This window comes from Rutidosis leptorrhynchoides, chromosome 6 (genome assembly GCF_046630445.1).
Source record: "Rutidosis leptorrhynchoides isolate AG116_Rl617_1_P2 chromosome 6, CSIRO_AGI_Rlap_v1, whole genome shotgun sequence".
NCBI lineage: Eukaryota > Viridiplantae > Streptophyta > Magnoliopsida > Asterales > Asteraceae > Rutidosis > Rutidosis leptorrhynchoides.
In genome coordinates, this window is record NC_092338.1 from 410,482,334 (window position 1) to 410,554,422 (window position 72,089).

The 72,089-nt window shown below is 32.7% G+C and overlaps 3 protein-coding genes across 3 annotated transcripts; 2 read left to right on the plus strand and 1 right to left on the minus strand.

Annotated features, from left to right (window-relative positions):
* Positions 1-8,006: 8,006 nt before the first annotated feature.
* On the plus strand, positions 8,007-15,481 carry LOC139853147 (sucrose synthase-like). The gene is made up of 13 exons (XM_071842523.1): positions 8,007-8,055; positions 8,453-8,596; positions 8,702-8,828; positions 9,684-9,835; positions 9,927-10,119; positions 11,880-12,311; positions 12,995-13,168; positions 13,251-13,367; positions 13,528-13,694; positions 13,794-14,018; positions 14,107-14,670; positions 14,945-15,083; positions 15,199-15,481. Exons 2-13 carry the CDS (start codon positions 8,499-8,501, stop codon positions 15,229-15,231), a joined length of 2,421 nt encoding a protein of 806 aa, XP_071698624.1. The 5' UTR covers positions 8,007-8,055; positions 8,453-8,498; the 3' UTR covers positions 15,232-15,481.
* A 17,743-nt stretch (positions 15,482-33,224) lies between these two features.
* On the plus strand, positions 33,225-34,941 carry LOC139854646 (protein WHAT'S THIS FACTOR 9, mitochondrial-like). The gene has a single exon (XM_071843939.1). It carries the CDS (start codon positions 33,324-33,326, stop codon positions 34,599-34,601), a length of 1,278 nt encoding a protein of 425 aa, XP_071700040.1. The 5' UTR covers positions 33,225-33,323; the 3' UTR covers positions 34,602-34,941.
* Positions 34,942-35,896: 955 nt separating this feature from the next.
* Positions 35,897-45,826, minus strand: LOC139851306 (DDT domain-containing protein PTM-like). The gene is made up of 9 exons (XM_071840325.1): positions 44,440-45,826; positions 43,442-44,020; positions 42,126-43,005; positions 40,208-40,493; positions 39,987-40,111; positions 38,954-39,411; positions 37,891-37,919; positions 37,053-37,646; positions 35,897-36,801 (listed from the first exon to the last, which is right to left on the minus strand). Exons 1-9 carry the CDS (start codon positions 45,690-45,692, stop codon positions 36,227-36,229), a joined length of 4,779 nt encoding a protein of 1,592 aa, XP_071696426.1. The 5' UTR covers positions 45,693-45,826; the 3' UTR covers positions 35,897-36,226.
* Positions 45,827-72,089: the final 26,263 nt, after the last annotated feature.

Sequence of the window (72,089 nt, forward strand, 5' to 3'; positions counted from 1 at the left end):
GACAAAGGTAACAATAACAGATACGCTAAGATATAAATTTATCTATACACTGTCTATGCAATAGAGGCAGTAAGACGTGTCTAGACTTTAAGGATGATAAGTAAATAATTTTCGACACTAAATGATAAGCAAAACTTTTGACATGCATACACAGTCGAAGTCCAGACCCACTAATGCATCTAAACAACTATCAGTTAGACACACTAATGCAAGACTTGGTTCGCTAAGACCACCGCTCTGATACCAACTAAAATGCCCCGTTCATATAGATTATAAATGATTCACAATAGTTGATTACATCGTGAGGTACTTGACCTCTATATGCTACAATTTACAAACATTGCATTCGTTTTTAAAAGACAAACTTTCATCACATCGAAAGTTGACGGTATGCACACCATTTCATAATATATCCAACTATAAATGACTTAATAATATTCTTGATGAACTCGACGACTCGAATGCAGCGTCTTTTTGAAATATGCCATGAATGACTCCAAGTAATATCTTTAAAATGAGCAAATGTACAGCGGAAGATTTCTTTCATACCTGAGAATAAACATGCTTTCAAGTGTCAACCAAAAGGTTGGTGAGTTTATTAGTTTATCGTAATCAATCATTTCCATAATTTTAATAGACCACAAGATTTCCTTTATTCAATAATCATACACTCGCAAGTGTTTAAAAATCATTCATATGGATTGAACACCTGGTAACCGACATTAACATCATGCATATAGAATATCCCCAAAACAGAAATCCATCTGTATAATATAAACTCGAAGTACTAAAGCATACCATTTTCCAGTATGGGGGGAGTTAGTGCCCGTAGATCTACCTTTAGGATTCGCGTCAATTAGGGTGTCTGTTCCCTAATTCTTAGGCTACCAAGCTAAAAGGGTGATATTCGATTCGATAATCCAACCATAGAATGTAATTTTCGAGTACTTGTGTCTATTTCGTAAAGCATTTATAAAAACAGCACATGTATTCTCAGACCCAAAAATATATACTGCAAAAGCATTTAAAAAGGGAGCAAATGAAACTCACCATACTGTATTTTGTAGTAAAAATACATATGATGATATTGAACAACTAAACAATGCAGGGTTGGCCTCGAATTCACGAACCTATATCAAGTATATATATTAACACATATAATAGAAATCTCATAATCTCATTTATTAATTATATAAATTTTTATATATTTGTAGTTATATAGAATTTATTCTAAATTCCATTTAAAAATATATACTTTATTTATATACATTATATCTTATGTTTTGTCTGTTCATTTTGTAAAAATAATTAGTATATTTATATTTAGTTATATTACTATATATATATATATATATATATATATATATATATATATATATATATATATATATATATATATATATATATATATATATATATATGTATGTGTGTGTGTGTATATATATATATATATATATATACATACATACATACATACATACATATTTATTTACAAACAATTATTCGTGAATCGTCGGGAACGGTCGAAAGTCAAATGCATATATGAAACAGTTCAAAATTTTGAGATTCAGTTTAACAGACTTTGCTTATTGTGTCGAAACCATATAAAGATTAAGTTTAAATTTGATCGAAAATTTCTGGGTCGTCACATCCCTTACCGGCGGCAGACCTGGTAACTCATCTGGGAACACTTCAGGAAATTCTGATACTATCAGAATATCAGCCATTGTTTTCTTTTCTTTGTTCACATCAATCACATATGCAAGAAATGATTCACAACCCTTTGCCATCGAATTTTTCGCTTTCATCATGGTTATCAACAGAAAATTATACCCGCCCCGCTCTCCTCGGGCCACAACACGGGTTCCATCGGTTGAACGAAAGGTAATCATCTTCCTATCACACTTAATATTGGCCCTAAGCGAGCTCAACCAATCCATTCCTAATACTACATCAAAGATAGGAATAGGTAACACTAAACAAGTCACCGGAAAAGACTTCCCTTCGATCTCTATACAAACCCCAGACACATATGTTGTGATGGGTGTGGTCTTACCATCGGCTACTTCTACACTAACCGGCTTGGGTAATACAGTAGCTGGTAAATTCAACTTAGCACAGAAATCTAGGGACATAAAACACCTACTGGCACCACAATCAAACAATACGCGAGCAGGTATTGAGTTGATTAGAAACATACCGGTGATCACTTCATCAGTTGCAGTAGCTGTCTTAACTGACATCTGAAAAGCCCTGGACTCTGCTGATGGAGGGTTCTTCCTCTTCTGCCCACTCGAGGCAGTAGACCCTCCGGCTGATGCCGAACGCACACCTGACCCCGCCCCGGAACTAACACTCTTGGATGGAAAACTTGCTGCAAGATGCCTAGATTGATGACAATTCCAGCACACACTACTTGGGAATGAGCAAGCTTGTGAATCGTGCCCTATTACACCACATCTTATACACCACCTAGTCACATCTGAACACTGACCATTATGTGAAGATTTACAATTGCGGCACCAATCCCCTCTACCAGATCCAGACCCAGAACTACTCTGACCACTTTTACCCTTTGATCTAAACCCGCCTGACTTTTTGGACTTAGATCCTGATTGACTAGATGCTTATCCACCCTGATTTACCACATTGCCAAACATCCTATATCTAGCTGCCTTAACATCACTTTCCACCATCTTGGCTAGCACAACAGCTTGAGACAACGATGTAGCTATTCTAACAAAAGTTCGGTACTCTGGCAGAATGATATTTACAAAATGTTGGATACGATACGCTTCGTCTGGCACCCACTGTTGTACAAACCTCAGTTTATCCATTTACTTCTCTACTACCTCATCGATCATCATTTGAGGTGTCATCTTCATTTCAAGAAACTCGGTCTTGATTCGGTTCATATCAAACGGATTACAATACTGTTCACACACCTTCCCATGAAACTGCTCCCACGTGATCATACTCACTTGCTCCTTCGGTATACTGGAAATCAAAAATTCCACCAAATCATAGCCCTACCTTTCAAAAGTCGACTGGCATATGTTACTTTCAGCTCAGGTTCACACTGACACGCTTCAAATACCCTTTCAATTTCTCGCAACCAATTGAGAGTTACAGTCGGATCAGTACTTCCAGAAAAATCGGAGGGTTTGCAATCACGGAAGTTCTTATAAGTACACCTTTTAGGTGATTGCATGTAATGTTGTTGGAACATTTGCATTTGGTATGGGTTCATCATCATGGGATTTTGGTAAGTAAAAATGTTTTGCGGTGGCATATAGTATTGGTTAGGTATTTGGTTCTGAAACTGGTTCTGGTGCACATTAGGTATCGTTTGGGATTGCGCGGTTGGGAATCCAGGTGGTGTATCATCATTTCCAGAATGCCTCGACAGTTCAAGCTCATTAATTTTGTCTTCGGCCTCTTTTAGCTTGCTTTCTAACTGAAGGATGTAACTATTCTGATCATCATCTGACTCAACACCCTCTTCTGGTGCTCTAAATGTTCCGGAGTTGGATGGGCCAGTTGCGTTTCTATCAGTCATACCTGTGCTACAAAACAGCTCACACAAAAGCTTAGTGGATATCAGTTAGTTCAATCACAACTAACACGCACACAAATCCTACATTCACTTAACCCCCATCCCATTGACATGTTTGACTAGTCACAAGGTTTGGGAACAATATACACGCATGTACTTGCTGCCAAACCTATACTCTGATACCAACTTGTAACACCGGCCATTTTTTTTTTAAAACACAGCGGAAGACTTTTATATTAAAATCGCAACATTACATACATCACAGCATAAATCCACATAATTAAGTTTAAGTTTACACGACGGTGTTACTTATTACAAAATACAAGTTGCAAAAGTTCACATCAGAGTTCACACGTCAAACATGTCTTCAACACTAGCACCCATCCAAACTAGCAGAACTTAAACCTGCAAGGGTGGAAATGTGGGGGATTAGCATAATGCTAAGTGAATGAAATCTATCTAACAGATATCGTATAAGCACCACACATGCGAACAATATCACTAACATGATAACAACCAACTAACATACAACATAAAGACAATATGAGGATCGGCAGCTTGTATGAGCACACGACTCCTAGTTGATCGAGCTAGAGTCTACCGATAGTCCTTACTACACGATTCACAGCATAGTTATCCGGACGCAGGGGATGCGTCATTCAATACTATACTCCACAATCGGTAGTCCTTGGACCCAACCTCCTCAGGCCCGGTTGACCTCACATGAACTCTAACCTCCTCAGGCCCGGTTACGAGTCCCCAGCCTCCTCAGGCCCGACTGTTGTCAAACACAGTGCGCACATAATATCACATAATCACAATAAACATGTAATAAACTCACTATCATGGTAACCAATATCTAAACATGGCAATAACATTATATCAAAGCATGGTAATAGAATAAATCACAGTAGCATGACATGCTACTTAAACTCTATCCGGAGATAGACCCACTCACCGATTACCAGCTACAGCTCAATTATATTAATTCTGAGCTTCTTCCTTGTTCTTATCACCTGAGAACAACACAAACGAAGTCAATATACATATCTCAATCAATATTATAACCAAATCATACTATAAACTAGGTCATAACATCATTTCACAAGTCCACAACGTAACTCCATTCACTATTGTCAAACAAGTACGTGGAAAACGGGACACACACGCCAAAACCTATTTTTTCACCCCAAAAACAGTTTGATTCAGCTTCTTAAAAGTTAATCATTGAAAAGTACTCTTCAATACGATTCCAACGATATTTGATTCATCAAAAAGGAGTTACGGTTTGAAAGTTATGACCAAAACAAATTTCTCAAAATGCTGAAAAGACACACTACCCAACTCGGTAGTGTGTGTCTATGACACTCGACCGAGTGTGTAGACACACGGCCGAATGAGTAGAGACACTCGACCGACTGTCTTTTCAAAAGACACACTACCGAGTGTGTAGACACACGGCCCACTTCAAAAGACACTCGACCGAGTGTGTACACACTCGGCCCACTTCCAAAAGACACTCGACCGAGTGTGTTCTTGAGCTGCTGAAAATTGGAAAAGTGACGGGTTTGAGCCAAAAATCACCAAATCTCGACCATATACTCGTTTTAAACCTCAAAACTCATCACATCTTGTTTATAAAACCTTTTGGGACATAAACCCACAAACATTTTATCAAAACAACAACAAATTAAGCAATTTTGACCCAAAATCACACTTTTGTAAAACCTAGCACAAAAACTCTATTTTTACACAAATTCAAACATGAAAACACATGATTCTTACCTTGTTTGAATTAGTAAAACACAAAGAATCGATTTCTAACACAAATTAGACTTCAAATCGAGATTTGGAGAATTAGGGTTCAAGAGGTGAAGAAATTAGGTACGGGAGTGATTTTGGGAATTTTCTAGAGAGAGAGAGAAGAACATGGGAGAAATAAAGCAGCCTATACACTTATTTGGGGTTAAAACCCCATACCCCACAACACACGGTATTTATCAGTTATCTAAAATCTTTCGTACCTCGTTAGGCGGCCCTAACGGAGTCCAAATTAAATAAACAAACCTGTTCTGTGACCTTTGTCACAAACTGGTCCTAACTAAATAATAAAATAATACTATTCACATAAATAATAAAATCCTAAGGGCAAAATAGTCCACTTACAAATAACTCAGGTTTCAGTCTGTTATACACAAGTTCGGTGATAATTAATTATTCGAGAAATCTGAAAGATAAGCTCAACTTCCTGGTCTAAATATAAGTTCCAGCTAGGTTCACGCCAAACACACCCTAAGTCTATATTAATTTTCTTTGTATATAATAATCAAGATGCTAGAGAACTTAGAGAGAGAGAGAGATGGTGAGGATCATGTGAGAACTCAAGATGCTAGAGAAGAACTTAGAGATCTAAGGTTGAACATTCTTTGGTTCAAAATCAACTATTTTTTCGAACTCGAGATGTAGCATTAAAAGCCAAGTTCAAACAAAATGTGTTCGAACACAACAATAGAGCATGTTCGAACTTAAGTTCGAACACCGTTTTGTTCGAACTCGACCTATTTGGGCGATCTTAATGCAAAATCAATTTGTATAATCGCAAGTTGAGTTCGAACAAAAACGTATTCGAACACAACATCAGAACATGCTCGAATTTAGGTTCGAATTTAATGCAAAATGTTCGAACTTAATGCAGAATGTTCGAACGAACGTGATTTGATGTTGCATCATTCTACATCTCATTCTACAGATGTTCGAACTTAAATTCAAGTTTACAACGATACGTAAGGATCATTTACTTGTTTAAAGTGGCAAAATAAAAACAACTAATAAATTAACGTGGTCAATCGCTCAATCAGTAAATTGAATTTAAAAAATTTGACGCGTTTACATTAAAGAACATGATTTTGATGAATCGAATAGAATGAACGCATCTGGAAATTGATTGTAAAAATTTATTCATATGCAGCCTGATGCATGTGTAGTTGATTTGATAATTGGCGTTTGCATAGCATGTGTTCTTCGCGTTTTTTTAATCAGTTCTCAGAGTTTTCGTCAATTCTTAATTTTTATTTGATCTTTTCACTATATATACATATAATATTTTATAATATAATACTCATGACATTAGATAGCATAAAAAATTCAATATGATTTGATATCTGGTATAAAAAAAAAAAAAAAACTTATTAAATGAAATGTGTAACTAATAGAAAAAAATTTACTAAATATTTTCTTGAAATATATTTGAGTAGAGAACAAGTTATCTTTTGTTCGCTGTTGTGGATCGTTATGCAATCTCAATATGAAATAAAATTAAGGTATTGCGTTAATATTTTTTTATGGGATGACTCGGAGGAAGACTTAACCACTCATATGTATATCTTCCAAAATTCCATAACCCGCCACCAAATCCAGCTCAAACTGAGGGTGTGGGCGGTAAAATCCCCACTCCCCCACTGTCCCGCAACGCGATGTGTGAAAAACACTATTGGGTGAAATTTAAGAGTAAATGGGCAACCTTGTGTGCAATGTTGCACCTCACGGCAGTGGAACTCCTAACCTCCGCTAAGAGAAGCAGACCATTACCACATTAGCTACAACACAAAGTTAGATATTACATTAAAGGGTTAAGGCTACTCAAGGTCCATATACTTTTCATTTTGTCCCGATGTAGTCCATATACCCAAAAAAATACTATTATAGTCCATAAACTTTTAAAAAGTGTATCGATGTAATCCATAGGTAACCTGTTACCGGTTAAACAGGTAAAATTTGGACTACATCGATACACTTTTGAAAGTTTATGGCTTACATCGATACACTTTTTGAAAGTATGTGGACTACATCGATACACTTTTTGAAAGTATATGGACTACATCGGGACAAAAAAATGTATACTTTTTTGAAGATCAATGGTTTAAAATCGATCAACCTATTTATCAGGTCAATGGACTACATCGATACACTTTTTAAAAGTTTATGGACTATAATAGTATTTTTTTGGGTATATGGACTACATCGGGACAAAATGAAAAGTATATGGACTTTGAGTAGCCTTAACCCTACATTAAACTATTTTCCTTGATGAGAATCTAGAAGTTTAGAGATGTATGAATACCCCTGTTAAGAAAAGTTGCACTGGTTTTAGAAAGAGTTTTGTGTGTTAACCAAATTTGTACGTGCCTCTAAAGTTCTAATTACCCTCATACTCATACTTTATTTTAGTTAATTATTTGCAACTTGCTTTTCAAGAAAAAAAATGTAATTTTTTTTATTTTATTTTATTTTATTTTAGTTTTAGTAAAAGTAAAAGTAGAATGTAGAAGAAAAGATTAAGTACATAATAAATAAATCAAATAAAGGTGGTTGTGTGTTTTCTCCACTTTCTAGTTTGCCTATATAATCTCACTCTTCTTCACATCTATTCTCATTCATTTCAATTCAATTCTATCATCTCTCATTATTTCATTTTCTTGAAATCTATTTGGAAAAAAGAGGTATCATACATTTCATATATGTTGATAACTTTTCTACCTTCTATAACATTCTATTTTACTTGCATCATGTCACATTTTATGTCAATTATACTTTTTTCTTGTGTTTTACTTTAATGATCATCAATCCATAATTTCTGCTCCTACTTTTACCCTTTTCAACAAATTTCTCACATTTTTTTCATATTTTTAGACTTTTGTTTACGAGAGTTACAAAAAAAGTAGTTGATATTTCATATTCACACCTTTGACTTTATTGTATGTGCCTAGAAACAACATAATAATGTCGGGTGTAGCCTTGTACTAATGAATAAACAAAACGTACACTACAAGAAGTTTATAAAAAAATGGATCTAGTTAAACTTGTAATTACAAACTCTGTTATTTTTGTGTGTGGCAGTTTGATATTATAAGCTAAGTGTTTTGTGACGATCGATTAATCAATCATGGCGGAACGTGTTTTTACTCGAGTTCATAGTCTTCGTGAACGTCTTGATTCAACGCTTGTTACTCATCGTAATGAAATCCTCATGGTTCTTTCAAGGTATTTAATGTTTAAAAAAAAATGTTAGTTTGTTAATAATAATTAGTTAATTGGTTTGATTAATTTATAAATTTGTGATGTGAATTTGAAATAAATAAATTATAGGATTGAGAGCCATGGAAAAGGAATATTGAAGCCTCATCAACTGATGGCAGAGTTTGAAGCCATATGCCAAGAGGATCAAACCAAACTTCATGATGGACCCTTTTATGAAGTTCTCAAATCCACTCAGGTTTAACCCAGTTTTTTATTTTATTTTTAAGATTTAATTTTAATTAAAATATAAAATAAAATATAAATTATAAAAATGTGTCCCGTGATATACTTTAATCAGTACTTCATAAAGTTGATTTTTTTTTTTTTTTAAATATAGGAGTATATAGTTTTCATTTGTATTAAAATAATCATAAATTAAATTAATGTTTATCCATTTTATGCATGCATCAATTAGAAAATATGATATTTAAAAGATTACAAATTTATTAAATGCATTTTAATGTATGTCATGAGAGCATGAGATTGCAAAATATAAATATAAAATGTGAATTTTATTTGTTTATTTTTAAGGTTATAACGTGTAAATAAAAATATGGTATGATGTCTACACATGAGAGAGAAATTTTAAGAGCTAAAGAAATTTGGTGCATGCTTACTGTGGTCAAGTCAAAATATTGGCAGGTTTAGTAGGTAGTAATTTATTTTTCATCAAAATGGGTGAAAATAACAAGTAAATGTTAAGTGAAAGTTTCAATCCTAAATAATAAATATATTAATTGAAAGTTTCATTATCATTATTTTTTTCAAAAGAGAACCATATTTGGTTCTAGCATTTACCAAAAAGTTCTACATTTACTGCTTTTGATACAGAAGATAAGGACACTTTACATTCAAAGTTTATATGTCATCTTTCTTGACAATTTTTCTAAAAGTGTTTTCACTTTTATGTATATGGATGGGATAGGATATATATTAAAATGTCTAATTTAATTTAACTGTACAACAAGATGCATGTGAATTTACTAATTTGTTGTAGCAACAAGACCTACAATTTAGACCCATTTATTGATTGTTCTTTTTGGGTCAACAGGAAGCAATTGTGCAGCCACCATGGGTTGCACTCGCGATTCGACTCAGACCCGGTGTCTGGGAATATGTCCGAGTCAATGTGAATCAGCTGGTTGTTGAGGAACTAAGTGTCCCTGAGTATCTTCATTTCAAAGAAGAACTTGTTAATGGAACGTAAGTAAACATTTATAGTTTCTTAGAAACAGAACCTCTGTTTTTTCTTTTTTAATGATGAAACTTATTGTTTTGATTAATGTGGTTGCAGATCCAATGGAAACTTTGTACTGGAACTGGATTTTGAGCCTTTTACGGCTTCTTTTCCCCGGCCAACGCTTACTAAGTCGATTGGTAACGGGGTCGAGTTTCTTAATCGACATCTCTCTGCGAAAATGTTTCATGATAAGGATAGCATGCACCCTCTTCTCGATTTTCTTCGTACCCATAACTACAAGGGCAAGGTATGGTTTGATGATATTCAAAATCACACCTAGTATATACACATTGTCTCCGGTGAGACTTGATTCAGATTAGGGATGGCAATGGCCACCCGATCCAATGGATATCTATTCGATCCACCCGCTTCATGATGGATATGGATGAACCTAAATGGATATGGATACGGATATGGATGAACTTAAATGGATATGGATATAGATATGTTCATCCATGGATATATCCATTAAAACCGGAAATACATATACAAATGCATAAATATATATTTATGCTTACATATTTACTATTAAAAACGCATTTAGCGTTAGATTTACATTTTGCATTCAACTTTATAATGAAATAAATATGATATATTACAATAAAACATGTATATTTAATAAAATAAACATAGAAATTACATGTTTAATTTTTCATAATCTACTTTTAATAGTAAATTTAACAAATTGTGTTATATTTTCGACAAATATTATACATTCATGTATATAAATATTCATTATATCATGTTATATTTATTTTCACTATACTACGTATTTTTTTCATCGCATATTAGGAAATATTATAACTTCTTTTTAACATCCAACGGATATCCATTAACCCGCATAATCCAGTGGATATGGATATGGATGGATGAGCTGAAATTAAACGGATATGGATATGGATATGGATGAACATGAACTAAATGGATATGAATATGGATACGGCATCAGCCGATCCATATCCGATCCATTGCCATCCCTAATTCAGATCTATTAGTTGATTGACATAGGCCATCGAACAGGGCCCGAAATTTTGAAAGACCCAATTTTTAAAAAAGTATTATATATGCTTGTTTTGCTATCGGTCCAAGTAGGGTAGAAAGAACGTACAGCCGAAAAAAGTTTTTTTCTTCCTTCGACACAAATTACCCCGGGTTCGAAGTCAATTTGATTCAATGATCTCGAAAAAAATGATAACTTGTTTTTTCTATTCTATTTATACTGATAACATTTTAGTAATATTGTCTTTTAATTGGGCATAAGATAATTTCACGAAGGGTCGATATTTATTTCTCGAACATGGACTTACAAATTTTTGAGAGTCATGTTGGTTGATGGGCTACTTAGTACTTATGTAACGCTACTTAGTACTTATGTAATGCTGGCTAAAGGCTCAATGGTCAATTAGGCCCAGTTTGATTTCGACATAATGACAAAATATTATAAGGAGACCTCACCACACTTTTAGGCGAGTGGTATCCCCATTCCTTGTGTTTGGGGCTAGGGTTGAGGTCATGGGTTTGAGCCTCGCTCAACTCACCCTCTTAATTAATCTGCCTGAAATATGGAGATCCAGGTTGAGCCTGAGGGGTTTTTTTTCCCGGATCCATTCAGGATTCAAACCTGGTCCACCTGCCCCTCAGGATGGTTTAAGAATCGGGTTCGGGTTCATGCAATGCGATTCGGATTTCCTCTCGAAAGTGTGCGTGCGTGGTGCGTGGCAAATGATCGCGAAGGCGGTTAAGTTCCCCGGTTGATGCCGACAACTTGCTCTTAAAAAAATGAAATGTGATTGTTTGTTTGTTTTTATTTTGATGTTCAACACATACAACAACAAACAGAAACTTATTACGGAGTATATAACTGGACATAATCATGTAATTAGAGAGACGGTATATATATATATATATATATATATATATATATATATATATATATATATTCAGACTTAATAAGAAAAACTGTAGAAGTTATGTACTAATATGATTGAGTTGTATGATAATGTGCAGACAATGATGCTGAATGACAGAATCCAAAACCTGAATTCTCTCCAATCCGTACTACGAAAAGCATCCGAGTACCTCTCGACACTTGATGCATCAACTCCATACTCTGTATTCGAACATAAATTTCAAGAAATCGGATTGGAGAGAGGTTGGGGTGATAAGGCAGAAGGTGTGATGGAAATGATTCATATGCTTTTAGACCTTCTAGAAGCTCCTGATGCTTGTACTTTAGAGAAGTTTCTTGGACGAATCCCTATGGTTTTCAACGTCGTGATTCTTTCACCGCACGGTTATTTCGCTCAAGAAAACGTTTTGGGGTATCCCGATACCGGTGGTCAAGTTGTTTACATTCTTGATCAAGTTCCTGCGTTGGAACGTGAGATGATTAAGAGGATTAAGCAACAAGGACTTGATATTACTCCTCGTATTCTCATTGTAAGCCGCTTTTCAAAACATTAATATTTATATGACTGTTCAAACATTAACGTGCTTAAATGTATTGTAAATATCAATAACTGTCACTTCAAAAGTCAAACTTAACCACCATGTACAACACATTTAAGCACACTAATGACCAGTGTTGTAAAAGTCGGCCGACTTGGCCGACGCGTCGACCGATGCGTCGTTTTTTTGGGTTCTCCGTCCCCTTTTTTGAAAACGACTCAAAAGACGGTCAAGGCTAAAAGTTCGGTCAAAGTTGGTCAAAAACGGTCAAAATCAGTCAAATTTTCTTTAAGATGTGATATGTTTCTAAAATTAGGGTTTGTTTTCATTTTTTGAGCCGCCCTTTTCTCTGTGTCCTAACTGATTATGTACTCAGTAACATTAATTGAGTTTGAAGTTTGATTGTATTTAAATTCAAGTTCTTACTTAAGAAATTTATGGTACAGAATCAACTATTTTATACATATATAAATATATATTCAAGAAATTATTAATAAAGCCAACGTTGGTCAACGACCGATGCGTCACCGATGCGTCCCCGACTTGGCCGACACGTCCTTTTTATGTCTCGACCGATGCGTCTCCGACTCGCGACTTTTACAACCTTGCTAATGACATCCTAAGTTGTTTTATTTAATTTTTAGCTTATAATGTTGGTTATGACTTATGAGCAGGTGACTAGGCTTCTTCCTGATGCGGTAGGGACCACGTGTGGGCAGCGTCTTGAAAAAGTGTTTGGAGCAGAACACTCTCATATTCTTAGAGTTCCGTTTAGGACAGAAAAGGGAATTCTTCGTAAGTGGATCTCTCGTTTTGATGTGTGGCCCTACATCGAGACATTCACCGAGGTAGTATTACGTCTTTACCCTTTTATCGACAGTTTCGTTGTTACATATAGACGTTAATTAATAGTTTATCGTATTTCGTTAGGATGTTGCGAAAGAAGTTACAGCAGAGCTTACGGCAAAACCCGATTTGATCATTGGAAATTACAGTGAGGGAAACCTTGTTGCATCTTTGCTAGCTCACAAGTTGGGTGTCACTCAGGTTTGTGCTAGACATAATTACTGAGATAGTCCTTGTGGTTTGCATAAAATTGTTGGTTTAGTCCCTAAGCTTTTTTTTATATGGATAGTCCTTGTGGTATTCAAATTTTACTGAGATAGTCCCTTGCACTAACGGTCGTTAAAAATTTTGATACTTGCAGTGCACCATTGCTCATGCCTTGGAAAAAACTAAGTACCCTGATTCTGATATCTACTGGAAGAACTTTGAGGAGAAGTATCATTTCTCGAGTCAGTTTACTGCTGATCTTATCGCCATGAATCATACCGACTTTATCATCACTAGTACTTTTCAAGAAATTGCTGGAAGGTATACAGAGTTTCAAGTTTCATCATATTTGATTGAAATTTTTACCAATTTCCTTTTTTTAAAATAAAATTAATTGAGAGTTTATGTTTGTGATATCAGCAAGGACACTGTTGGACAGTATGAGAGTCATACAGCCTTCACAATGCCTGGATTGTACAGGGTGGTTCATGGAATTGATGTTTTTGACCCGAAGTTTAATATCGTTTCACCAGGTGCCGATATGGGTATCTACTTTTCGTACACCGAGAAAGAACGACGGCTCACCGCACTCCACCCAGAAATCGACGAACTTCTCTTTAGCTCTGTTGAGAATGAAGAACACTTGTATGGATTAATAAGTCTTGATCTTTATAAATTTTTATTAGGTTGTATTTTATAAGGTCTAACTATCACATTTGAATGGATGTTACAGGTGTGTGTTGAAAGACAAAAATAAGCCGATTTTATTCACAATGGCGAGATTGGATAATGTGAAGAATTTAACGGGGTTAGTTGAATGGTATGCGAAGTGTGACAAGCTTCGTGAACTGGTCAACCTTGTTGTAGTAGGTGGTGACCGAAGGAAGGAATCGAAAGATCTTGAAGAACAAGCACAAATGAAGAAGATGTACGATTTGATCGAAACTTATAAGCTCAACGGTCAATTTAGATGGATTTCGTCGCAGATGAACCGAGTGAGGAACGGTGAGTTGTACCGTGTGATTGCTGACACACGGGGAGCGTTTATTCAGCCTGCGTTTTACGAAGCGTTCGGGTTGACGGTTGTGGAAGCCATGACTTGCGGTTTGCCCACTTTTGCAACGCTTCATGGTGGCCCGGCTGAAATCATTGTTCATGGTAAATCGGGTTTCCATATTGACCCGTATCATGGTGACCAGATCACCGAGCTGCTTATCAACTTCTTTGAGAAAAGTACGAAAGACCCGTCTCATTGGGAGGCCATTTCCAAAGGCGGCCTGCAACGTATCCAAGAGAAGTAAGAAAAACATAATCTTTTTTTTTTTTTTTTTTTTTTCACAAGGCAAAACCATTATCCTTTTAAGGGGTACTTTAGTACATAAACGGGGTAGGAAGCCCAAGTGTTGCCGGTGGGGAGAATATTTTATTTATAAAAGGCTAAAAACGAGAAAAAATGTAGTGGATGATGATGCCAGCATGATGTCATCTCCGGGTTACTGTTGAGTTGACTATGTGTTTTAGTGTGTGTTACAATACAATACAATATGTATTTGTTTTGTCGAATATGATAGGTACACATGGCAGATCTACTCGGATCGGTTGTTGACTCTTGCTGGAGTTTACGGATTTTGGAAGCATGTTTCGAAGCTTGACAGGCTTGAGATCCGTCGTTATCTTGAAATGTTCTATGCTCTTAAGTACCGCAAATTGGTAAGTTTGTTTGTTAGACTAATATCATTTGGATTCATACTTAATCAACTCTTTATTAATTAGTAACCAAGTTGATTCATACTTAACTATTTAACATTATCTTTTTTTTTTATAGGCTGAATCTGTTCCATTGGCTGTTGATGAGTAAGATAGGAAGAATGGATGGGAAAGCAAAGGATATCAGGAGTTGTGCTTCACATTTATGAAAATATTTCTATCAAGTACAATAAAGTGAAGAGAGCACTTTGAAAGGCTTCTCCTTTTGTGTGTGTTTTTCTTTTTTTCCTATTTCATTGTCACAACCATTTTTGTAATTAACTCCTGCTTTGCATTGGTCCCCCAAATTGAAATTTGTAATGGAACCTTTTTCTATTAGTAACATCTTTTGAATTGTCATATTATGATGATTGTTGATGTTGATTGTTGATGGTTGAAGTTTGAATATTGCACGACTGTTATGTTTATAAAGTGTAGGTATATATAAGGTTAATTGTCACAGATGATGATATTGATGTTTTGGATCATTGGATGTCCTCATGTGACAAATTAGGTAGCACATGCAAAACAGGTTAATTTGATGATTCTTGTAAGAATTGATTTTGGACATCGGTTGAACCCAATGTTTATCAACTAGTTCAACCGGGCGGAACAATCAAGGTTACTGATTCTTTGTAAATTGGTTTTTGTCATTTATCGAATTGGGTCGAACCACCTGGTTCACTGGAGTCGAAATTGAACCCGTTTTCATTTTTTCTATTTTATTTTTTTATTTTTTTATTTTTTTTTGCAAAAATAACGAAAACTGTATAAAATGGGGACCTTCATCGAAAAATATATAAAACGGGACCTTCATCGAAAAATGAAGATTCAAACCGGTACAAACAAAGAAAGAAACTGGACTGGCTCGAAGTTAGTAAACGTCACAAGTCGACTCTAACTCCAACCGAGCCACATTATTAACACCAACCAAATACACTCATAACAAAATAAGACAACCGAAAACGTACATGAACTAAAGAACCTAAGAAAAACATAGAAATAAACAAATTTAAGAAGGTTTTTTACCACTCCTCTCATCCGACTGAATTGTGAACCCGTCAATTGTGTTGAGTGTATTTATGTATGTATATATGGAAGAACAGAAAATCAATAGATCATTTGCATTTACCATCATAGTCCTAGTGTATGTATATGTACAGATTAGTTTATTTGGAAAAAACACGTGCATACACTTGGTGTTTATGTCTATTCTTTTCACAAATTGACTTGACTTGTAAATTTTCATTTTCTTTTTCCTTTTTTTTAGTACTTTTCATCCATTTATTACTTATAAATTACTTTGGTATACCTCTTCATCCATTTTTTACTAACCTTTTTTATTTATTTTTCTAATGGAGGAAGTCATGCATAAAATATCGAGTATAATTCTTTAGCTGTCACTTAAATTAAATAACATGACTTTTACGTTAATACTTTTAAAAGCACCTTAACAACAACCTTTATAATTATCGTTAATTTTATATGTATTACCGTGAGTCATTTTAATGTTGGGATTAATTAATTATTAGATATACATGATATTTATTTGTGTAATTTATCCCTTAATAATCGAAAATCAGTTTAAGAGTGTTACAAGGTTTGCATCGTACTTTATTTTGGGAAATGACATGGGTAAAATAGGACACGGTTTTATTACCTTATGAATTGGGTGGCCTTAATATTGGGTCACTCAAAAATAAAAAGCTAGCCTTGATTGGTAAATGTTGGTGGCGGTTTTATAATGAACAAATCGCTTTATGGGTTCGGGTTATCAAAAGTTTATACGGCTTGGATGGGGGTTTGGGTCATCTAAATAACCGATCCTCTAAAAACTTGTTGGCCGTGTTTGGTTTGACATTATAAATGTTGCACACCCCCTAAATAATTTAGGGTGTGAATTCTCAACTCTTTTGTCAAGGCTATAAGTAAAGTAAGAGATACACTTTTCTGGCACGACCCATGACTTGGAAATGGCATTCTTATGGATAGATACTTCAGATTATATTGTCTAGAGTCACAAACAAGGGACGGTTTCGAAAGAGTAAATTGGTTGGATCATGACATAGTTATAAATTGGAATTGGAGCAAGCCAATTCTGGCAAAGAAACTAATTCATGTATATGAAAACTCGACTTAAGTGGCATCTTCAAAACAAAACTTCTCAGATCAATTACAGATGATATAACAAGCTCGGTTCCTCATCATACAATCCAAACTTAAATAAATAACGTACTCCCACAAAAAAATTGGTATCTTCATTTGGCAATCATGATTGAATAGACTCCCAGTTAGAATCAAGTTTGATAAACGAGGCATTAATCTTCATTTGCTTTGTTGCCCCCAGATGACCTTGAATCATTGAATCATGTCTTATTTTCATGTAAAATCGCAGCTGGCGTTTGGTTAAAAATTCACAAATGGTGAGAGACATAAATGGCTTGAATGACACTAATGTGAATGACTCTTTTAAAGGCAGTGATCCGAGTTTGAAGACTAATCATGATAGACTATTATGGCGAGCCACGGAATGGATACCGTTATTCGATATGGAAGAATAGGAACGCGGTCACATTAGGTAAAGAGGAATCAAATTGTGCCTCAATTGTAAATGAAATTCAAATTAAAAGTTTTGTGTGAATATCAAATCGTTGGATAAAAGGGGGACTCGAATAGCTTACATGGATCTCAAACCCAGAGGCTTATGATGTTTATCATGTCAACATAATATGGAAAAAAGGAATTGGTTAAGTTCTGCAACTAAACATACATCCAGCTCTATACCAAACATTGTTTTCGTTGTACTGTTATACTCTTTCTCACAGTTTGTATCTAGATAGTCGGATTGAATTTCGGACTTGGAACTGTAATACTCTCACATTGTACAACTCTGTATTATTGATTGAATAAATTATTTGCTTTTAAAAAAGTAATTTAAAAATACTAGTTTTTTAGTTTTTGTATAGAATTCATAGAATCCTTATAATTATTATTGTCATCATAATAATATTACTAACGAATAAGAAGTGTCCGTGCATTACCGCGAGAATTGATTTAACTCTATACTTTAAATAAAATTTTAATAATGTCTAACTACGATACGCAAATTAGCGATAAATATATATAGTTATAATTGTTATAAAAAAGTTATATAGTGTTGTAAATAAATTTATGTTAGAAGATGTACTCATATTGTAAATCTTAATAAAACTAATGTGAGTTGAAGGAAAATAAAAAAAATTATGACATCATGATAATATCCTCATGAATCATAAAAATAACTATTCATCTAATCGCTAATAGAAATATATACTTTTTTTTTTAAAGGCAAATTATATTAACTAGGAAAAAATGTACAATAGGGTGTAAGGTAGCCGAAATAGCTACCATTACTCACGAGAATTACAAGTATAATACACGAGGAGCTAAGTTTGACACGATAAGATGAATACTACAATTACATGATTCAACCCGGGTCAAAATTCACGCCTACTATGTTTGATGATGTCGGAGACACGAGCCATTGGTGTCAAGGAACGAAAGATTTTCTTGAACGGTTTTTAACCCACTCGAAGGACTTCACTTGGATTTCACTAACTATCTTTGGTGAGGATCCCGCGTCATATTGTAAAATTTTATTGTAAATACTAATACTAATAATATTGTAAATCTTAATAAAACTAATGTGAGTTGAAGGAAAAAAAAAAAAAAAAAAAATAACATCATGATGATATACTCAGGAGATCACCAAAGTAGTTATTCATCTAATTACGAATAGAAATGTATACTAATAATACTAATACTAATAATAACTTAGTAATTGTAGCATTTCAAAATAATAAATTTAAACTTTCATTATTTTATTTACCTTTTTCTAATTGTTGTAAGTCAACGATTTATGATTGGCTAACTAATTTAATATTTTTAATTCCTATAAATTATTAAATATTATTATTATTATTATTATTATTATTATTATTATTATTATTATTATTATTATTATTATTATCATTATCATTTTCATTAATATATTGTAATTATAATTTACTGAAATTACCTATACTCTAATTGGTGTAAGTCGACGCCACTTATGCCATTTATGATTGGCTAACTAATTTAATAATTTTTAATTACTATAAATTATTAAATATCAATTATTATTGTTATTATTATTATTATTATTATTATTATTATTATTATTATTATTATTATTATTATCATCTATAGTTTCTATTAAAATGCTAAAATAATGATGCCATTATTAAGCTAATTCTTTTGTTAAGAAAAATCAAAAATAAAAAGAAAAAAATCTAGGTCACTTAGATGATGTCATTAATCCTAAATATTTTATAATTAAAAAAATATTTATTTATAGTAACTAACTTGATGATGTCATTAAAATAATTAATTATTTTAAATAAAATTATTAACATGTTAATTGTATAATATATAAAGCATTATGTACAATTTTATGATAAAATACCCTCATTACCATATGTACAATATTTGAAGCAATATGTACAACCTTATGGTAAAACACTACCATGACCATATGTACAATATTTGAAACATATATATATAACTTTATGATAAAACATCTCATTAACACATGTACAAACTTTGAAGCATATTGTACAACCTTCATATAATAATTGTATTTTAGTTTTTTTAAAAATAAAATTAAAGCGACATTTGTTATTATTAATAATTATTATTATAAATATAAATACTCAATTTTAGAGCAAACTTTATTATTATTATATTATTATTATTATTCAAAACTGGATCATCTTTACGGAATTAATTACGTTACATATGTATGCGAAATACATGTCTAAATAAAATGTTATAATGTAGCTTTTATGACAAAAAAATAATAATTGTGATGAAAATTGGAACAAGGTGGTGGGAGAATAAATGTAGTTCATTTATACTGACCAAGTTTCTTAGTCGGAATCTATAGTTTCACGGGTTATCAAACTAAATGACTTTAGCATTTACATTCACTTAATACCTAAAACATATCATTAAACTGTTTCGTTTAAACAAACTCGTGATTTCACGGGTCATTTCAATAGTTATTATTATATTACCAATATAACGATTTTTTATTTTTTACAAACTAACCCCCTAACTTTCATTAAAATACAAATCGAACCCCCTACTTTATACATATATTATAAATTATTATTTATCCCATCACTAACACCAAAAACATCCACCACGCTTTACCGGCTTCTACACTGCGCTCAAACAGTAGGACCCACATAGGCCACTAGTGTGCTACTTTTTTTTTTTTTGTCTCCAACGATAAAAGAAGCAACTTTCTTAAAAGGAACAATCCTTCAATGCTACCAAAAGACGTCGAAAAATATTTTTTTTTACAAAATATATCAACTAACTTTAACGCTAAAAGAAGCAACTTTCACAAAAGGAACAACCCTTCAATGTTAGATGTCGAAAAAAATTCTTTTTTACAAAATAGATCCACAAAAGGAAAGACTTTTTTTTAACTCGCATTCAAAACGGAGCCCCCGGCGCGAAGCGAGGGCTCCACAACTAGTTGTAGTTATAAATTACTGAAATAATATTTAAGACATAACAAATCAGATCTGCAATCACTCGCGAGCCATCGTAATCATTTCTCGCAACAACGTGTAAACCTTTTTGCTCGTCAGGATCATATCACGAGAACTTTAGAACAATCATTGTTATATAGTTTAATAACTGTTAGTTTAAATTAATATGTGAAACATGTACAAAGATTGTAAGAGCACTCGGAGTCGCAAAATTTTTTGGGTGTTAAATCAATCCGACGTCGGAGAGTTCGACGTCGGAGAGTTCGACGTCGGAGAGTTCGGCGTTGTCGACTCCGTGTCAGCGCTAAATCGGCGTCGACTCTCACCGTTGCCCTACACAGTCGGCTATGTGACGTTGAATTACGGTGGGTTTTTTTCTTTATTTCCCTTTCTTCTTCTTTTTATTCTTTTTCTTTATTCTTCTTCCTCTTTTATTCCTACTCTTTTTTACTTCCTTTAAATTGTAGCAGAAGACTATTGCAGGTTTATAAAATGAAGAAGGAGAAACGAAGGAGAGGAAAACGAGAAGAAAGAAGGGAGAGAGATGATACGATTGATATGTTTTACGAAGTATTAATTTTATTAAATCATTATAAATTTAATCCAATTTAACTAGGCCAAAATGGGCCGAATTTTTTAGAAACTTTGGGCCAATTTTTTTTAGTAAATCATGATAATTATCATTTCATATATTTTATATATATTTTTGTTATTTGAATAAAGTAAATAATAAATAAAATAATTTTAAATTAATTAGATAATATTAAATATTTAAATTAGATACCGAACAATTTTCTCACTGTTAACTTCAGTATTCAATTTGACATAATTGCAAAAATTGTCACTGTGGTTTGTCAAAAATTACATTTTAGTCACTATGGTTTTTTTTTTGCACTTTTAGTCACTGTAGTTTTTAAAAATTACAATTTAGTCACTGAAAGTCACGGACGTGAATTAGGGCCGTTAAGACACATCATGTGCTTGTTACGTGAGGGGTATTTTCGTCCAATCAACTATTCCCTTTTCTTATACGTGCTAGTCACGTGCTTCTTTCTCTCTTTCCCTCTATATAACATGTTGGTCTTCTCCCTTTTACAATTGAAACCCTAATTTCATACAGGTCTACAAATCGTAACGATGGTTCAATGCAATTGTGGTCTTCAAGCCGTACTTCTATATTCAACTACATGGCGTAATCCAGGTCGACGTTTCTTGAGATGTGGAAACCAGGTAAAGTGAAATTCCAATCTAATTTCTTTTGTTCGTCAATTTGCGTTTTAAATTGAATATATTTTTTTTTGGTTTTTCTCAGAATTACGACTGTAGATTTTTTTTATGGGTTGATCAACCAATTCTGAGAGTTCCTATTGAACAACAATTGATAAATGTTGAATATAGAGAATGGAGAAACAAGATGATGTTGATTTTAAGTTGGTTGCTGTTTGTAATCTATGAAGTTGTAAAATCGTAGTGTTTTAGAATGTAATAATAACAATGTACTGATGACTTTGTGTTCTGATTGTAATGTATGAAGTTAAATCAGGTTTAATGAAAAATGCAGTTCCGTTCTAGTGTTTGAAACACATGATGTTTTGTTTTGTATTGTTTGACAAATGTTCAATATGCAGTTCAAGAGTTCACTTATCATAATTTCAAAAGACACATAACATTACATTAGTTTAAAACACAAATAACAATACAATTACATGCTAATAAGTTCAAAAGACAATAACATAATACACTTGGATCAAAAGACCATAACAAGTACCAAATAGAGTTACCAATCACACATGTTCAAAAGACAGATACCATAACAGATTACATGTTAACTAACAAACTAATTTCCACCTTTTTTTGACTTCTTCTTGCTTGCAGCCACACCATCATCTTTCTTTCTTTTGGTTTGCTTGCTTGTACTTGCACCATCATTAGCTGGAGTAACTGTACATGTTCTACGATTATGCCCATAACCCTTACATTTGCCACAACTCAAACTCTTTCCCTTTCTTGTTAGCTTCCCACCTTCACTCAAATTGTCTTTCTCATCCATCTCTTTTCTCCTGTTCTTCTTAGGTCTACCAGTTGTTGCCCTTCTAATTGGTGCAGTTAGAGTAGCTTCTTGTCCATTTGATTTCTCCCACTTGGATCTCCCATTTACTGGAGTGATTGTATAATTATATGTAGCAATCCAAGTATCCAACAAATACACTTGATCCATCCAAACCTCATGTGATGACCCAGAAATTTCGACTAAATTTAAACTTAATCTTTGTATGATTAACATTTCCGACACGATAAGCAAAGTCTGTAAAACTGAATCTCAAAATTTTTGAATTACTTTTATATATTTAAATACCCTTCGGTTGTTTTCGACGATTCGCGAACAATTATATGTAAATAGATACATATATACTATAACATGAAAAGGTAACAATGTATTAATTGTTTGATACCGTACATTAAACTTATTGGTTTAAATATCTATTTGAATGTATATGATAAGTTGAAATATTTATTATTAAAATTTATTTATAAATAACTTCCAATGTGTATTTAAAAACTGATTTATGTATATTAAAAAGATATATACATATATATAATAAACGATAGTAACATTCGTTTATTGATTCAATTGATATTTAGATAAGTTAACTAAAGCGTTTAAGATGAACCAGTTAAACACTAATTTGTTACAGTGTTTTCAAATTGCCACATTACTCAAAATGCTACAGTGTTTTCGGAAATCACTATTTGCTACAGTGAAATTGACTTTGCTACAGTGAATTGCTACAGTAAAATTTGACTTTGCTACAGTAACTTTGCTACAGTAAAACACTATTATAAAAATGTATTTTAACAAATAGCGAGACGATGATTTATAGAAGTAAATGACCAAAACACTCGAAAGTTTAAGATACACTTTGAGTGATATAATTAAGGGATAATTTAAGGCTATTGATAAGGCTAAAAAGGAACATATATTTCATAGCATTATCCCCCAAGAAAGACAGGATTTTAGTTGTAATTGTTCCATATTCAAGTAATATTCGTTTATATTTAATAAGTGCGAAGACAAAAGGCGAAAACGAAGAATTGAAGACGGAAAGGTCCAAAATGCTCAAATGTACAAGATACAATTAAAAAGGTTCAAATTATTGATGAAGAACGTCTAAAAATGACAAGAGTACAAGTTGCGGAACGCAAAGTACACGATATAAAATAGTACGCAAGGACGTCTGAAAATCCGGAACCGGAACCCGAGTCAAGAAGAAACGCCCGACGCAGCGGACCAAAAATATCTAGTCTACTATGCACAAGAATAAAATATAATATATAAATAATTATATTAATTATTTATATATTTATATTTATTTTATATTATGTCGACAAGCTAGGAGCCAAAACAATGTGAGCTGTCCCTGGTCCTCATGCGAGTCGCATGGCCAGAAGGCCATTTCCATGCGAGTCGCATGACTCCAGATTTCAGGCCACATCTATAAATTTCAGTGTTTTCGCTCGATTTAAATCACACACATACACAAATATATATATACTCCGTAATATTATTTATTATTATTTTTATTATTATTATTATTATTATTATTATTATTATTATTATTATTAATAAGATTATTATTAATCTTATTTTTTTTTTATTATTATTAGTGTTATTATTTTTGCGATACAAAAATAATAATGTACAAAAAATATTACGACGGAGTGCTGTCCAAGTAATTTTCAAAACGAGTTTCCGAGCGAGCTAGAGCTAAGGAAAATATGGGTTATTGCCAAGGAAATTATGGGTAATGTTCGGGGGTATTTTTGTGAATCAAACCTCGTGTTTATCATCTCCGATGCGTCTACGTGCTTTCCTGCAATATTGTATATCAATATTAAACTGTGAGTTTCATTGATCCCTTTTTATACATATTTTTGGGCTGAGAATACATGCGCTGTTTTATAAAATGAATACAAAAACTAAAACTGATTTGAGTGAGTTTCATATGATCCCTTTTACTCAATATATTTTTGGGCTGAGAATACATGCAAATGTTTTATTAACCGATATACAATATTTATATGTGTGAGTTTCATTGATCCCTTTTTATACATATTTTTGGGCTGAGAATACATGCGCTGTTTTATAAAATGAATACAAAAACTAAAACTGATTTGAGTGAGTTTCATATGATCCCTTTTACTCAATATATTTTTGGGCTGAGAATACATGCGCTGTTTTATAAAATGAATACAAAAACTAAAACTGATTTGAGTGAGTTTCATATGATCCCTTTTACTCAATATATTTTTGGGCTGAGAATACATGCGACTGTTTATAAATACTGAAAATACAATATTTATATGCGTGAGTTTCATTGCTCCCTTTTTAATTGCTTTTGCAATCTATATTTTTGGGCTGAGAATACATGCACTTTATTTTAAACGCAATGGATACAAGTACATACTAAATTCTACACCGAGTTTGAACCGAAAATCCCTTAGCTTTGGTAACTAGTAACTGCCAGTTATAAGAACTGGTGGGCGCGAGTAGTAGTATATGGATCCATAGGGCTTGATATCCCCGTCCGAGCTAGAGCACTAGCCTTTTAACGGACGTATGATATTTGAGAAGCGTACACGTTGGTTTGCGTGTATTATTAAGATGATTATACAAAGGGTACAGATTATATATACGTTAAGTTTAGTTACCAGGGTGCTCAATCTTGTAGAATATTTTGATAAACGTTTCTGGATGAAACAACTGAAATCTTGTGATCCACCTTTATATACAGATTATACGAAACATTAAAACTATGAACTCACCAACCTTTGTGTTGACACTTGCTAGCATGTTTATTCTCAGGTTCCCTAGAAGTCTTCCGCTGTTTGCTTATACGTGATACAAGATATGTGCTTGGAGTCATACATGCTATTTACAAGAAACTTGCATTCACCAAACCATTACCATGTATCTTATTTTGACTGTATTGTCAACAGATGTATTATTGTAAACCATTTAAATGGTGATTGTCTATACGTAGAAATCATCAGATGTTAAAAACCTGGAATTTATATATTCATTTATGAAATACCTTTTCAAACGAATACAATGTTACAAAATGTATCACATAGAGGTCAAATACCTCGCAATGAAATCGATGAATGACGTGTTCGTCCATATGGATTTGGAGCGATCTTCACACCTCAGGTACCCCAACATCTTGATTATTCTTTTCCATGTTCCAAAAAGTGGCAACATCATGCTTACAAGCCATACCTGTTAACTGCCATCTCTTACAGCCACATGTTCTTTGTGCAACATCAACAACACACTGATCTCCATGAGCATCATTTACCTGATATTTGGTACTACCATTCCATAATACTTTGTACTTAGAAGTTTTTTTCTTAATAAGTTCAAATACTTTTGTTGCAGATGGGGTTAGTGGACCATCAGTTTTTGCAATAACATTCTTCACTTTCACAATTCGTTTCATCAGATATTCCCTAACATATTCTAGCATAGTAATAACAGGCTGGTCTCAAGAAATGGAAAATAATTATACTCATACCAGGGTAACCTAAATCTTCAATCATATCATAAGCTTCATTCAGAGAAAATGTGTCACTATCGATGCAATCCACATAATTAATCTTACCATTTAAGTATTTCCTTCCAGGTGCATCTGAAAAATAGCCACCATGGTGCAGCTTTTTATCGTAAATAAAGTGGAATTGTGCCCGTAAACCAAACCAATATCAGCTTCATCTGTGTCTCGAATCGTATACAATCTAGCACGTGTGGGACTCTCCATTCTGTTTGTGAAATTATGGTTCGATGATTTTGATCGGTGTTACAATTTAAGTTTGATTTTGATCGGTGTTAGAAAATTAGGTTTTAATGATTTAGGGATTTGTGGAACGGAATTCGAAGTGTTAGAACATTTGAGAGGAAAGAGAGAAAGAAGCACGTGACTAGCACGTATAAGAAAAGGGAATAGTTGATTGGACGAAAATACCCCTCACGTGACAAGCACATGATGTGTCTTAACGGCCCTAATTCACGTCCGTGACTTTCAGTGACTAAATTTGTAATTTTTAAAAAACCATAGTGACTAAAAGTGCAAAAAAAAAAAAAAAAATGACTAAACATGCAATTTTTAACAAACCACAGTGACCATTTTTGCAATTATGTCATTCAATTTTAGTGTGTGACAATGAAATTAGATATTGAGTTCAATGTTAGGCATCATAATGTCCTAAGGAAAGGAAAAATCCTAGTTAAAATGAATTTGTATGTCAAAATACCTGAAATTGTTGTAAATTTAGTAGTTAAATATGAATGGTAATTAGTCAAATATGGATAGTAAAATTTGTACTATATATATGTGCATAATGTAAGTTACAAAAACACACATATACATTAAATACATCACACCTCTCTTCAACCTCTTTCTCTCCTATATCTTCTAAAACACATCTCTCTTTTATTGGTTCTTTCAATTTGAATATATTGAACCAGGCCACTAAAGGTAGTTATAAGCCTACTGAAATATAACACGTTATCAGCACGAAGTGCTCCGTATAATCAAGGTTTATCTAAGCAAGCACACGTCACTAATCAAGGTAAGAAATTATCTAACTTTTATTAACTTCACTAACATTTATATTTATGTTATTTAAGTTATATATGGTCGGTTATACCGCCTGAATTATATTTCTGTAATCTAACTTTTATTAACTTCACTAACATTTATATTTATGTTATTTAAGTTATATATGGTCGGTTATACCGCCTGAATTATATTTCTGTAATCTAACTTTCATTAACTTCACTAACATTTATATTTATGTTATTTAAGTTATATATGGTCGGTTATACCGCCTGAATTATATTTTCTGTAATCTAACTCTTATTAACTTCACTAATATTTATATTTATGTTAATAAGACCTCATGATTGTACGCAACACGTCATTTGACAACACGGTACTTTATGTACGCAACACGTCATTTGACAACACGGTACCATGGGTCGAGATTAATTCCGATCAATACGAATACGATGGGGTCTTTATATGTTATCTAACATTTATGATTACTTATGCAATTAATCATTATTTATTTCATGCATACTAATGTTTATTCTTAAAAGTAAATCTTAAAAGTTAAAATAAGAAAAAATAGTTTGTATTTTTATTAAAAGTAAATCTTAAAAGTTAAAATAAGAAAAAATAGTTTGTATTTTTATTAAAAGTAAATCTTAAAAGTTAAAATAAGAAAAAGTAGTTTGTATTTTTATTAAAAGTAAATCTTAAAAGTTAAAATAAGAAAAGTAGTTTGTATTTTTATTAAAATTAAATCTTAAAAGTTAAAATAAGAAAAAGTAGTTTGTATTTTTATTAAAAGTAAATCTTAAAAGTTAAAATAAGAAAAAAAAAATCTTGTCCTTTATATTACTCATACGCGTTTTGATATAGTGACTTTATTCGTTAACGTCAACTAACGACGTTACAACGGTCATATATACATAACGGTTGTTAACGTCAACTGACGATGTTACAACAACTATATTTTTCAAATATAAAATAAACATCTCCGTTTTCACATTTTCACAAATCAATCTTCATTTTTCAGATTACTACTCTCAAAAATTTTTTGTAAAAATGATTCACACAAGGATGATTTTTCCTATTGTATTGGTCATATTAACTATCATCATTGTTGCTAATATACCACCGGGTGAACCTATATTCTATCATGCCCTTGTGGTTTTATTATTTGTAATCATACCATTATTCTGTTGTTTGCTACTTATGAATTTAAAATGATTCTAATTTCATTTTATTATTTGTTTATGAATAGAAGTTGATTATGATTATGATTTATGTTATTCATCTTTTTGATAATAGAAAATGTCGAATTTGAAAAGACTTAAATTTGCTCATTTAGAACAAGTGAGAACAACTACTTAACATGGGTTATGAATGTAGAAAAACATCTCGAATCAAACGGTATTTTAGAAACCCTGAATGAAAATAACAATTATTCCGAACAAGAGAAAGCAATAGTAAGTATTTTTCTTAGCAAACATATTGACGAGTCCTTAGAATCTACATATTATATGATCGAAAATCCAAGTGTATTATGGAAAATACTCAAAGATAGATACGATATTAATTATCAAAAAAAAATAATAATAATAATAATAACGGTGATCCATGAAAGAATAAAATTAAAGATATTAGTAGACGCTCTTATAAGAATTTCGGAGATTCTTATTAATGATCTGGTAACGTGGATCATCAGTCTAGTATTTCTTGAATACATGAACATCTTGTTTAGCTCTACAAATAAGTCCCAAAAGAAAAGAAAACGAGAGTGAATCTGTTGACAAATCTTGATTAAATTAAGCCTGAGCTACCTTGAGACTTGAATGGTTTGAATTTTCTAAGATGCCTAGTTTTTTATGTCACTCATAAATAAATGGTTTTAGACCATAACGCATATGTTTTATTAAGTGTTATCTTTTATGTACTTCAGATTATAACTTGTTTGCAGGTAATATAATTTGATTATCTTGCTGAAATATAACTCATTATTTGCTTATCTTATTTGAAGTTTTAGTATGAATCCTGCAGAAATACAACATCAATTAAATGGTAAAGACCTATGTATTGCAGATAGTAGTAACATACACACTATGATCAAATCTAAGAAATATTTCATTGATTTAAATCAAATGAATGAATTATAAATACTATATCAGCTCTTGCAAACTTGATATAAAAAACGAAAAAGGCAAAATTTCATATTACCAAATGGTACGAATTTTTTGGTAAACAATGTCTTGTTTTCTCCCAAATCAAAGAGAAATTTGTTAAGTTTCTCTGATATATATCATAATGGATATGATTATCAGTCAATGATAATCGAAAATGAGAAATATCTATGTAGCACTGAAAATCGCATAGGATTAAAAGCGCATATGATAAATAGCGCATATGATTAAAAGCGCATATGATAAAAAGCGCATATGATGAAAAGCGCATCGCATATAATTAAAAGCGCATATAATGAAAAGCGCATATGACGAAAAGCGCAGCACATATGATTAAAAGCGCATATGGTAAAAATGATATATGATGAAAAGCACATATGGTGATTAATGAAAATCACATATAGTGATTAACGAAAAACACATATGGTGATTAATGAAAATCACATATGGCGATTAATGAAAAGCACGTTGAGAAATAATCACCAATGTTTCTTGAAAGAATTCAAGGGTATATATATGGACCAATTCATCCATCATGTGGACCATTTTTCTAATAGACGCATCTAACGCATGGTCTCATGTTTGTGTGTTATCAAGTCATAATATGGCATTTGCAAAGTTTCTTGCACAAATTATTAAATTAAGAACACATTATTCTGATTACACCATTAAAAGGATGAGACTTGATAATGCTGGTGAGTTAACATCTCAAGCTTTTAATGATTATTATATGTCTACAAGGATTGTTGTTGAACATCCAGTTGCTCATGTGCATACACAAAATTGATTTCGCTGAATCAATAGATAAACGCTTACAGCTAATACCTAGACAATTAGAAATGAGTACAAAACTCTCAATATTTATATGGGGACATGTAAATTTACATGATGTGACATTAATTCGCATTAAATCAAGTGCAAGTTATAAATATTCTCCATTACCAACTTAATTTTGATGGAGACCAAATATTTTCCATCTTAGAACATTTGGTTGTGCAGTGTATTTTTAATTGAACAACCACAACAAATGGTTCCTCAAAGAAAGATTGAAATATATGTTAGATATGAAACATCTTCAATCATAAGATATATTTAAATCATATATACCAGCAGTAAATGCTTCAGCTAGAATTGAAATTACAAAAGCTGGCAATAATGTCACTCATGAGTCTTTGCTACGGCAGAAACGTGGGAGACCAATTAGTTCCAAAGATAAAAATCCTCGAACAAGAAAATCAGCTGATAATGAGGTAAAAGAAAGTGTTCAACAAGAACCACAAATCAATACTCCTTCTGCAGAGGATATTGATAAATGTAAATACATAAATTGCAATAAATTATGCAATATTATGAAACTGAAATGAAATGAAAAATCTTGATGAGATATTTTCATATAATGTTACAATGACATCATGAATAAAGATGATGATCTGGAACCAAAATCTGTCATTGAATATCAAAATAGACGTGATTGAACTCAACGGAAAGGAGCAATACGAGCTGAATTAGAATCGCTCAATAAAAGAAAAGTTTTTGGATCAATCGTTATCACTTTTAAAGATGTGAAACAATGGGATACAAATGAATTTTTATCCGAAAAGAAATGTGCAAATGAAGTTACAAGGCAAAACTAGACTTGTAACTCAAGATTTCCCACAAAGACCAGAAATGAATTAGGAGAAAAACTTATCCTCCTATAATGAATATAATTACTTATTAGATACTTAATCAACCTGGTAGTTATTTAAATGCATCTCATGGATGTTGTTACTACTTATCTGTATGGATCACTTAATAGTGATATATATATATATGAATATACCTGAAGGGTTAAGGTATCATAAGCATCTAATGCAAAACCCAAGGGAATATATTCCATTAAATCACAAAGATTTCTAAATGGGTTTATACAATCGGGACGTATGTGGTATAATCGATTAAATTACTACTTGATAAGAAAAGGGTATATATATAAACTTATTTGCACGTGTGTTTTATAAAAACAATGTTCGGATATGTGATCATAGCTGTTTATATCAATTATCTTAAATAAAGAAATCTATGAAGCCATTCAACTTCTAAAGAAAGATTTTAAAATAAAAAAAAAATCAAGTATTACGTTGATTTACATATTGAGCATATAAATAATGACTTACTTATACATCAAACAACTTATACCGAAAAGATTTTAAAATATTTTAATATGGACAAGACAAAAACCATTAAGTACTCATATGGTTGTTAGATCTTAATATTGATACTAATCCATTTCATCCTCTAGAAGATCATGAAGATCTTCTTGGTTCAGAAGTTCCATATTTTAGTGCAATTGGGGCTCTTATGTATCTTACAAATTATACAAGATCTGACATTTCTTTTGCAGTTAATTTATTGACAAGGTTCAGCTCAGCCCCTACCAAAAGACATTGGAATGGGATCAAACAAATAGTTTGATACCTTCGGGGAACTACTGATTTATAATTATTTTATTCTAACAACTCGAAACAAGATTTGTTTGGTTATACAGATGCAGATTATTTATCTGATCTACATAAAGCTAAATCTCAAACTGGATATGTATTCCTAAATGGAGGCACCGCAATATCATGACGTTCTCAAAACAAACACTTGTTGCAACATCATCAAATCATGCCGAAGTGATTGCATTACATGAAGCTACTCAGGAATGATTTTAGTTAAGATCAATGATACAAATCATTATTGATTCTTGTGGACTAGAACGCTATAAAAGCCCAACAACTATCTATGAAGATAATACAGCTTACATAGTACAAATGAAAGAAGAGTATCAAAAATGACAGAACAAAACATAAATGCTGACGAGGCGCTAAAGCTATAAACGGTCTTAACGGTCATAAGTTTGATGGAAAAGAATGGTATATTGGTAAGGCTCAGAAAAAGACTGAAAGGGAATAGGAATTGAAACAACAGTTTGAGCAAACCATGAAGGAGACTGTAGACAAATCACAAGGGTCAAACTTGTACATAAAAGATTTAGATGATACAGTTTCAGATGAAAACCTCAGATTCTTCTCATATACTCAAGATCTCGTAAAAGACAACCAGATTAAAATGAGATACGTTCAATCAACAACTCTGCTGATCTTTATACCAAAGCACTGTCAATCGCTGTTTTCAAAACATACATTCACAATATTGGCATGAGGCAAGTTCAAAAGATGTGACGACTCAGCGTTGTCTACTTGAGGGGGAGTCAACTCTATGCTGCACTCTTTTTTCCTTAGCTAAAGTTTTATCCCACTGGATTTTCTTTAGCAAAGTTTTTAACGAGGCAGTATTAATTGCTCTTTAAAAAAATTACCACCCAAGGGGGAATGTTGTAAATTTAGTAGTTAAATATGGATGGTAATTAGTCAAATATGGATAGTAAAATTTGTACTATATATATGTGCATAATGTAAGTTGCAAAAACACGCATATACATTAAATACATCACACCTCTCTTCAACCTCTTTCTCTCCTATATCTTCTAAAACACATCTCTCTTTTATTGATTCTTTCAATTTGAATATATTAAACCAGGCCACTAAAGGTAGTTATAATCCTACTGGAATATAACACAAATAAAAATTCTATAGATGGAGTAATTAATTTGTATTACATTACCTTTTTCTCTTTTATTTTCTGCTTCATCTAAAAATTTTTCCCCATTAAAACACTTTTAACTCTTAATCAAACCATCACCACTGCAGTCCCTACATCTTTACAGTTACTAAATCGCAGGTAATTTTCACTCACACTTCTTGATCTTTTACTCATTTGATTTGAGTTTACTAAATTGAAATTGCATGAGCATCTAATATGCTTCCTTGGATATTGGGTGTTGGAAAAAACTTTAAATTTCCCAGCAACCATCGTCCTAATTTAGGGTTAGGGTTTAGATACAACCAAAGATATGGTCTTGTTAATGTAAAATTGAAATGGGTAAAAGATAATGTACTAGATTCCGCAGTAACAGGTGCAACAGACCTCAAATCAGCCTGCACAATCGTGTCAATCATTGCATCTAACCGTGATGGTTGTCTACCCATATACCGTCTTTCGGGTCGCCATAGAGGCCAATTGGGTCTGCCCCAAACACTTAAAGTTTCAACCTTTTTAAGAAAATACCCAAATATATTTGATGAGTTTCATGTTCCTGATACTGGTGGTACTCTTGTACCTTGGTTTCGATTGACCCCAGATGCTATAACCTTAAATCAAGAAGCGGTTGAGGTTTTTCGGGAATACGAAAAAGACGTTCTTGATAGGGTTTGTAAGTTACTTGTGTTATCTAATGACAAGATGCTTCCATTAGCAACAATTGATCAGTTGAAATGGGATTTAGGGTTGCCTTATGATTATGTTGAGTCTTTTATCCCAAATTATAAAGACGTTTTCTCGTTAATTCGCCTTTCTGATGATCGTGTTGGCTTAAAGCTTATAACACGCCCCAATGAGCGCATTTTTTCACAATTAGAAATGAGTGCAATTTCGGAACAAAGGGAAGAAGATGTTAAATCAGGTAGGTTAGGTTTTCATGTTGGATTTCAAAGAGGATTCGGGTTAAAAAGGAAATCGATTATGTGGTTGGAAGAATGGCAAAAGCTTCCGTATACATCACCTTATTTCGATTCGAGTCATTTGGATTCACGAACGGATGTATCCGAAAAGAGGATTGTGGGAGTGTTTCATGAGCTTTTACATCTTACGATTGAAAAGAAAACAGAGCGAAAAAATGTTAGTAATCTTAGAAAGCCATTGAATCTTCCTCAGAAATTTACCAAGGTTTTTGAACGTCATCCAGGCATTTTCTACATTTCTAAAAAGAATAATACACAAACGGTTGTTCTTCGGGAAGCGTATGATGGTCGTCAACTTATTAACCGACACCCCATTTCTGAAATTAGGGATAAATTTGCTTGCTTGATGATGGAAGGGTTTCTTGATAGGAGTAGAGGGTTGTATAAGAAACAGATTGCACGAGAAGACGAATCACATTGTGTTTTTAATGTTGTATCTAAAGAAGAATCAGAGGGTTATATGTTTTCGGAATACGAATCTGATGAAACCAGTAATCTTTTTCGATTGTGCGAATAGCATGCTGTTGCCCATTTGTACGGTAAGTTATACTGATGCTTTATGCATATTATGCAAGGTAAATGACTGTATTCATGTTTTATCGTACTCAATCCAGGGTACATAGAAGAGCATGGCTGTCATTTGAGATTATTCGTATATTTCTCTGGTTTGTACGGCATGTTGTATATTCCATGTTCATTGTGATTGTTTGGCATTCTAATATATCTTCCGGGTCGGGTGCTCGTTTCTCCAAAAATTTAAAAAGTTACATGTAAAACCGTCTTCAGCTAATTCAAGTAAAACACGTAGCACTTACATAAATTGTTATTATTGAATCTTAATGTTCATGAATAATGACCTGGGAAGTGAGTGAGTGAGTGAGTGAGTGAGTGAGTGAGTGTGTTCTGCACATAAATTGTTATTAATCATTGTTCAATACAGTTCAAGCAAACGAATTGCTAAAGTTATCTTACATAATTGACATTTTTTTTTTTTTTTTTTTTTTTTTGAAAGGCCTTACAGAATTGATATTGATATGGTTATTATGAGCAAATCACAAACGAAGGTCGAAGGCTCCTTGCAATCATATAACTGCTTAAAGCATCTTACCTTGTATTTTATCTACATGTTATGGCATGTTTACTATCTACACTCTATATATATATATTTAACCATCCTAGTGTCTGTAAGCATATCTTGAGGTAGTTAAAAAAAAAGTCAAGAGTCATGAGAAACTCAAATAGACTGCTTACATTAAAGTAAAAATATTCCACCTCACCGATTTAACTTGAACAGATAAAACTTTATTAGATGACGTACCATGTATTTTTCGAGCTTAAATTTAATTTTAGAGTCATAAGCATTTCATTTAAACCTGGTAATAAGATTACCTATTACCCTTGGGTGGAATTCACACACATTTTATAAGCTTGTGTTGTAGCTCATTTGGTATGTGGTACTGGCTTGCTTTTTTAGCGAGATGTTAGGAGTTCGACTCTCGTGAGGTGCAACATTGCACACAACGTTGCCCCTTTACCCTTGAATTCTACTCAAGAGTGTCTTCCCCACATCGCGTTGCGGGGTCAGTGGAGAAGGGGGTTTTACCGCCCATGCCCTCGGATTGGGCTGGGTTTCCTCCTGAACAGCAGTTGAGGACGGGTTATACAATAGCGGGAGATGAACGCGTGGTTGGTTAAGTCCCCCTGACTGATACCGGTACCGTTGTTCAAAAAAAAAAAAAAAAAAAACATTTTATCATTCCATCAAAATGACCCCATTAAATAACTTTTTACATTACTAATACCAAACACAGAATCTATTGTACTAGTCGAGCTAAAAACTAATACATTGCAAAAAGAACTCAAAGAAGACAAAGGACCTTGCTGACCCTTGTACAAATTGTAAAAGGCAATGTCATCTATAATTAAGCAAAATGTTGAAACTTGAAAGGCTGCTGTAGCCTTTTAAAAGCAGTTTGTTTCATAATTTAGCGTCTTCTAAGAATTTAATCCAAGAACATGATGGATAAAATCAACCCGATGGAAATCAGCTCATTTGATTAACCAGCGTATGGGTTGTAAGTTAAATGCTAATTTATAGACTAGACTCGTTTATCTACCAACTCACAACAATCTTCGTTTGCTTCAATCAACAAGATCTGTACTTGATTCTTTTGCTTTTAAAGAACCATTTTGTGCAACTGCCACACGAGATTCATCATGTGTGATTGGACTTTCCTTTCGCTCATCAATCTTTGCATCTGCTAGCTCTAAATCAGGCCCATTTTCTGCTACATGGTTTACTTCAAAATCAGGTCCCATTTGTGACTCTACGATATGGTCTTCTGTAGAATCAGGTCCATTTTGTGACTCTTTGGCATGGTCTTCCTTAAGTCCGTTTTGTGCATCCATTGCACAGTCTTCTTTTGAACCGGGCCCAGTCTCTGCATTTTGTTGCTCTGGAGAGGGATCGTGACTTAACAAATCTTTATGTTCTTTGATCGTGTCTGAGTTCTGCTTCACAAGTACTTCACTAGATACTTCATCACCAAATTCACTCCTCACATCGTTTTTCTTTTCACCCAATTCTGACTTGTCACTTGCAAAATGTAGGTGAGGGCAGACGGGTGGGGCCCTATCACGACACTTATGGCACTTAAAGCTGATAACAAGCCCTATATTTTCATCTTTTAGCCCAAAAGCATCCCCATGGTACCAGTCTGCATAGAATCTAATAATTAATCAAAAATCTAAGAGGTCGAAATAAACTACATATAATAAAGGTGGTAATTTCCAATTAACTACCCATTTTGACACATAAGACATAACCCAAGCCTTTTGACCTGCCTATCCTGAATTGCACCAAAAAACTACCCATTTTGACACATAACCCAAGCCTTTTGACCTGCCATTTCCAATTAACTATGTGAAATCAAACAGTGTAAACAATGAGAGAAGACGATGTGATTACCTCCACAGGTCTCACAATTAATATAATTCAATGATGATCTGAATTCAGGTTCACTGCAAAGGCAACATTTAGGTTGATTGGAGATGGAATCCAACTGTTCAAAAGCCACAAGATGATTCTTGGCCCTGAATTCTGCAACCCGTTTATCATCAGGCTTTCGGGACAAAAGGAGACCGTTGAGCCAATAAGCAGCGTGCATTTGTGATCTCTTCTTTGGGATACTTGGCTTTACTTTTCTTGGTCTTCCTCTTTTACCCTTTGGTTTTTCTACTTCATCGATAATAGCTTTCAATTGCTTCTTTTTACCGCCATATTTCTTTTTCTTCACTGGCTTCTTTTTGCTTTGAAATGAAACAACTTTAACTGTGCGTGAAGATCTTCTTAAAGGTACAACAAAAGCTTTACGCTTGGCTTGTGATTCTACCGATTGCTTTCTTTTGCCACCTTTTTTAGTCATTTTTGATACTTTCTTGCTCTTCCAAGAATTTGACTTCCCCTTTTTGGGGTTGACCTTGACAGTGTTGTCAGAATTGCATTTGTTGCACGTATACGTGCCTCCACTTGTCTTCTTCACGTGTCTTTTATGGAAAAAGTCTGTATAAAAACAAACAACCGTACATCAATTACAGGAATAGAAATGGCTACATTGAAATTAGGTGAAGGTAACATTGTATTATCATCTATATCATGACTAAGAACCTCTTGCATGTACATCTACAAGATTTCCTTTAGGAAAGGTAAATCATGTATATTGCAGACCCAAAACTAATATGAAGTAATTTAAGGTTCATATCGCTTGCAAAGAGCAGAAAGAAAAACTAGTATATAGAGTATTTACCTTCACAATATTGACAGCTAATAGCATCCCTGCGTTAACAATAAAAGAAGAAAAAAGGCGATGTTAGTATAGGTACAAAGTAAATATATGATTAGCATGGTAGGACCAGCTGTCAAACTCTTATTTCCAGTAGCATTCGTACAAAGTACCACAACCGGGATACAAAATACAGAAACTTTGACCCTTTCGATGTGAGCTACAGACTGAAAAGTAGTTTTGGGAAGTCAAATACTCAACTGCGTCCTAATTGTGTTTCTAAATTGCAAAAAGAAGATTAAAGATAATAGCACTTGGCATCTTGATTTGTAAACAAGGGAAGGTCAGAGAGACTCGAATGAAAAATAAATAAAAAATTATGACTTCATAACTTGAAAGATAAACATGAGATTCAGTGTGATGGATTTATTGGTTAATTTCATTTTTTTCAAAATGCAAAACTCACACCACCAGGCTAAAGCCTGTTGGTATTCTAACGTGTATATGGATGTGCTTTTTGAAAGTGCTTATTGCTTTAATGAATCAAATTACATGATTATTCAATCTTTAACAAAAGATAAGTATAGGTAAATAATTTAAGCCTCACATCGATAATCAGTTTTCTTAAAGTACTTCCTTACGTACTGCCCCAAATCGGGTTTTGTGTCTAATCAGATCATAATCACTTATAAACAATCACCAAAAGCTCAAAAATCAGTTTACCAAACATGCAAAACACTCTCCGAGTGTTTATGTACTTTGATGTTTCACAATAAGTGAAGATTAAAATATTGAAATCAATTAACTTCACTAATATATTAACCCTTACGTTGCTCAGCAAAAACCAAAGTTCATAATAACCATTATTGTTATAGTACTTCCTTGGCTGGTTTGAGCATTGTAATTTGGGTTCAGGTCAAAATGGGCTGGGTTGGACTAATGCACAACACTTTTTTTCCAAAAAATTTCAATTTTCATAACATAGTTCAAATGCATATTTGACCAGCCCGTTTTACAAAACAAACGGCCAAAATCGGTAACTCTAGGAAAACCAGAGGTTAGTTTAGTAATGACAATAACAAAGTACCTGACGGGGAGATTCTCATTGCAGTGCCCACACTGTTGGTTCTCAGATCTTTCTGATTTAGCCAAAAGATACGAAAAAACGTCTTTCTTAGCGGGCTTCATCACTCTTCTGTTATGTGAAAGTCTACTCAGACTCACCTTATTGGACTTTAAGGAAATTCTTTTATCTTCAAAAGTTTTCAAGAGAAATAAGGGAACAAAAGGCTCCTCCACCCAATACTTTTTCCTTTCACTTGATGCCTCTTCAATCTTGACACCATGTTTGACTACGACATCAGGTATAAATCTCCTCTTGCCAAAATCCAAAAGATATTTCACAACAGATCCTTCTGAAGACTTGCGTCGTACAATAGCCTTTTTAAATGACCTCATTGACTTTATAGATTCCTTATCCATCTTAGCCAGATGACTTGTGTTCTCAATCTCTTCCCATTTAATGTTTGCATCAAGTTCCCTAATCTGAAACGTGAAAGAAGTAGAATTGTGATCACATGAAAATCTGTTGAGGGTTAAAGTTAACCATGTATTGTATTAAAAAACATTAAGACTGTTCACGATAATTGAACGATTTTAACTGCATTAGGTAAGTGGAGCCACATAAGTATGGTTCAGCTAACGATAGAAGTAGAAAAATGGGCACTTCGGGCAGGCTGAATAAGGGGTTTACAAGTGTGATCTTTAATAGATGTAAAAAAAAAGGTCAAGTTGGTAAACACCAATACTTCTATTAACTACTTCTATACATAGTAATGTATTGTAAACATCTACAAAGACAACTGCAGTATTTAAACTACTAATCTAATTCTAGTAAAGTAATTAGTAACTTGTAAACATTAAATTTGGGAATTACCGACCTGGTTGACAACTAACTCATTTAACCAGCTTCAATTCAAAGGAAAGTTTAAAAATCTGATCATGTTGTAGATAACTTGAACCCAAATTGCTACCTTTATTGGTTACAATCTCCATATTTAAGGTCGACTAACAATGTGGCTACAAAAACGTACAGAAACTGAGAAGGCATTGAAAAGTACCTGAAGAGCAAGCTGTTCAACAGTAACTGCTGACTCAACAGAAGCTCGCCACGCAAGAGCTTTGTTTCTCTTAAGTAAATCGTAATTTTCAGGATATATTATACCATCAATTTTCTTGCCCCCACCTAACAATGTCAAATTTATAAATGTTTGATATCACAATCCATTAGCAACAATATGAGTAGACTGAAAGTACACAATTAGGTTAATTTGATACAGACCTTGGCGGGCAGCTTTGCGAGCCAGGGACTGAGGCAAAACCTTCCAGTTAAAAATCTTTCGCGTGAGCCTACCACCCCTCCACCAAAAAAGGACAAGACCACTTAATGGATTTTTCAAAGAACGAGACTCGGAATCCAAAGCAGGTCTTTTCCTTCCAATCACATTTCTTGAATTCGCACGAAACTTAGATGCTACAAAATGAGAAGCTGAGCCTACCGTGACCACCGAATCCACTTGTTTTAGCCAATCGTCCGAAATAGCGCGTGGCCAAATATTGGCCTCTAACTGAACACAAAGGTAGCACAAATAATAACTCGAATGCTTCATTGGAAATAGATCATAAGTTTCTTCTGGAAACTTACTCCGGTATAGCACAAGGCTCAAGACAACTATTAGTGAAGCGTGATATAAGCATTATAGAGGTGGCAATCTCCACCCATTTGCATGGGAATAAACCAACTCGGGTTTTATGGTACCGGATACAGATCAAGCAGGTCAGATATTAACAGTATATGAGTATATATAAATATATAAATATATAAGTTAACAGAATGGGCCAAACTGAATGAACAGATAATAAGTTGCCTAACGTGTGATCGCTAAATATGGTCCTAAACCTTTTGTAATAAAATTCAGTACATGACTCCTTACAAAGTTCAAGCAAAAATGGACATCCAAGTGACGACACTTGCACACAAAAGTATTCCATTTTTACCTAACACTAACATGTTCTCTATTTCCTTACGCTACTCTAAAATTTCTCAGGTCATTTTATATCATCCATTAAGTTAGGCTTGAATTATACTACCTTTTAGAGCGAGCTTAAATTAACTAAATTAAGAAAGCGGGAAGGTAACATGCTTACATGTGATCAACGAACCTACCTACCCAAGTAACCTGGGTAAACCTCATTCGTTTACCCAATTTAGCAATGATGTTACCTTGTTAATTATAATGAAAGATCTAAGACCATATCAGATAAGGAAAATGTCACGGATAAATGGTTTCCCGTGTTTGGTAGAGGCTGAGATATGAGAACAGACAGATATGGTTTCTCAAATAGATCGACTACATGTATAATGATTTCTCATTTCTCCCATTTTGGTGAAGAAAACATATATTTGAATTTTGTAGGCTAAAAACAGTGTTCACACAGAAAGATCATTAATTTGGATTTCTCTCACTTTGGTGAAGAAACCATTTCTCACTCCTACATCATTTCATCATATTTCCCCTACCAAACATGCCCTAAGAAAGAAAATAAAGCAAGGGGAAGTATATTTTAATGCATGAAGAGACTTTAATGAGGTTTTAAAACCATACAATATGGAAGCGTAGATCATATACCATCTCAAACCTCCTCCCTAAAAGTAAACTAAGAATCTAACAGAAACTTGCATGAGATGTCACATCTTTGAAAATATTGAGCTTGAATAAAAAATGTTGTAAAATATAATATATTTGCATACGGTACACCAAAGTATAAATCAATTAATAGTACAGTAGAAAGAGACCTTGAAACAAAAACTTATAAGCCCCGCTGCTAACTCATTGATAGCAGAGGTGGGAATTTCAAGGATTTTGGTTGGTTAAGGTTATGTTATATCAATGGGTCAAATGGGATTAAACGCTTTGAGATCTATCTATATTGTATTATGTTTAAAACCTCTATAATGAGTTTATCAAAAGAAAAGAATTTTTCTATTAACAAAATCATTTATAATCATATTCAACATATTACTCATTTAAGATTTTTGTTTTCTAAAAATGGAATTTAGAAGTGTTAGCTCGTCGGCCAAAATTAACACTACCAGATACCTAACCAGACCAACACCATCTAGGCACATGTTATTTATAGCTAATACTTTACATCAATAACTTAAGATAGTAATAAAGCAAATAACTAAAGATTCTTACCGTCAGTAACAGCTCTTTAACCGGAACAATATAAGATGCCTCTAGATAACTCTTACGATAAAGCTTTGGGAACTTAGGACTGAGCCAAGGACCCAATAAAAGACCGTGCAAACGATCTTCAATGTAGAGAATGTGACACATGAGATCTATTAGACGGTCTTTCCTGGTTATTCTTGAATCAAAACCTATGAGCTCACTTGTAAAACTTTCCAAATCAGTAGGATTATTCATATAGAATAGGCAATTCCCATCGTCAGTAGGATATTTGCATGCAAGGCACCAACCACATTTTTCTTTCCGGGCATCAACACTTAGATTCTGCATATTAGACCAACAAAAGTCAACAGATGTCTTTGTTATGGCTTTCATCTGCATCGAAATCAATTCCTCCAATGATTTAGTAGGTGTTTGAGAGGTCTTGTTTAATAGTTTTGGTGCCCATTCTTTAGCCACTGTTGATGCTATTCTAGCAAAGCTATATAAATTTAGATAGCCGCTATTAAAAGAACAAATATTTTTTCCATTAACACCAGAAGACTTTTTAAACGAATGTAACACATTTTTTGAGGATTTTCTAACATCCACGACAACCTCAGACAGTTCAGACGATCCTGAGTGAGCTAATGGTTTTTCTAATTCTGCACAAAATCCTGAAGATTCTGTTGCCATGTTCGGATAAGGATCCGCACATAATGATATGTTTTCTGAATCTAATTTAGTTTTTCCTCCAATAAATTTTGTGTATACACGCCAGTGCTTGGTTATAGCATTGGATATAGTTCTATAAGAACCATCCAATAAATTTAGGGCACTGACAAGAGCAGTCAAGTCATTCATGTAATAGTAATGAAATGAGGTTTCGGCATCAGAATTATGTGACCTGCAGATTCATCCATGTAATCAATTAGAGAAGCACTGAACAGTTATTAGCAAGTGTGGAGGGGGCATAGTGGTTGGGTTTACTAGAAAACACTTTTGGTCAAAAATTTTCATAAATCATAAATAATCATTTAATGGTACATAAACAATATAACAAAAATATTCTAAATACATAAAAAGATCTTTAAGAAGTTGTATGCATGATGCTACACTCCGGGTGACTTTTAACTATCAGCCATTTAACCCTGTTTTATGACTTTTTTAATTTGACCTTTTTGGAAATTAAAAAGGAAGTAAATCCAAATAAACCACTAAAGAAGTTGAAGGCTCTAACACCACCTTTATGTTACATAATTCTTTTGAGTTCATATTTAGAAAACAATCCAACTATGAAAATAATCACCCTCACTGGTTGTATGGAAGATAAAAAAACTTACACCAAGAGGTAACCACAACTGCTATAATATAGCCGTCCATCCGGGTCAACTCCCAACAAATCTGCTCCTCGAATCAATTTCGCCACACTAATTTCAGGATTTTTCTTGTCAACCACACACTCAGGGCAATACCAGTCGCCTTCAGGCAAGAGATTAGTGGCAATACCTACACACTTCGAATGAAATGCAGCAGGACAACCATCACAACATATTAAGTTGCCATCCATTTTGCAAAGACAACACTCATCACTATTCAAATCAGCAGTTTCATCAATAACCTCCTCACTTATGGACCTCCGTTTCTTAGAAGCCACCAGCTTTGTCTTTGAATTGGCATCTACTGCATTAACACGTTCGCCTATCAATATCCTCCGATTAAGCTCTGAACTTATAGCTTCACCTTCTATCACATCATCACAGATATACTGCAATATTTCAACCTTCACGAATTCTGACTGGCTATGATAGTCAGTCTTGAATAACCCCAAGTGAGAAAGATTGAAACCAGGTTTCATAAGTAGGTACTCGGCCAGAAAGATGGGCCATGTGATTAAATCCACAAGATCCCAGTTAAGATCCCTACAATTAATAAAATACATAAATGAATAAGTAAAAAAGACCAAATAACACAGGACGAAAAAGGCAGATGTAGCATTATAGGATTAGACGGGCAAGTTGGCTAACAAGTAAAAACAAACATGGGTTGGAAACTTGGAAAGGGTCCCTTTTACTACATGTCAAAATGGACCGGGTCGAGTTTGTGTAGGCTATTTTTGTTGTTTATTTTTTAGTATCAGTATATAAACTAGCTAATTATAAATGCAATATTATTACAATGAAGGGCAACTTTCAACGCACTTAAACCTATTCCCATTTGAGCTAAAAATAGATATGTATATATATATTGAACTACTTGAGTTATAAAACACACCATTAAAAAGTATATCGGTGCAAATATTTGGCTCTATAAGTCCTCGAATGAAGCAAAAAATACATACCTTAGGCAACTAGTAGCTGATGTTGAGCCCTCCCTTGATTGGAACTCTAAATTTTTCCTCAAAATCCGCAAAAGAGAAACATGAACAGAATCGATCAGTAAATTAGGAGACTTGCTTCTAATTGATGCAACAAAATCCCCCAGCCCAAATGGGCTTAAATGTAATATCGTACTAAACGACCTCAAAAAGGCGTAAACAGAGAATAAACCAAGTACTGGAAGGCCATCTAGATTCAAGTTTCCTGTTGATGGTGGCAACTCCAGATTCAAAGAAACCTTACTCGGTTCTTCAGATTCTTCACATCCAGAAACTGTAGGCTGCTCCTCTGAAACTGCACTTATTACCGGAGATGCACCACACAACACACCATTGTCATCACCATTGCATTTAACAGTATCAACAATATTATCATAAGATGATAACTTAGCTCGTCTTCGACTACTCCTTGCCCTTATTACCGGAGACGCGCTAGACGGCACTCCACCATCATCTCCATTGTATTTTACTGCACTAACAGTATCATCTTCAGCAGATAACTTAGCTTGTCTTCGAGCACTCCTTCTTAGCACACTTTCTCCCCCCATTTTCGGAGAATCCAAAATCTTTCTTCTCTTCCTACCTCTTCCCCCTCCTGTAAATGTTTTCCCTGGATTCTCATCATCATCATCATCAACAATCGGCGAAATATCAGATATAGAAACATTACCCGTTTGCTCTTCGACCCGAGTTTCCTCAGCACAAATCTCTCCTTTTACATACCCACCAAGGTCAACATCTTCATTCTTATTTTCATGATCATCTAACTCCATATTCAAATCAATACCAGCTAAATCATTTCCATCATTCAAATTCAAATCTATCACATCATCATTTCCATTACCCTTCCCATCACTCAAATTCAAATTATCACAATCAACACTACCATTATTCAAATTACTATCATCAGCTGTAACAGCATTACTATTTGAACTAGAAACGTCAATTTCATTACCTTTATTTGATTCTCCAAAAACCCTAGCTTTCTTCTTAGGTCTTCTCAAAACCCTAGATTGAGATTGAGATTGAGATTGATCCGTACAAACTCCATCAAATTCAATAAGAGCAGATAACTCATTGTGATCAATTTCTTCAGAATCTCGATCTTCGTAACCGATCTCGAATAATTTAGTTGATAAATCGTATGATTTAACTGTTCCGTTGAAAACCCCAATTCCTTTCAATTCTTTCCGTACAGTTCTTCCAACGAACTCCATTTCTTCAAAGAATTAATCCTCATAAGTTACAAAAATACTTCATTTGAATTATAATAATGATGTTTCTCTCTCTAGAAATGAAAATTGTGCAGGTTTCTCTCTTTAGAAAATGGAAAGGGGTCAATCACATTGGTACTGTAGTCCTTCTTTCCCCTTTGATTTATTTGTTTGGGTTCTGAAATGAAATGCATAGTCATATATTACAGGTTTGGTCCCTGAAGATTCATACTAGTTGCTTTGTAGTTGTGAATATTAATTAGTCGTACTCCATTGGGATTGTAACTATTTACGTAGAAACTGACTCGGTAAGCTGCGTGTTCGGTCTGTAGAGAACTACCTCCAAACCTTCAAACTGACTTACTCGTGGTAACCTTCCGGCCCTAACGCTACTTATATATCGACAATATAAATGTGATATAGATTGCATGACACATCATCAATTAAAACTTTTGATATACTATAATGTTATCTTATGTACTTATACATTTTATTATTTATACTTATACTTATACTTTAATGGCAAAATATAAGCTATATTAATTGCAACAAAACTTTATAATTCATTTTTGATCGCTACTGGAGTTCGGTGTCGGTGGTCTTCATTAAGAGTTGTGGTCATCAACTATAGTTGTGGCACAAACCATAATTGTGGCATCACCTTAGCTAATGTATGTCGGTTATTATCAAATTATTGTTACTAGTTTTGTTTTGTTGCTTTTATTTATTTGTCGTTGGCCTCACATATTTATTTTAAGTTCCTTCAAGTTTGTTTCGTGTTTTTATTGTTTGAATTTTAATGGATATGTATGGCTTACAAATTGTTGAGTCCCCTTCAGAATTAAGGATTTAATTATGACAAAACATGATTATAAACACTAGTTGTAATGTGCAGGACAGCATAAGTTTATTTATTTGTTAAACATTAATGTTTGTTGTGTCTAAGTGTTTAGTATAATGCCTTCACTGTCGGCATAAGATAGTTCAAGTTTCAATGAGATGTATGCAGAACCAGCAAGAGCAATCCTAAAATAACCAGTAACTTGTAACGACCCGGATTTTTTCGATCGTTTTATACATATAAGATTAATATTTACATAAATTAAACATTACCAACATGATAAGTCTAACGACCCGTCCTAATCCATCTGGACGAAGTCTTCAACAGTTGGTCCCATTGTGAGGTTTTGACTTCTATATGCCATGAACGACTCCATGTAATATGAGCAAATGCACAGCGGAAGATTTCTTTCAAACCTGAGAATAAACATGCTTTAAAGTGTCAACCAAAAGGTTGGTGAGTTCATAAGTTTATCATAAAATAATAAAATTCTGTAATTTTGATAGACCACAAGATTTAAATGCTGCATGGTACAAATGGGCCCTAATCCTATACCCACCTGTAATGTACATGCGATATCTTTTAAATACAGTACACATATCTCGTGTACGAAATCATTTTTCAAAAATTCTTAATAATCGTACACATATCTCGTGTACAAAATATCATACACATAACCTGTGTATAAAATCATTCTCTCGATACATAACATTCACTTTTCATTTCTTTCATAGCTTGGCTTGGTAACCGACCTTAACATATAATGCGCATAATAATATCCCCAAAATAGAACATCTCGTCTGTATAATAATCATATAAATTTCGAAGTACTAAACACCACGCCCACTAGCCCTTCCGTCTAGTGAACATTCTGGGTGGGGGTGTTAAACCCGGTAGCTACCTTTAGGATTCGCGTCAATTAGGCGTGCACTAATTTTCAAAATTAGTGATGTTCTCTAATTCTTAGGTTACCAAGCAATAATAATCAGGGGAAAAATATTCATATCAATTGTGGCAATTATCACGTCCACATAAATCAATGGTGGCAATTATCACGTTCACATAATTCATTCGAGGAATGTTTTGCTTGTGTCTATCACGTCAAACATTTATAAAAGCATTTCATGTATTCGCAGTTCAAAATGTATTTCAAAAGCATTTAATAAAGCAGTTGTAAAAATAGCGCATGTATTCTCAATCCCAAAAATGTAAAGAGCAAAAGAGAGCAAATGAAACTCACAATTCTGTATTTTGTAGTAAAAATACATATGACGACATTGAACCAATGTAGGGTTGGCCTCGGATTCACGAACCTATACCATTCGTGTATATATATATATATATATATATATATATATATATATATATATATATATATATCAAAACATGTATTCGTAACTGAACGAATTTATTTATTATATCTTTAATTTGTATATTTAATTTATGTATATATATTTAAAATGGTTAATCTTCATATAGTTATATTAATATATCTATATTTATGTACGTACTTGTTTAGATGTTATATTTAAAATCGATAGTTTTTGTTATTTGTATGTATTTATGTAACTAATATTAATAGGTTTGATATATATATTTATGTGAAATTATAATATAATTTTAGTATATACAATAAGTATACTTTATGTATAATATATTTATCTGTTTTAAAAAGGTAGTTTTTGGTATTAATAAAGATGACATTAATAATCCTATTACTTCAAAATAATACTTATTTTGATAATAATATTTATAACAATCCTATTATTGATGGTAGTCTTAATAAAATACTTTTGTTAATAATAATCATAATATTCATAACCTTTAATGATAATAATAATAACATTAGTAATACTTTATAATTATGATTGTGATATTAATAATAATAATAATAATTACTATACTAATAATAATTATAATACTTACAATAACAATAATAATAATAATCATATTGATAAAAGTAATAATACTAATAATAATAAAAATGTACAACCTTTGAAGGGAGGAGCTTTAAAAATAAAGTGCCACTGTCCGGACTCGAACCCAAGACCTCTCACTTTACCAACTCCCTTCCAAACCACTCAAGTATCCTTGTTTTTCTGATTTGTACATAATTTAATTATCTATATCCCGTTGTTTTGTTTCCAATATGAATAGCCCAATCTCACTAGGCCCAACAGCATATACACGGCCCAATCCACATAATTGTTACCAGCCCAAGTTTACTAACAAACCCAGAAGCTACAGCAGTAGCTGAGTCTCGATTCAAGAAAAAAATAACAGATTCGATCATCATCATAAACATTAACCCTAATCATTATCATCAATATCAATAACATAAACTGAATCGAGTAGTAACAAAATCCCAATTGCACGAACGCCATTATTCACTTCTACTTATATTTGGGTTTCGGCCCACAATAGGTACCCAATAAAAAAACACGTCCATGATGACCAATAAATCCTTTAAAGGATCGGTTACCAAATGAAATGGATGGGTGCGTATAATAGTCTGGCTCCACAGCAATCCCAAAGTATTGTTTATTCACCAAATGTTTATCAATTTTGTCGGCCAAAAGAAAAAGCAAGAGTAGGTGCAACACTTTTGTCTTGGCACATAATTTAATATTCCATATAACAATTTGAGAGAATTTTTAAACTGTGAGCGTATCCTTCTTGTTTCATCATTTCATCTTCCTACGTATATCATGGTCGCAGCAGTAGCAGATAATCAGTTAAAAAAAATATGTTGAGTGTTGGCTGTTTTGTGTGTTTCGTTAGAGCTGCAAACGAGAAGAAGTAGTAGCAACCAAGGAAGAAAAGAAAAAAAAAATGTGGTGATTATTGACTTGGTTCAAGTGGTGATGGTTGTTGATATAAAAAAAAAACGTAGGTTGCAGCAGTCACGAAGTACTAGAAGTAGTTAACAATATATTTGTTGTTCGAGTTAGATGGTTTATTCTTGGAGGTGATGTAGGGTGTTGACGAATGGTGATTGTTTAAACAAACAACAAAACATAAAACGATGCATGGTTTCGTATAATGATTGTGGTGGTTATGAACTGCAAGGGAAGGTGATCGGGTTAGTGATGTTTGGGTCTCAGTTTTATCATTAAAACAGAAGCAGGTTACGTGTTTATTTAACATGAATTAAGTCGTGAGCAAGTTTAGGAGGTGGCTTTGAATGATGGTTATTAATGATGATGAAAGTGTGGTGGTCAGTTATGATGGTTCTTGGTGATGATGTGATGGTCGTCAATGGTATTTTAATGAAGAGTGCGTTTAATGGTTCAAACAAACAATGAAGATGGTAATGGCTCGAGCAGTGTCGACGGGTGTTGGGTGTGAATGAAAATAGAACATAGTTTGCAGTAGTGGTGTTATATGTGTGTTAATATATGTAGGTCTTGCATGTTGTGTAAGTAGCAATAATTAGGATCTTATTTCAACATTTGAAGCAGTAATCTCATTTGTTATCTAGTGTTTGTTTAGTCGACATATGATCACAGGGAGAAAGGAAAAATAACAAAGACAGTGATGTATATCTAATCCATTTAATTAACTTGTTTTTATAAATAATATTTAATAACAAGTAAATATAAATATAATAATAATAATATTATTCTTAATAATAATAATATTAATGATAATAATAATTATCTTTTAGAAAAAAATATGATAATAATAATTACTACTAATAATAATGATATTTAATAATAATGGTAATAATAAAAAGAAAATAATAATAATAATACTAACAATAATAATAATAATAATATTCATAATGATATTAATAATTATTAATGATAATAATAATCAATAAATAATAATATTATTATAGTAACTATATTTATAATTAAAATTAATATATTAGCATTTCACATTATTGATTATGTAATATTTAATAACATATATATTATATGATAACTTATATTGAGTGTTGAATTTTTATACATTAATATATATTACAATCTACGTATAATAAAAGTTATGTATAGGATTCATATATATCTACAAATAATCTTCTTATTTGTATATATTATTTTACATTTTTACTGTTAACAATTCAATTATCTTTTATTATTTGTAATACATACATTTATATATATATATATATACATATGTTTATTTACAAACAATTGTTCGTGAATCGTCGGAATTAGTCAAAGGTCAAATGTATATATGAACACAGTTCAAAGTTTTTAAGACTTCGACATTACAGACTTGCTTATCGTGTCGATTTCAGATTAGGATCAAGTTTAAATTTGGTCGGAAATTTCCGGGTCGTCACAGTACCTACCCGTTAAAGAAATTTCGTCCCGAAATTTGAGTGAGGTGGTCATGGTTAACAATAAAAATGTTTTCATGACCAATATGAGTTGATAAATAGAGTTTTATAATCATTGACTAATATGGATAAAACAATTCGATTACGTGAAGAGTATGAGTGAAGCTATCACAAAAGAGTGAAATGAGTAATTGCAGATTTGACCTAACCGGTGACGTAGTCACAGTTGATTTTCGAAAATCAAGGGATTTAAAGAAATCTTTGAAATCTGAGTGAGATCTGATTCTTCGGTGAATAAGGAGATTAAGATCTCTTCAATTAAATGCGATGATCTGTCTCGATTGCTATGTCTGATATTTCCATTATAAATTAAACTCTTCCGTTCCATTATTTTCACCATTCCTATACTTTCTTTATTAGTTCATACATCCAAAAGATTGTGAAAATGCTTAATCCAGTTCTAATCCTTGTCCTTATCCTTACTATCACAACAATCATTCTCCTTTTCCAACTTCCACCGGAGAAATCTGTTTTCTTCTACTTCGCCCTTGGGGTTATAGTGTTTTTAATGCTCCCGTGTCTTTATGTTGCAATAAACATTAATATACACTGTTTGTAATTTCCGTGTTGTTATTGGGCTTTATATCTTCCCTTATATTTCGGAGCTCTTTGCCTTTTTATTCTCTTCTCGACCTCTAGTGAAGCGAGTAATGGTCTAGAATTCATAAGTATGGAGTTTCGAATGATTATAATATATTAAACAGAAAGGAACGGTAATAGCACGAATTGATTTTCAAATTTATCAACATCACAGAAGATAGAACCATCAAGAATACATTTTCTTGATATGTTCAAGAGTTAAGTAGAATGAAAGAGTTATGTAACATGGCACATGATAATGGTATGATCTACTGTGAACCATCATCACATTTCATTTAGAAACTCAGCATGACTTACTGTAATATAATCACGTTGGTCGGGCGTCATTATATTATACTAACCCATGCTTCAATTCTCAACACTTCTCCACAATTCATTCATAATTTATACCTAGATTTTACAGAAGTTTCCAATATAATGGAATACAGAAAACACGAAGAGGTAGATAATTTCGGACAAGAATATTTATGAAAATATTCTCAGAAATATCGAAGATATTTATGATGATATTTTAGAATTTCTAAGTTCGAAAGTTGATTAGGAAAAATTTTCCGCAAGATTTTAACATGACTTCGGAGCAAGATATTCTCTAAAGATTTCGGCGGATCCAGAATTACCTGGATTCTTTGAATATAGGGTTTGGTCCTTGTATTTGTCCTTGGTCTCCTTCATGGTGAGTTCAATCCGTTTTTCAGTACCAATTTTCTATCGAGCGTTCCCAACACTCCATTCTTTATCATCAAACTTTTGGTCGTTTAGACCATCTATGACTTTGCTGTTTCCTCTGCATTTAATGCTACCATATCTAAATCTTCGGTTATCAATCCGAGGTGGTTTCAAGAGAATTGTATTTTTAGATGATTAAACGATGATGGTAGTATGGTGGAATATAAAAGGTTCTCCGGTAACAAAATGAGCACGCATATATATCAAGGTTATAATAAGGTTGTTTTGAATGAAAAGTCAAAGTTGACTTGGTGGAGCTGTGACAAAATTGGCTAATTTGGAAAGAGATTGCAAAGTTATTTTCGGTAATAATAACGCTAAAGGAATTAGCACAACTACGCGTTAAACGTTTACTCAATTTTCGAGAGTTTTCAGGTGCATAACTATACGCATCAATCTTTTCTTCCGTAAATGAAGTGCGGTTGGTTCATCCTCTCGATTGAGATGTTTTCAAGAATCATGAAAGGTTTGAACGGAGATTGTAATCGTCAAGATACAAATGAGGTTTAAAATGAAATCAAGTGGCAAACTTGAAGAAATGTTTAGTTTCATATGTTATAATCAATATTTTAATTCATTTTAATTGTCCATAATGATTGTCCACAGTTAGCGGTCCACAGTTACTAATTCAATAACTCATATATAGTTTAATATATAATATTCGAATTAAATAATACGTATCGTGACCCGTGTACATGTCTCAGACTCGATCACAACTCAAAGTATATATTATTGTAGAATCAACCTCAACCCTGTATATAGAACTCGATCATTACTGCATATAGAGTGTCTATGGTTATTCCAAATAATATATATATATATATATATATATATATATATATATATATATATATATATATATATATATATATGCGTCGATATGATATGTCAAAACCTTGTATATGTGTCCCGATATTTAAAGTGCGTAAAATAAATACAGAAATTAAATGACGATAAATAAAATTACGAGAATGTAAATTGCGATAATTAAATTGCGAAAAATAAAGTGTAATCAGTTAGCTGGGAACAATTAGCTAGGAACAGTTAGCGTAAATTCTTAACAAAATATCTCATAGTTAATTTGTTTGTTTCTAACAAATTTTATTTTGTCAAATGTTTCTTTCATTATGCCACTTGATTTTTTTATTTTTTTTGATAAATCAAAATCCAAATACGAAATTGGATGAATATGGTTATTCTGTGGTGAACGAATTTGTATATCGGTGGACGTAAGTAGGATAGTAAACAACTGTTGAATCAGCTTTGAAAGAATGTGCAGTGTACTTATTAATGTAAAATTTAAATATTCCTCGGGTATTACCTACCCGTTAAAATATTTTCATCATTAACAGTTTGTACAAAAGAGTTTTAATTACAATCTTTATGAAAACATATATACATATATATTTTCTTCAGATGTAATCATGGATCTAATGAGTTAATATGATATTAATCTCATTTGCTTTTTGGTTAGAACTAGAGTACATAATCTCTAAAACATTAAAGATTACATAATCGCCATGAAGGACGAAGATAGTTTATGTAGAATGATTCGTAGAACGATAATTATGCTTGAGGTATAGATTGCGAGGTTGAGACGTGTGATGATGTTGTTGTTATTGGTACTGGTTATGCTGTTGGTGCTGCTGATGGTGGTACTGTTGCTGTCGGTGCTACAAGTGTTGTTGGTGCTGAGGTTGGTGATGATGTTGGTGTAGTAAGTATAGCTTGTAAATCACGCACCATTCTTGTCAGGGTTTCTATCCTACCCTCTATTATTTCTATCCATCCACTCATCTGATTCGATAGATCTTGATTATCAATTCGAAGTTCCCTAACTTCTTCTAATATTCCCCTTCGATTGGTATTCGGAAGTAGAGGTTGAATATTTTCTGAGATTGCAGTAATGCGACTTTCGAGGTGGAAAACTTTAGCAAGAAGGGTGAATACAGTGTTGCGCATAGGTTCACCGGTGAGTACATCTTTTTCTCCGATGTTAGGAGGTAAGTTTGGTTCGCGGTAGGGCTCGCCTTCCTCATTTCTCCATCGAGTGAGTAAGTCTCGGACCCACCCCCATCTCCTCCAGAAAGAAAAATAGCTAAACGGTAGAGACACTTCGGGTTCATTGACTTCGGAGTCTACTTCAATACGCATCTCGAAATTGCTTCCGGAACTAATGGAATCCAAGCTAGGTGTAGGATCCATCTCTTATGATCAGTTAGAGGATTTTCGATATGAAATGATTTTCAGTTATCGGATAATATTTTAATTATATAGAATATCTAATATAGTACAGAAGATCCCGTAGATTACGGAGGAAATTAAGGAAATGTGTCAGGTAAAGTCTACAGTAACAGATACGCTAAGATATGGATTTTGTCTATATACTATCGATGCACAGAGGCAGTAAGACGTGTCTAGACTTTAAGGATGATAAGCAAATAATTTTTGACACTAATGATAAGCAAAACTTTTGACATGCAGACACGGTCGAAGTCCAGACTCGGTAATGCATCCTAATGACTTATCAGTTAGACACACTAATGCAAGACCTGGTTCGCTAAGACCACCGCTCTGATACCAACTCTAACGACCCGTCCTAATCCATCTGGATGAAGTCTTCAACAGTTAGTCCCATTGCGAGGTTTTGACTTCTATATGCCATGAACGACTCCATGTAATATGAGCAAATGCACAGCGGAAGATTTCTTTCAAACCTGAGAATAAACATGCTTTAAAGTGTCAACCAAAAGGTTGGTGAGTTTATAAGTTTATCATAAAATAATAAAATTCTGTAATTTTGATAGACCACAAGATTTAAATGCTGCATGGTACAAATGGGCCCGAATCCTATACCCACCTGTAATGTACATGCGATATCTTTTAAATACAGTACACATATCTCGTGTACGAAATCATTTTTCAAAAATGCTTAATAATCGTACACATATCTCGTGTACAAAATATCATACACGTAACCTGTGTATAAAATCATTCTCTCGATACATAACATTCACTTTTCATTTCTTTCATAGCTTGGCTTGGTAACCGACCTTAACATATAACGCGCATAATAATATCCCCATTTGACCTAACCGGTGGCGTAGTCACGGTTGATTTCCGAAAATCAATGGATTTAAAGAAATCTTTGAAATCTGAGTGAGATCTGATTCTTCGGTGAATAAGGAGATTAAGATCTCTTCAATTAAATGCGATGATCTGTCTCGATTGCTATGTCTGATATTTCCATTATAAATTAAACTCTTCCGTTCCATTATTTTCACCATTCCTATACTTTCTTTCTTAGTTCATACATCCAAAAGATTGTGAAAATGCTTAATCCAGTTCTAATCTTTGTCCTTATCCTTACTATCACAACAATCATTCTCCTTTTCCAACTTCCACCGGAAGAATATGTTTTCTTCTACTTCGCCCTTGGGGTTATAGTGTTTTTAATGCTCCCGTGTCTTTATGTTGCAATAAACATTAATATACACTGTTTGTAATTTCTGTGTTGTTATTGGGCTTTATATCTTCCCTTATGTTTCGGAGCTCTTTGCCTTTTTATTCTCTTCTCGACCTCTAGTGAAGCGAGTAATGGTCTAGAATTCATAAGTATGGAGTTTCGAATGATTATAATATATTAAGCAGAAAGGAACGGTAATAGCACGAATTGATTTTCAAATTTATCAACATCACAGAAGATAGAACCATCAAGAATACATTTTCTTGATATATTCAGGAGTTAAGTAGAATGAAAGAGTTATGTAACATGGCACATGATAATGGTATGATCTACTGTGAACCATCATCAAATTTCATTTAGAAACTCAGCATGACTTACTGTAATATAATCACGTTGGCCGGGCGTCATTATATTATACTAACCCATGCTTCAATTCTCAACACTTCTCCACAATTCATTCATAATTTATACCTAGATTTTACAGAAGTTTCCAATATAATGGAATACAGAAAACACGAAGAGGTAGATAATTTCGGACAAGAATATTTATGAAAATATTCTCAGAAATATCGAAGATATTTATGATGATATTTTGGAATTTCTCTCTTTAGAAAATGGAAAGGGGTCAATCACATTGGTACTGTAGTCCTTCTTTCCCCTTTGATTTATTCGTTTGGGTTCTGAAATGAAATGCATAGTCATATATTACAGGTTTGGTCCCTGAAGATTCATACTAGTTGCTTTGTAGTTGTGAATATTAATTAGTAGTACTCCATTGGGATTGTAACTGATAATGCTAAAAACGAACATATATTTTATAGCATTATTCCTCAAGAAAGACAAGCTTTTAGTTGAAGTTGTCCTATTTACAAGTAATATTCGTTTAAATAATAAAAGGTGAAGACAAAAGACAGATTCGACGAATTGAAGACGCAAACGACCAAAAAGCTCAAAAGTACAAAATACAATCAAAGTGGTTCCAATTATTGATAAGAAACGTCTCGAAATTACAAGAGTACAAGATTCAAAACGCAAAGTACAAGATATTAAATTGTACGCAAGGACGTTCGAAAATCCGAAACCGGGACATGAGTCAACTCTCAACGCTCGACGCAACGGACCGAAAGTTACAAATTAATTATGTATATAAATATAATATAATATATAATTAATTATATAAATTATATATTTATATTATATTTATATTATTAAAATCCGTCGGCAGACTAGGATCCAAACTTGTGTGAGCTGGAAACCACTGCTCCGCACTCGCGGAGCCTATAAAGGCAAAAACCTCCGCACTCGCGGAGGTCTGAACAGTAAACGTGGGCCTATAAAAGGCCGAGCATTCGGCCGAATTTTACACATCTTTTTCTTTCCACCCTACGTAAACTTATATATATATATATATATATATATATATATATATATATATATATATATATATATATATATATATATATATATATATATATTATATTTTAATTTTAATTTTAATTTTAAATCCTAATAATAAGGGTATGTTAGCGAATGTTGTAAGGGTGTAAGTCGAAATTCTGTCCATGTAACGCTACGCTATTTTTAATCATTGTAAGTTATATTCAACCTTTTTAATTTAATGTCTCGTAGCTAAGTTATTATTATGCTTATTTAAAACGAAGTAATCATGATGTTGGGCTAATTACTAAAATTGGGTAATTGGGCTTTATACCATAATTGGGGTTTGGACAAAAGAACGACACTTATGGAAATTAGACTATGGGCTATTAATGGGCTTTATATTTGTTTAACTAAATGATAGTTTGTTAATTTTAATATAAAGATTTACAATTGGACGTCCCTATAAATAACCATATACACTCGATCGGACACGATGGGCGGGGTATTTATATGTACGAATAATCGTTCATTTAACCGGACACGGGAATGGATTAATAGTCTATGGAATTATTAAAACAGGGGTAAAATTATGTACAAGGACACTTGGCATAATTGATAACAAAGTATTAAAACCTTGGGTTACACGCAGTCGATAACCTGGTGTAATTATTAAACAAAGTAATAAAACCTTGTTACAGTTTAAGTCCCCAATTAGTTGGAATATTTAACTTCAGGTATAAGGATAATTTGACGAGGACACTCGCACTTTATATTTATGACTGATGGACTGTTATGGACAAAAACCAGACGGACATATTAAATAATCCAGGACAAAGGACAATTAACCCATGGGCATAAAACTAAAATCAACACGTCAAACATCATGATTACGGAAGTTTAAATAAGCATAATTATTTTATTTCATATTTAATTTCCTTTATTTTATATTTAATTTCACTTCTAATTATCGCACTTTTTATTTATTGTCATTGTATTTAATTGCAATTTTAATTATCGTATTTTTAATTATCGCAATTTTATTTTATTGCACTTTTATTTATCGCAATTTCATTATCGTTATTTACTTTACGCTTTAAATTAAGTCTTTTATTTATTTAATATTTTATATTAGGTTTTAACTGCGACTAAAGTTTTAAAAATCGACAAACCGGTCATTAAACGGTAAAAACCCCCCTTTTATAATAATAATATTACTTATATATATATTTGTATTTTTATAAATTAAAACTAATATAGCGTTAAGCTTTGTTTAAAAGATTCCCTGTGGAACGAACCGGACTTACTAAAAACTACACTACTGTACGATTAGGTACACTGCCTATAAGTGTTGTAGCAAGGTTTAAGTATATCCATTCTATAAATAAATAAATATCTTGTGTAAAATTGTATCGTATTTAATAGTATTTAGTTGTAAAAATAAGGCTATTTTATATACACCTCGCATAACATCAAGTATTTTTGGCGCCGCTGCCGGGGAACTTAAACGCCGAAAGCGCAACGCTAATGAAATAAAAAATAATAATATAATTTTATAAAAGTTTTTATTAAGTCCTTCGTATAAAAAATAAGTTTTAAAAATATAAAAATATAAAAATACAAAAAGAGTTTGTTAAAAAAAATATAAATTTAAAAAGTATTTTTATTTTTGAGTTTAAATATAAGTATTTTATTGTTTTATAGAAATATTTATTTATATATATATATTTTATATTTTAGAAAAACAGAAAAAAAAAATAAAAAAAAAAAAACTGAACCTGTGCAAAATCGACCCCTTTCTCAGCTGAAATTTAACCCTCCGTGACTCGCGGAGGTTTTGAACCGGGACAAACCGCACTCGCAGAGGTCCACTGACAGGCTAGGGTTTGACTCTGCAAACTGTAATAATTACGGAGTATTATTAATTATTACTATTAAACCTAATTAGGTTATTAATTATTTATTATTTAGTTTAGTTTTAATTATTTAATTTGTATTTTTAAGTTTTAATTAATTTTATAAATATATAAAAATTAATACTTTTATAAAATAAATAATATAAAGATAATATTTTTATAAAAATTGTACTTTTTACAACTTTTAGTATATTTTTTTATTTTGTCTTTTTTCATTTGCTTTAGAATTTTGCGACGCCTTTTTAAGTTTTAGAACCTTTTTAAGTTATTGCCATTTGGGATATAGTTTTTCTTTTAAGCTTTAATATTTTTAGACGCAACTTTTAATTTTTTAGTTTTTAGTTCCTTTTTAAGTTTTAACGCGCTACTTTCTTATTTTTATTTTTCGACGCCTTTTACCTATGTATCAATTATCACTCCAATTAGTAATCTCAATTTGCAATTTTAATTTTAAGTTAGTGATAACAATAAGGTTGGGTTAGTCGAGTGTTTTAAAGTTTTATAAGTCATTTTTTTTTCTTTCTTATTTCTCCAAATTTAATACCGACGCGCTCTTTTTCTTTCTTATTTCTCGACATTCTAGTTTTAGGGCATAGATTTTTATTCTATTTCTTCTCTAAATTTCTTAAAATTTCGAAAATTTATTTTAAGTGGTTAAATTGATAGACATCAAAATTTTCTGGTTCGTAGTAATAGTTGGATTTGTACGTGGATCGGGTTATTGGAGCCAAACAGTACTCAATTATATTGAGACCAAACGAATCCTGCCCCTCTGCTGCATCTTTTGGCTATTCGAAACGTGGGCAAAATCAGAAAAGTCTATTAATTGGATAACTTATATAATTTTTCTTTCCTTTTAAAAACTAATAGGATATTTAGTGAATGCACCGAGCAAGACGTTCACCACCTTTTGTACGTTCACCACCTGTAACTCGATCAAGACATCTAGCAAATATTGTCGCCGTTAATTTTTCTTTAGAATCGTCATCCAGTCGACCAAGTACTCCAATTCAAATTTCCGATAATCCATTTTTTGAACCCAACCTCATAATTGAGAATCCGGAGAATATTCAGGGACAATTCATAGATCCTGAACCATTAATTTTTCCTCCGGAACCACCAATCATTCAAACAGAGATTGTTGAGGAACGAACCATTAAATAAGAATCCTCTAGTGATTCAGATTCAACAAATTCAATCATGGAAAATCTGGAACCTTTAAGTATGGAAGACCGAATGAGAGCTAAACGCACTGGCTAAGGTCACGCAATTACTCATCCTGACATTAATGCACCAGATTATGAAATCAAAGGACAAATTCTACATATGGTGACTAATCAATGCCAATTTATTGGTGCGCCGAAGGAAGATCCAAATGAACATCTTCGTACCTTTAATAGAATCTGCACACTATTTAAAATAAGAGAAGTTGAAGATGAACAGATATATCTCATGTTATTTCCCTGGACTTTAAAGGGAGAAGCCAAAGATTGGTTGGAATCGTTACCTGAAGGGGCGATTGATACATGGGACTTTTAGTTGAAAAATTTCTTAAACAATTCTTTCCGGCATCTAAAGCCGTAAGACTTCAAGGAGAAATTGTTACGTTTACACAGAAACCGAATGAAACTCTATATGAGGTGTGGACAAGATTTGGAAAGTTATTAAGAGGATGTCCGCAACATGGTTTAGACACCTGTCAAATAGTACAAATATTCTACCAAGGATGCGACATCACTGCAAGGAAAGACATCGATATAGCAGCTGGTGGTTCTATTATGAAGAAAACCGAAACTGATGCTTATAAAATTATTGATAACACTGCTTCCCACTCACATGAGTAGGGATGGCATCGGGTCGGGTTTGGGTCGGGTTTAGGTAATCCCGGACCCGAACCCGATTAAGAAACCCCGCTCCAAACCCGGCCCGAAACCCGTCGGGTCCCTATTTACTTACATACTATCGGGTTTCAGGTTTCCCCATGGGTAAACGAGTATACCCGATTAGTCATTCTGTATATATTTTTCAATAAGTTAGCACATCAAAATATCGAAAAATAACTTAAATACTTTATGTTTAAAGTATTATAAAATATCACATACAAAAAACTGATTGAAAAGTTTCTAAAATACTCAAATATACAAAGTATATAAAATATCACATCTTGAAAACTTGTTGTATATGATCATATTGAATAAAATTATACTCATTTTTAAAACAAATAAAAAAAATCTTTCATACATTAACAATACAATAATAATATTAAAATTTTACATAAAAATTATTATTAAAATTTCCTCGGGCCGGGTATACGGGTATGCGGGTCGGGTATACGGGTTGGGTAAACGGGTTTGTATTCAAAACCATACCCGAACCCAAACCCGGAAATTATTTTGTAACCATCCCCATACCCGCCCATGACCCGACAGACTCGGGTCAGACTCGGCCCAATTATAACGGTTTTCGGGTTTCCCCATCGAGTTCGGGTCATTTTGCCATCCCTACACATGAGTGGCACCAAGAAAAAGATATCGTTAGATCATCTAAAGCAACTAGAGCCGATTCTAGCCATGACTTAGATTCCATTTCAGCAAGGATAGATGCTGTCGAGAAATGGAAAAGATGACTAAGGATATACACTCAATACGAATTAGTTGTGAGCAGTGTGGAGGACCACATTTGACAAAAGATTGTCTTAGTATTGAGCTAACAATGGAACAAAGAGAGAATATTTCATACATAAACCAAAGGCCTGGAAATAATTATCAGAATAATTATCAACAGCCAAGACCGATTTACAATCAAAACCAGAATTATAACCGAAATGTTCCATACAACAATCAACAAGGTCCTAGTAATCAACAAGTATCCAATAATACTTACAACCAGCAAAGACCTAATTTTCAAAACAAACCACCACAAATCGATGATAAAAAGCCGAATTTAGAAGATAAGATGACGAAGCTAGTTGAAACTCAAACGCAGTTTTTCACATCTCAGAAACAAACTAATGAACAAAATGCTCAAGCATTTAGAAATCAACAAGCTTCTATTCAAATTTTGGAACAAGAAGTAAGTAACCTAGCAAGGTTAATAGGTGAAAGAAAACCGGGAAGTTTACCTAGTGATACAAATGCTAACCCCCGGAATGAAACAGCTAAAGCCATTACCACAATAAGTGGTACAACACTTAAACCACCTAAAATACCTGTAATTTCTGATGAAGCTATTCCTACTCCACAAGAACCACAACCTGATCAAGATAAGGAAAAAGAACCGGTAGTTGAAAAGGTTAATGAAGATAACACGGTTAAGACTAAACCTTATGCTAAACCATACCAACCACCACTTCCTTACTCGAGTAAAATGAAAAAAGAGAAACTTGAAGCCGAGCAATCCAAATTCTTGGATATGTTTAAATAGATAAATGTAAATCTTCCTTTCATTGATGTAATTTCAGAAATGCCTAGATATGCTAAATTTCTGAAAGATTTAATCACAAATAGAAAGAAAATGGAAGAACTCTCGGCTGTTACTATGAATGCTAATTGTTCAGCAGTGCTGTTGAATAAGATACCAGAAAAATTATCAGATCCAAGAAGTTTCACAATTCCATGTTTTCTGGGTAGTCTTAGTTCAATAGAAGCATTGGCAGACTTAGGTGCTAGTATAAATTTAATGCCGTATTCACTATACGCTAAACTAGACCTTGGAGAATTGAAACCAACATATATTTCATAGCATTATTCCTCAAGAAAGACAAGCTTTTAGTTGAAGTTGTCCTATTTACAAGTAATATTCGTTTAAATAATAAAAGGTGAAGACAAAAGACAGATTCGACGAATTGAAGACGCAAACGACCAAAAAGCTCAAAAGTACAAAATACAATCAAAGTGGTTCCAATTATTGATAAGAAACGTCTCGAAATTACAAGAGTACAAGATTCAAAACGCAAAGTACAAGATATTAAATTGTACGCAAGGATGTTCGAAAATCCGGAACCGGGACATGAGTCAACTCTCAACGCTCGACGCAACGGACCGAAAGTTACAAATTAATTATGTATATAAATATAATATAATATATAATTAATTATATAAATTATATATTTATATTATTAAAATCCGTCGGCAGACTAGGATCCAAACTTGTGTGAGCTGGAAACCACTGCTCCGCACTCGCGGAGCCTATAAAGGCAAAAACCTCCGCACTCGCGGAGGTCTGAACAGTAAATGTGGGCCTATAAAAGGCCGAGCATTCGGCCGAATTTTACACATCTTTTTCTTTCCATCCTACGTAAACTTATATATATATATATATATATATATATATATATATATATATATATATATATATATATATTTTAATTTTAATTTTAATTTTAATTTTAAATCCTAATAATAAGGGTATGTTAGCGAATGTTGTAAGGGTGTAAGTCGAAATTCTGTCCGTGTAACGCTACGCTATTTTTAATCATTGTAAGTTATGTTCAACCTTTTTAATTTAATGTCTCGTAGCTAAGTTATTATTATGCTTATTTAAAACGAAGTAATCATGATGTTGGGCTAATTACTAAAATTGGGTAATTGGGCTTTGTACCATAATTGGGGTTTGGACAAAAGAACGACACTTGTGGAAATTAGACTATGGGCTATTAATGGGCTTTATATTTGTTTAACTAAATGATAGTTTGTTAATTTTAATATAAAGATTTACAATTGGACGTCAATATAAATAACCATATACACTCGATCGGACACGATGGGCGGGGTATTTATATGTACGAATAATCGTTCATTTAACCGGACACGGGAATGGATTAATAGTCTATGGAATTATTAAAACAGGGGTAAAATTATGTACAAGGACACTTGGCATAATTGATAACAAAGTATTAAAACCTTGGGTTACACGCAGTCGATAACCTGGTGTAATTATTAAACAAAGTAATAAAACCTTGTTACAGTTTAAGTCCCCAATTAGTTGGAATATTTAACTTCGGGTATAAGGATAATTTGACGAGGACACTCGCACTTTATATTTATGACTGATGGACTGTTATGGACAAAAACCAGACGGACATATTAAATAATCCAGGACAAAGGACAATTAACCCATGGGCATAAAACTAAAATCAACACGTCAAACATCATGATTACGAAAGTTTAAATAAGCATAATTATTTTATTTCATATTTAATTTCCTTTATTTTATATTTAATTGCACTTCTAATTATCGCACTTTTATTTATTGTCATTGTATTTAATTGCACTTTTAATTATCGTATTTTTAATTATCGCAATTTTATTTTATCGCACCTTTATTTATCGCAAATTCATTATCGTTATTTACTTTATGCTTTAAATTAAGTCTTTTATTTATTTAATATTTTACATTAGGTTTTAACTGCGACTAAAGTTTTAAAAATCGACAAACCGGTCATTAAACGGTAAAAACCCCCCTTTTATAATAATAATATTACTTATATATATATATATATATATATATATATATATATATATATATATATATATATTTGTATTTTTATAAATTAAAACTAATATAGCGTTAAGCTTTGTTTAAAAGATTCCCTGTGGAACGAACCGGACTTACTAAAAACTACACTACTGTACGATTAGGTACACTGCCTATAAGTGTTGTAGCAAGGTTTAAGTATATCCATTCTATAAATAAATAAATATCTTGTGTAAAATTGTATCGTATTTAATAATATTTAGTTGTAAAAATAAAGCTATTTTTTATACACCTCGCATAACATCAGTAACTATTTACGTAGAAACTGACTCGGTAAGCTGCGTGTTCGGTCTGTAGAGAACTACCTCCAAACCTTCAAACTGACTTACTCGTGGTAACCTTCCGGCCCTAACGCTACTTATATATCGACAATATAAATGTGATATAGATTGCATGACACATCATCAATTAAAACTTTTGATATCCTATAATGTTATCTTATGTACTTATACATTTTATTATTTATACTTATACTTATACTTTAATGGCAAAATATAAGCTATATTAATTGCAACAAAACTTTATAATTCATTTTTGATCGCTACTGGAGTTCGGTGTCGGTGGTCTTCATTAAGAGTTGTGGTCATCAACTATAGTTGTGGCACAAACCATAATTGTGGCATCACCTTAGCTAATGTATGTCGGTTATTATCAAATTATTGTTACTAGTTTTGTTTTGTTGCTTTTATTTATTTGTCGTTGGCCTCACATATTTATTTTAAGTTCCTTCAAGTTTGTTTCGTGATTTTATTGTTTGAATTTTAATGGATGTGTATGGCTTACAAATTGTTGAGTCCCCTTCAGAATTAAGGATTTAATTATGACAAAACATGATTATAAACACTAGTTGTAATGTGCAGGACATCATAAGTTTATTTATTTGTTAAACATCAATGTTTGTTGTGTCTAAGTGTTTAGTATAATGCCTTCACTGTCGGCATAAGATAGTTCAAGTTTCAATGGGATGTATGCAGAACCAGCAAGAGCAATCCTAAAATAACTAGTAACTTGTAACGACCCGAATTTTTCCGATCATTTTATATATATAAGATTAATATTTACATAAATTAAACATTACCAACATGATAAGTCTAACAACCCGTCCTAATCCATCTGGACGAAGTCTTCAACAGTTGGTCCCATTGCGAGGTTTTGACTTCTATATGCCATGAACGACTCCATGTAATATGAGCAAATGCACAGCGGAAGATTTCTTTCAAACCTGAGAATAAACATGCTTTAAAGTGTCAACCAAAAGGTTGGTGAGTTCATAATTTTATCATAAAATAATAAAATTCTGTAATTTTGATAGACCACAAGATTTAAATGCTGCATGGTACAAATGGGCCCGAATCCTATACCCACTTGTAATGTACATGCGATATCTTTTAAATACAGTACACATATCTCGTGTACGAAATCATTTTTCAAAAATTCTTAATAATCGTACACATATCTCGTGTACAAAATATCATACACATAACCTGTGTATAAAATCATTCTCTCGATACATAACATTCACTTTTCATTTCTTTCATAGTTTGGCTTGGTAACCGACCTTAACATATAATGCGCATAATAATATCTCCAAAACAGAACATCTCGTCTGTATAATAATCATATAAATTTCGAAGTACTAAACACCACACCCACTAGCCCTTCCGTCTAGTGAACGTTCTGGGTGGGGGTGTTAAACCCGGTAGCTACCTTTAGGATTCGCGTCAATTAGGCGTGCACTAATTCTCAAAATTAGTGATGTTCCCTAATTCTTAGGTTACCAAGCAATAATAATCAGGGGAAAAATATTCATATCAATTGTGGCAATTATCACGTCCACATAAATCAATGGTGGCAATTATCACGTTCACATAATTCATTCGAGGAATGTTTTGCTTGTGTCTATCACGTCAAACATTTATAAAAGCATTTCATGTATTCGCAGTTCAAAATGTATTTCAAAAGCATTTAATAAAGCAGTTGTAAAAATAGCGCATGTATTCTCAATCCCAAAAATGTAAAGAGCAAAAGAGAGCAAATGAAACTCACAATTCTGTATTTTGTAGTAAAAATACATATGGCGACATTGAACAAATGTAGGGTTGGCCTCGGATTCACGAACCTATACCATTCGTGTATATATATATATATATATATATATATATATATATATATATATATATATATATATCAAAACATGTATTCGTAACTGAACGAATTTATTTATTATATCTTTAATTTGTATATTTAATTTATGTATATATATTTAAAATGGTTAATCTTCATATAGTTATATTAATATATCTATATTTATGTACGTACTTGTTTAGATGTTATATTTAAAATCGATAGTTTTTGTTATTTGTATGTATTTATGTAACTAATATTAATAGGTTTGATATATATATTTATGTGAAATTATAATATAATTTTAGTATATACAATAAGTATACTTTATGTATAATATATTTATCTGTTTTAAAAAGGTAGTTTTTGGTATTAATAAAGATGACATTAATAATCCTATTACTTCAAAATAATACTTATTTTGATAATAATATTTATAACAATCCTATTATTGATGGTAGTCTTAATAAAATACTTTTGTTAATAATAATCATAATATTCATAACCTTTAATGATAATAATAATAACATTAGTAATACTTTATAATTATGATTGTGATATTAATAATAATAATAATAATTACTATACTAATAATAATTATAATACTTACAATAACAATAATAATAATAATCATATTGATAAAAGTAATAATACTAATAATAATAAAAATGTACAACCTTTGAAGGGAGGAGCTTTAAAAATAAAGTGCCACTGTCCGGACTCGAACCCAAGACCTCTCACTTTACCAACTCCCTTCCAAACCACTCAAGTATCCTTATTTTTCTGATTTGTACATAATTTAATTATCTATATCCCGTTGTTTTGTTTCCAATATGAATAGCCCAATCTCACTAGGCCCAACAGCATATACACGGCCCAATCCACATAATTGTTACCAGCCCAAGTTTACTAACAAACCCAGAAGCTACAGCAGTAGCTGAGTCTCGATTCAAGAAAAAAATAACAGATTCGATCATCATCATAAACATTAACCCTAATCATTATCATCAATATCAATAACATAAACTGAATCGAGTAGTAACAAAATCCCAATTGCACGAACGCCATTATTCACTTCTACTTATATTTGGGTTTCGGCCCACAATAGGTACCCAATAAAAAAACACGTCCATGATGACCAATAAATCCTTTAAAGGATCGGTTACCAAATGAAATGGATGGGTGCGTATAATAGTCTGGCTCCACAGCAATCCCAAAGTATTGTTTATTCACCAAATGTTTATCAATTTTGTCGGCCAAAAGAAAAAGCAAGAGTAGGTGCAACACTTTTGTCTTGGCACATAATTTAATATTCCATATAACAATTTGAGAGAATTTTTAAACTGTGAGTGTATCCTTCTTGTTTCATCATTTCATCTTCCTACGTATATCATGGTTGCAGAAGTAGCAGATAATCAGTTAAAAAAAATATGTTGAGTGTTGGCTGTTTTGTGTGTTTCGTTAGAGCTGCAAACGAGAAGAAGTAGTAGCAACCAAGGAAGAAAAGAAAAAAAAATGTGGTGATTATTGACTTGGTTCAAGTGGTGATGGTTGTTGATATATATAAAAAAAAAAAAAAAAAAACCTAAGTTGCAGCAGTCACGAAGTACTAGAAGTAGTTAACAATATATTTGTTGTTCGAGTTAGATGGTTTATTCTTGGAGGTGATGTAGGGTGTTGACGGATGGTGATTATTTAAACGAACAACAAAACATAAAACGATGCATGGTTTCGTATAATGATTGTGGTGGTTATGAACCGCAAGGGAATCGTCAGAATTAGTCTTATGTATAGGATTCATATATATCTACAAATAATCTTCTTATTTGTATATATTATTTTACATTTTTACTGTTAACAATTCAATTATCTTTTATTATTTTTAATACATACATTTATATATATATACATATGTTTATTTACAAACAATTGTTCGTGAATCGTCGGAATTAGTCAAAGGTCAAATGTATATATGAACACAGTTCAAAGTTTTTAAGACTTCAACATTACAGACTTGCTTATCGTGTCGATTTCAGATTAGGATCAAGTTTAAATTTGGTCAGAAATTTCCGGGTCGTCACAATAAGCAATCCAAATTGTTGAGTCTTGTATTTTTGAAAAGAGTTTTACACAAAGTTTGACCGTCCAATTTGACCGATGATATCACGAACTATATAACATACGATTATGTACATATACGTATTTATACATATTTATCATGATCTAAGGATGGTTTAACATATCATTGTGTACTAATAACAATGAGTTATAAGTATACTTTGAGACTACTAACTTAAGTTTTCAAAACGGTAACTATACGTAACGTTCTTTGACATATATACCTATAACCTATAATGCTTATACAAGTATCGTATGAATACGTATTTAATCACTTTTAAAGGGCTTAAATACATAAAACAATATAAGTATATTCACAAAAGATAGTTATATTTGAATTCTCATTCCATTTCCTCAAGATTTCTACAAGTATATCTATGGTATATGTACCCGTATCATACCCAGCTTCTATACGTATTTACTATTGGTATATACACATCAAATCAACTTATAATCAGTCCTATATCTGCCCTCATCAAGAGGGAAACTCATTTTAACATCTAGCTTCAATAATTACACAAGATTACAAGTTAGAAAATTGTTTTTGTCCCCCCCCCATTCACGCCATATATGGCCTCCTCCCACCTCTTTTCTAGTTCACAATCTTCACTTCCAATTACCCTCTAACTCACATACTTGAAAGCCTTAAAGAACCTACTTCAATTCAGCAAGTAACCATGAAGATCTAGCCTCAAAAACAAGCTTTAATCATCGTAAGAAAAACCAATCAAGAACACTACAAGTTACTACTTCCATTTTAAGTTATACTTCAAGAATTCCAAGCTATCAAGAAGACCTTCAACCTCAAGTTTCTCTTCTTATTTTTCCAGAAGCTTTATCCAAGTAACTTTAGGTAGTAACCTTGTTCATAATATTGTTCAATTCATATTCATATAGCTATCTTATTTTGAGTTATAAATTATAACAACAAGAACATAGTTTGAATGATTTCAAACTTGTTCGCAAACTAAATAGATCTTCTAACTTAACTTTTAAAACACTTCAAGACATGTAATATATCATAATGATATGCTAACTTAACAAGATACAACTTGTTTTTACAAAGAACACCTTAAAACTGAATCTACGTCGTCGGAGTGCAACCGGGGGCTGTTTTGGGTTGGATAATTAAAAACCATCTTAAACTTTGAATTGGAAGTTTTAGAAGTTTATATTCTGGAAAAATGATATTTCTTATGAATATGTTAATAAATAAAAATCTCATGGTGTAACTCAAAGTGTAAGTATTTTTATAAAAATGATCATCTAGATGTTGTTTTTACGACGGAAATGATCACCTTCATAAAATTCACCCATGTTTGACCTATAACCTGTGATTTCGAATGCAAACTAAGGTATTTATAGTTCATATTCATAAATAATGACTCGATCCAAGAAAGTGTCAAGTTGAACCAACAAAAACGGAGTTGTATTGAAGAAATTACGGCTAAAACAATATTGGGTATCTGAAGCAAGTTTAGCTACGAAATTAATTGGAGTAAAACTAAACTAATCATATCTTTGCTAATTAATATGATAATTTATATATACTTATGACTTGATTTTATATATTTCAGGACCACCCATAAACGACACGAGAAGATTAATTATAAGACCTCATGATTGTACGCAACACGTCATTTGACAACACTGTACTTTATGTACGCAACACGTCATTTGACAACACGGTACCATGGGTCGAGATTAATTCCGATCAATACAAATATGATGGGGTCTTTATTTATTTTATTGAGCAATTAATTGTGGACCACTAACATCGGACTGCTAACTACGGACTAAGAAGATATTAAAAGTATTATAAGTATATATGTAACGATTACTTGAAAAGAAAATATGTTGATATATTATATATATGGTTAGGTTCGTGATATCTATCGGAGACCAGGTCGTGTTATATATCTTCAAGGCAAAAGTGAGTATATAGTCCCACTTTTAAACTTTAAATATTTCGGGATGAGAATACATGCATTTTATGATTTACGTTATGGACACAAATGATTAAAAATATATATTCTACGTTGAGTTGTACCACTGGCATACTTCTCTGTAACTTGGTAACTACTATTTACATGCGGTATTGTAAACGCGAATCCTGTTGATAGATCTATCGGGCCTGACAACCCCAACCGGACTGGACGACCAGTATTCAACGGTTGCACAGTACTTCGTTTCGGTGACTACACTTGGTACGGTGTAGTGAGATTTCATAATAAAGGGAATATGCGACGTTGATTAAATGTTAAGTATGGTTATCAAGTGCTCAACCACTTAGAATATTTTTATTAAAACGTTTATGTATATTAAATCTTGTAGTCTATGTTTATAACGCTGCTAGCATTAAACCTATATCTCACCAACTTTATGTTGAAAATTTAAGCATGTTTATTCTCAGGTGATAATTAAAAGCTTCCGCTGCATTATGTCGAATTTAAGCAGGATTTGGAATATGCATATTTGAGTCAAAAATAAAAATGCATACCGAAAGATTTGTAATGTGAAATATGTTGGAAATCGTATTGTTATTATCAAATGTAAAGTTTGTAAGACTAAGATTATCGCTAAACGATAATCATTATTATGTTGTTTAAGCCTTTGGTTATAATAAAGGTTAATGTTTGTATCATAAAAACGTATGCAGATTTTGAAAAATGTCACATATAGAGGTCAATACCTCGCAATGACACCAATAAGTACGTGACGTTTATAATCGATATGAACGGGACGCTTCAGGTGGTATCAGAGCGTTGGTCTTAGAGAACCAGAAAATTTGCATTAGTGTGTCTTATCGAGTTTGTTAGGATGCATTAGTGAGTCTGGACTTTGACCGTGTTTGATTTCAAAAACTATTGCTTATCCTTGTTGGTTAAAAATTAATATGTAAATATTATGTGGTACTAACCTGCTAGTTGTTGTGTGATAGATGTCTGGCTTAGAACTTGTTATCACATTCAGCGACTCCGAACCAGAATCCTCAGATAGTGTTCCAGTCATTAACCTATCCGATGATGAAAACGACACCTTTGGGGAAGACTCACAATTTCCGGATGAATCAATTGAAGAGGAACCGGAAAGTGATCCTGATGAGGAAGAAATACAGGAAATTACGAAAGACAAGTTCGAATGAGGAAAGAAACGAAAGGCTACTGAATTGAAAAATCCAAATCCCGAGTTTAGTGAGGATGTTGTGGCACCAACTCCACCAGACACTTCCACCCCTATTCCCGCTATTCCTATTAGTTATATCCCGACATCCAGTTCTTCGGCCCCTCAGCCAAAACGTAGGGAGACAGCTAGGATTAGCGTTAAGCGATTCCCTGAACACAAACGT

Bases quoted from the DNA above. Each gene is read 5' to 3' on its own strand.
- LOC139853147 (XM_071842523.1), top strand. From the start codon at position 8,499: ATGGCGGAACGTGTTTTTACTCGAGTTCATAGTCTTCGTGAACGTCTT. The intron at 8,829-9,683 runs GTTTAACCCAGT...TTGGGTCAACAG, and splicing joins AAGTTCTCAAATCCACTCAG to GAAGCAATTGTGCAGCCACC. The intron at 14,671-14,944 runs GTAAGAAAAACA...CGAATATGATAG, and splicing joins CTGCAACGTATCCAAGAGAA to GTACACATGGCAGATCTACT.
- LOC139854646 (XM_071843939.1), top strand. From the start codon at position 33,324: ATGCTTCCTTGGATATTGGGTGTTGGAAAAAACTTTAAATTTCCCAGC.
- LOC139851306 (XM_071840325.1), bottom strand. From the start codon at position 45,692: ATGGAGTTCGTTGGAAGAACTGTACGGAAAGAATTGAAAGGAATTGGG. The intron at 40,494-42,125 runs GTAAGAATCTTT...CTTTGTGTTCAG, and splicing joins TTAAAGAGCTGTTACTGACG to TTAGAGGCCAATATTTGGCC. The intron at 39,412-39,986 runs GTACTTTTCAAT...TTCACGTTTCAG, and splicing joins TTGAACAGCTTGCTCTTCAG to ATTAGGGAACTTGATGCAAA.